The sequence below is a fragment of the Bos javanicus genome, chromosome 6 (assembly GCF_032452875.1).
Source record: "Bos javanicus breed banteng chromosome 6, ARS-OSU_banteng_1.0, whole genome shotgun sequence".
Taxonomy (NCBI): domain Eukaryota; kingdom Metazoa; phylum Chordata; class Mammalia; order Artiodactyla; family Bovidae; genus Bos; species Bos javanicus.
In genome coordinates this window covers 21051075-21123163 of record NC_083873.1, presented here as the reverse complement: position 1 = coordinate 21123163, position 72089 = coordinate 21051075, and the positions used below count along the sequence as shown (strand labels likewise).

At 38.3% G+C, this 72089-nt stretch overlaps 1 protein-coding gene across 2 annotated transcripts; it reads right to left on the bottom strand.

The window, feature by feature from the left end:
• Window positions 1–31256: 31256 nt before the first annotated feature.
• CXXC4 (CXXC finger protein 4) lies at window positions 31257–58556 on the bottom strand. Of its 2 annotated transcripts, XM_061419486.1 has the most exons (3): window positions 57477–58556; window positions 56735–56820; window positions 31257–38059 (listed from the first exon to the last, which is right to left on the bottom strand). In XM_061419486.1, exons 1-2 carry the CDS (start codon window positions 58554–58556, stop codon window positions 56758–56760), a joined length of 1143 nt encoding a protein of 380 aa, XP_061275470.1. In that variant the 3' UTR covers window positions 31257–38059; window positions 56735–56757. The 2 variants fall into 2 exon arrangements, with proteins under 2 accessions (XP_061275470.1, XP_061275471.1); XM_061419487.1 differs by lacking the exon at window positions 56735–56820.
• Between the last annotated feature and the right edge of the window lie 13533 nt (window positions 58557–72089).

Here is a 72089-nt window from a genome sequence, read left to right as displayed (position 1 = left end):
CTGTCCATGGGATTCTCCAGGCAAGATTAATGGAGTGGGTTGCCATTTCCTTCTTCAGGGGATCTTCCTGACCCAGACATCGAACCTGCAACCCTTGCATTGGCAAGTGGATTCTTTATCACCAAACCTTTGTATGAAATAAATTGAGAGCAGTAGCAACAGATAAATGTTATCCAAACTGGCTGTTCACCTACATTAATTTGCCAGATAACTGTTCAGTCCCTGGGATGACTTCTGTTGGATAAACCTAAGCTTTTTAGATATACTTTCATTTATAATTAATTTTTATACTTCAGTAAGCCTCTTTCCTCCATTATCGAAGTCAATATTAGGAAATAACTTTCTGTCAATTCAGCAATACTGTATACATACATATACATACAGCATTATTTTTCTAGTGGTCTGTATATAAAAAAATATGGAATCCATTGGAAACATATTTTAAGGAAGAATCACAAACAGACCTCCAAAAAGATATAATAGATGTTTCTGAGCTTACTTTCACAGGTTATGAACCATATTATTAGAATATTGGCTTTGACATAACTATAAAATGGAGGTAGTGGGCTTTAACCAAATTCCTGCAGCATGTATATTAACGTCCCTGAAGTAAAACCTTTCCTAGATATTCTCTTGTATACGTTTTTCTTTCCATTCTACTGAAATTTTGATTCAAAATAGCCAATCAGATCTGAGTCAGTGAATACCACAATTTGGACTAACAATGAAAGTGTATCAATTGAGTTCTACAATAAATACAACACAGGAATTAGAAATTGAGGAAGGTAATACACCACAGTCATCAAAGAGTCTCATTCTTTCTGAGACTATCGTCTATATCTCCACTCCTCAGCCCACTTCTATTTGTCCCTTGTCTCTACAAATATCATCACCACTATCTAGCCACTGTCTCAAGCGAGAAAAGAATGACTCCTCTCTCTTCCTCATGGTCCCTCACATACCAAGAAAAGCTCTATTTTTGTAACACCTCTTTTATAATCAACGTAATTGCCACTACCCCCATCCAGGCCACCATTGCCTAGACTAGAATCTGCATTATTACTTATTTTTAAGTCGGCTCTATCCAATTTATTATTAACAGTTGCATATGTTGTCTCAGTTCAGTTCAGTTCAGTCGCTCAGTCATGTCCGACTCTTTGAGACCCCATGAACCGGAGCATGCGAGGCCTCCCTGTCTATCACCAACTGCGGGAGTCTACCCAAACCCATGTCCATTGAGTCAGTGATGCCATCCAACAACTCATCCTCTGTCGTCCCCTTCTCCTCCCACCCTCAATCTTTCCCAGCATCAGGGTCTTTTCAAGTGAATCAGGTCTTCGCATCAGGTGGTCAAAGTATTGGAGTTTCAGCTTCAACATCAGTCCCTCCAATGAACACCCAGGACTGATCTCCTTTAGGATGGACTGGTTGGATCTCCTTGCAGTCCAAGGGACTCTCAAGAGTCTCTCCAACACCACAGTTCAAAAGCATCAATTCTTCGGGCTCAGCTTTCTTTATAGTCCAACTTTCACATCCACACATGACTACTGGAAAAACCATAGCCTTTGACTAGATGGACCTTTGTTGACAAAGTAATGTCTCTGCTTTTTAATATGCTGTCTAGTTTGGTCATAACTTTCCTTCCAAGGAGTAAGCATCTTTTAATTTCATGGCTGGAATCACCATCTGCAGTGATTTTGGAGCCCCCAAAAATAAAGTCAGCCACTGTTTCCCCATCTATTTGCCATGAAGTGATGGGACCGGATGCCATGATCTTAGTTTTTTGTATGTTGAGCTTTAAACCAAAATTTTCACTCTCCTCTTTCACTTTCATCAAGAGGCTCTCTAGTTCTTCTTCACTTTCTGCCATAAGGGTGGTATCATCTGCATATCTGAGGTTATTGACATTTCTCCCAGCAATATTGATTCCAGCTTGTGCTTCCTCTAGCCCAGCGTTTCTCATGATGTACTCTGTATATAAGTTAAATAAGCAGGGTGACAATAAACAGCCTCGAAGTACTCCTTTCCTGATTCGGAACCAGTCTGTTGTTCCATGTCCAGTTCTAACTCTTACTTCCTGACCTGCAAACAAGTTTCTCAAGAGGCAGGTCAGGTGGTCTGGTATTCCCATCTCTTTCAGAATTTTCCACTGTTTATTGTGATCCACATTGTCAAAGGCTTTGGCATAGTCAATAAAGCAGAAATAAATGTTTTTCTGCTAAAGTCCAAATACGATATTATTATACTTCAGTTAAGAATTTTTCTGTAGCACTTAATTCTCTTCAGGGTAAAGTCTAAAGACAAAAATATCCTTTATAAACTAGTTCTAGTCTGATTCTCCAACTTTACTGTTTTTAAGTATTACTTTCATCCATGGCAAAGGCTGCTAAATGTTCATTAAAACACATTTTTTTTTCATTCTTAAAGACCAAGAATTTATTCCATAAGAGTTACATTTTTTTTCTAAATTTATTAAGTTGAAATGGCCAGATCACAATTGTATTTTTTTTTTCAAATATATATCCAGAAATTCCACTCCTGCATATATATCTGAAAAAAAAAAAAACACTCATTTGAAAAGATTCATGCACCCCAATGTTCATAGCAGCAGTATGAACAATTGCCAAAACTATAAATGGAAAGTAACATTTAAAAATTGTATAAAAATGGCAAAACAAAATGTTTTTAAACAATTGTTTTCCAACTGTTCTCAGAGCTAGACTACATTTTCCAGCATTCTTTGCCATTTGTGGTACCCATGTGACAAAAATCTGACCAATGGAAGGTGAACAAGAAAAATGTTCTCCAGACACAGACTTGTGGACAATTGGGTGGGGGGAGGGGAAGAATAGAGGTGGGATGTATGGAGAGAGTAGAGTAACATGGTAATATACATTACCATATGTAAAATTGATCACCAATAGGAATTTGCTGTATGACTCAGGAAACCTCTGTAACAACTTAGAGGTGTGGGATGGGGAGGGAACTGGGATGGGGGTTCAAGAGGGAGGGGACACATGCACACCGATGGCTGATTTGTGTTGATGTTTGGCAGAGACCAACACAATACTGCAAAGCAATTATCCTTCAATTAAAAATAAATAAATTAAAAAAAAAGAATAATGTGTCTCTTCTGAGTTAGACTGGTTAAAACGGATATATCTTTCCCATGGTGTGTTTTTTTGCTTCTGCCTGCTAAATAAAGAGGACTGTGAGGATTTAGGAAAGGATCATCCCAGAAGACAAAGGAGGCACATTCCTGGATTATGACATGGAGGACGGTCCCTACCCCTGCCCCAGGATTAGAACTTGTGGTTTACTTCTAATAGCAGTTAGCATCCCCTTCGTTTCTACATGATCCTATGGTCTGACCCCAGCTACCTGCTTTTCCTGGAATATTTCCTGGAATATTTCAAGTGGAATAGTTCTAGGTTTGGCATATTGCTGTTAAATATCTAAAATTCTCTGCCCTCCCTTTTCTTTTAATTTCTCTCACTGCTGATCACCTGTCAGATTTCAGATGAAACGTCACTTCTCCTGAAAACTGTTCTCCCTTCCCCAAAGCCAAATCTGTACTCTTCTTGTGTAGAGATGTCAGAACACCTAGTGCCTACCTTATTTAAGCATGTATCACACACGTTGTATTACAATTGCATATTTATCTATCTCACTAGATCTAGCCTGCTACCTTCTCAAAATGCCAGCCTTGTTCACTGCTACAGGTTTAGCAGCTTATACATAGACTGGCTTATAGTAAGCATTTACCTTTGAATCAATACAGGATTATGCTGCTTGTATTCATTCAATTCACAAATATTTATTGATATCATATACACCAGGCACTATGCTAGACAAAGCGGACATAGTAATAAATAAAGTCCCTGCCCTCATAGAGCTTAGCATCGAGTGGGAGAAAGATACAAATTGTGATAAAATGCAAGAAGGAAAATGATATAGTAAGTAAAAGAGTACCTGGGGTGGGAGTGATATTTAGGACTATGAATTAGACCTTCCATGACCTTAAAGTCTGAAATCCAATTTTCTCTAATTCTGGAGGCAAATTGCCTCAACCGTGATTTGTAGATAAGAGATTGACAACAGTATATAACATGGAAGTTTCAGTGATTCATGAACAGGTTTTTCCCAGCTGGTGTGAAGATCATATTCTTCCAAGCTTTCTCACAGCTGACCCCAGCAGGAGGGCACAAGGGAAGCATATTGGCCATGGTGTCCACTCACCCCAGGCTCTGGCTCTGAGCTCTATCTTGGAAATAGTACTTATTGCACAGTCTTCCTGGTGGTTTTGCATTTCCCCCTTGTCTCCATAACACAGCAACTTCAGCCTTCTGATAAAATTCCTTTATAAGCCTGCTCCACTTACTTTTTAAAAAAAAGTGTAGGTTTCCTGTGTTTAGTAATTCTCCATGTATAAGGAACTTAACATCTCTTTTAAACTGTGTTGGTATTTTAATTAAGATTGCTTTGAAGTTTTGTTAGTACATTAATTACAAACTTTCAAAGAGTTTCAAAGTTTCACAAAACCATAAAAGTTTCAAGTGAACACTCCCAAACCTATCCTCTTATATGCCCTGCTACTCTTCTGTAACTGTTGTGGAGCACAAGAATTTTCAGAAACTTGTATACTGTATTATAGCAGAAATTCTTCCAGCTTGCCTGATCTTCCTCTACTTTCTTAAATTGTTTCAGTGGAGTTTCTTCTGGAAAATTAATAGATGCTTTGCTCCGCCTGCCACACCCCCAACATTGGGCATGTCATTCTGTTCCATATGTGTACAGTAAACCTGTCCAAATGTACTCATCTAACTGTGAACTTGGCCTTTCCACCCCACTTGGTGAGAGTTTTCTGTACAATGCATTTCAAACTGTATGTACTGTCACTAACAGAAATGAAATGTGGAGAAGACAATTCAGCTTATCATCTTGCAGTGACAGAGCTCTGTGCCTGGTTCCTTTGTCACACTGGGTAATGCCACGATATCAGCAGCCAGCCACATAGGAAATCTTGGAGTAATTGTCAACTCATCACCGTCCTTTGTTCTATAGATCTATTTTCTTCAACTCTTGCTGTAATTATACTTCCCAAATATGGCCCTTCTTCACTATATTTTTTGCTTTATCCTTCTCTTAAATGTTTCTTATTAAAATGCTCTGATCATCAGACTTTGTGTGTCCAGTTACTCTGTGGAAAAAAATGAAGGAGTTCTAGGGCCAGATAAACCTTCATCAAAAATTCACTTTGTGGGACTGAGGGCAGATTCTTCAACCTTGTCTGGATCACTATTTTCTTATAAGCAAAATGGGACTAATAATGCTTATTGTGCACAGTTGTTATGAGATTGGAATAACTATGTACGAAATGCATATGTCTGAAACTCTGAATAATTAAATGAAAAACAAAGTATTTGTCCCCAAACTTAGAGGATTAATATTATTTAAAAATGTTTTACAAGCTGTTAAGAAATAAACTGAAAGTAGAAAAATAGACAAAAGATGTAAATTGATACCCAACAAACTAAATATGAGACTAAAATGAAAGAAAGATTTTAATCATACTAGCAACCAGACAAATGCCCATTAAAATATCCATGAGATCCTATTTTATCAAAAACTTAGTGAATAATACAATAATAAAACCCAATACTGAGATGAAGCTGTATTAAGCAGAGACACTAACTTAAGAGTTTAATTGGTATATACTGTCTTAAAATCATTTTGCCCAATTCATGAGAGCCTTTGCTTTCTTAAAATTTTGACTTAATGGAAAGTAAATACCTTTCCAGAAAGCTCACATCATCATCATTTTCAGAATTCTCCTTTCCTAGGAGAAAATATAAAATAAAATATAGGATAATCTTATCAAGAAATTATGATATATGAGATCATATGGCTAACACAATTCCTGAGCTACAGTCCTTTGAAATTCAGGGCATTTTAAACAGACACTTAGCATACCTTGGTCCCGCCTTATGTGATAGGTTTACTATGTACAAATCAATTAGAATCTAACTGTGAGATGTTCATACATTTAAATGCATGAAACAAACTCTCTTTGTTTAGCAGATAATCAAGAGAATACTGTTCAAATATGTACTTTAAGCTAGGTAACCAGATGTCTAGCCAAAGGAAAAAAATGTCCCTTATGTCTATCTTCATACATTTTTGCTGCAATATTCTCAAACTTATAACATCTAGATTATTTATTATTCTCTTACTTTTTTTTCTATAATTCCTCACTCAGTAATTTTTTAAATCTAAGATGATTATTTTTTAATCCATGTCATCCTCTAGGATACCTTTTTCCACTATTCACCAATTTTATTGACTGTCCTTATTTTTACTACCCACGACCCCTCATATTCTCTCTCCTTAACTATCTTAGGTTATATCAGAATAATCACTACAATACATAAACATAACTGCCTTGTCCTGCTATCTCTTCAGAGTTCTTTCTTGCTAAATCTGTTTACATGAGATCACATTCCTCTGGTGAACATAGATGGAGGAAAACTGACAGGTTTTACTTTTAGTTGATGACCACTAACTTCAAGTGAGCTCTGCCTCCCCGCCCAGCTCGATAAACCTACTGCTTTTCTCCAGTCAACTGACAGGGCTTCCCTTGTAGCTCAGTCCATAAAGAATCTGCCTGCAGTGCAGGAGACCGGGGGTTCTGATCCCTGGGTCGGGAAGATGCCCTGGAGAAGGAAATGGCAACCCACTCCAGTATCCTTGCCTGGAAAATCCCACGGACTGAGGACGGAGGAGCCTGCAGTCCATGGGGTCACAAAGAGTCTGGCACGACTGAGTGACTAACACTTAATCAACTGCCATTCCTGTGCTCTCAAACTTATCTGTCTCTCCCCTCCTTTTTCTTCTTATCCCCAACGCCTCCTCACTCACTGACTCTCAGGCTGACTTTGTTTCCTATTTCACTGAGGGAACAGAAGCAATTCACAATTTGTAAAAGTGGTTCCTCATCCTCGCCCTACCAAATAAATCTGCATCTAATTTGATGATGGAGGCATTCTGTCAGATTCATTTCTTTTCAACTGCAGAGGGAAGCAGGCCCACATGATGAGTCTCCTTTGATTCAATCTGTTTTTTTAAAGCTGACTTGTAAGGCTTCAGCAAAATACCCAGAAATTGGCACCAGCATGTATATAAAGACTTTTCTGATGAACTCTTTTCCTTTAGTAAATCATGACTCCATCCTGCGAAAGTCAGCTATAAATGATTACATCATGGAATAATAAGAATATTCTGGTTTATGGGTCATGTTGCATAATGCAGAGCATTAGCGTTAATCTAAGCGCTCTTATCTTTGCATTTACCTTCGCAAGGCACTTCCAATTCATGGCCTTAGATTATGATTCAGGAAACTAATATGGAAGTAAGTGTGAAGCACAAACCTGGAACAAATGCCTTCTTCTGTTTCCAAATTAGTTTCAAGAGCTATACCCCTTGTAATGCTGAATTGTAAGTGAAAACTGGTGCAGTTCTGAAAGAAGGCTATGCCAGTCTTTAGAGCCCTGGCTCTTTTAATGAGGCTACAGTGTGCCTTACTGTGAGCCAGTGAGCAAATGCTACAAGGAGAGTCAGGGTGAGCAGAGAAGGGCTAAAGTAAGTTTAGGTCAAGAAAACAAGAGCATAAAAAAGTTGAATGAGTGAAATTTGAAGTGTACTTTCCAAATATGTAAAATTAAAAAGGTTGCATTCCTCACATTGAAATGTTTTAAACAATGGCAGGTTATAGAGGATAGGCAAACATTTTTACCACTAGAGCTATTTTTGATGAATCCCAAGCGTCCTTTGTCTATATTTTTTTCCTATTCTTTATTCCTTGCTTTTTGTTCATCAGTGCAGTGCTCAGCCACTCAGTTGTGTCCAACTCTTTTGCAACCCAATGGGCTGTAGCCTGCCAAGCTCCTCTGTCAATGGGATTTCCCAGGCAAGAATACTAGAGTGGGTTGCCATTTCCTACTCCAGGGGATCTTCCCAACCCAGGGACTGAACCCACATCTCTTGCATCTCCTGAACTGGCAAGCAGATTCTTCACCACTAGTGCCACCTGGGGAGCCCTGTTTTGTTCACGCGTGCTAAGTTGCTTCAGTTGTGTCCAAATTTCGACCCCATGGACTGTGGCTTGCCAGGCACATCTGTCCATGGGATTCTCCAGGCAAGAGTACTGGAGTGGGTTGCCATATCCTTCTCCAGCATTGCTAAAATAAAGCAGTAAGAAGACAATATGATGTACTGGGAAAGAGTTAAAAGTTTTAAATTCCAGCCTCATTGTTACCAGTGTTTTGTGACTTTAGCTTAACTCTCTAAGCTGGAGTTTCTTCATTTGTGAAATTAGGAAAATAAAATGTCTACAATCTAGCTATATGGTTCAGGTCAAATAAGATACAGAAGAAATTGACTATTGTAATGCTTAGCATGCTCTGAATACTCTGCTTCCTTTTTTTAATCATCACATAAATTTGGCTGGTACTCTGCTTGCCCTTCTCTTACTTAGAGAAACACCCTTCCTTGTTATCTCCACCACTTCTACAGTGGCATCTACATCTGTTTTATGGTGATGCTCAAATCTGTATCATTGCTCCAAAGTTCTCTTTTGCACTTCAGTTGCTACATGTGAGTATCCCATAAAAAAACTCAATCCCAAAGTGAACTGTCTTTTCTTATTATTTTATCCCCAAAATACATCCTTCTTGTGCAGTGCAAGTCTCATGAAATGATACTACCAACCACCAAGCCAGAAACCTGGGTATTATCTTAGAGTTGGCTCTTTTTCCTTCACTTCCATTTCTAATAGATGGACAAGTTTTATTGTTTTAGCTTTTTAATCTCTCTTTATATTATTATTGCTTTAATCAGCCTCTTGCCTCTTCTCAGCTTCTTTGCTCTTCCCCATGTCTCTTTCAAATGAGCTTCACTGTCACCAAAATGCTCTGAAGACAAAACTTACTATTCTACTTTTTGTAAAAAAAAAAAAAAAATTTAGTTTTGGCTGTGCTGGGTCTTCATTGCTGTGTGGGGTTTTCTCTAGTTGCAGTGAGCAGGGGTACTCTTCACTGCCCTGTGCGGGCTTCTCACTGTGGTGGCCTCTCTTGCTGCAGAGCACAGGCTCCTGGGTGGCCCGGCTTTAGCAGCTGCAGCACAGTCTCAGTAGTTGCGGCTTCCGGGCTCTAGAGCACAGGCTCAATGGGCTCAATAATTGTGGCTGATGGGCTTAGTTGCTCTGCAGCATGTGGATCTTCCTGGACCAAGGGTCCAACCCATGTCTCCTGCATTGGCAGATGAATTCTTTACTATCGAGCCACCAGGGAAGCCCTATTTTTCTACATTTTAGCAAACAAACTTCTGTGGCTCCCCCACGACATACACAGTAAAGTCCAAATTCCTCACTATGATATATTAAAGCCTCTCAGATCTGCAGATTTGTCTGAACTTACGTGCCCCTTCTCCCACGGTAACCTCTGGCTATCATGAGTGTGAAGTTGTCTGCACACAGAATAATGTCCCAGGCTTTCTTGCATTACCAGTTCTGTTCCCTCATCTGACAGTGGCCCTTCTACCCAGGTTTCAGCCCAATCCATTCATCAAGCCGTTGATAACAAGTTCATCACTCCACGCATCACTTGAACATTACTCCAAGAAGCCCTCTCTGATAGGCTCTTCCTGCATGAAATGAATCACTTTTTCCAGTGTGAATTCACTGTACCTTGTATCTGTTTCTATCACATGTTCTATAATTCATAAGTCACTTAGGCGTTTACATGATTGACTCCTTTTTCTACAGTTGCAAGTTTCTTAAAGGCAACAGCTATATCTAATTTCTTAATATTCTAAGTCTCTGCCAGTCAGTTTAGAAGACAGATGTCATGCTCAGAGTTTCTAACTTGAGGGCTGTTCAATAAGGAGACTCATTTCAAGGGGTACAGCAGGGAATTGGGGAATCAATAATGGATAAGTCAGAACTTGGAAGCTAACAGAGAGGAAAACTCATATGGAAGGATAAGGGAAGGGAGCAATTACAGAACCTGGAGAGGGTCATTATATAGAGAGGGCTTCCTGTGACCCCAAAATGGTGGCCTTTCAACAGTGATGCCATCAACCTGAAGCAGACTCCATAGAGAGAAAGAACTAAGATAATAAATATTCCTTCTTCTCTGCTGCATGTGTGCATGCTCATTTGCTTCAGTCATTTCTGACTCTTTCTGGCAACCCCATGGACTGTAGGCTCCTCTGTCCATGGCATTGTCCAGGCAACAATACTGGGGTGGGTTGCCATGCCCTCTCCAGGAGATCTTCTCAACCCAGGGATCAAACCTGCTTCTCCGGTGTCTCTTGCATCTCCAGGCAAATTCTTTACCCACTGAGCCACCTGGGAAGCCCCTGACCCTGGCTAGTTAGCGTCTCCCATATTCTGAGCCCAAACCACAAGCCAGAGAGAAATGAAGCCCATTGATGCAGCCTATGTGGTTCGCTTTGAAGGGTGGTGTTTGAGGACAGAATACGTTGGAACAACAAAAAAATACATAATGAGGGGTCTGAAAGGGCTGACAGATCCTAATTGCTTAAAAAGTGTATGTTGGGTGAAAATTCATTGAAGGATTATTCACATAGCTTTGCCTCTTATACAAAATGGACAGTAAAGAGTTACACAAATTCTCTGAAATAGCATTTCTGCCAGCTTTATACAGGATTATGTTGTGCAGCCACTTAGCTGCTTCAGCAGAGAAATGCTTTAAAGGGAAAGAACGGAAAGCATTGGAGAGAAAGGGTTTTGTCATATTTCCTGGGGGAGAAATGTATTCCTGATGGTGTTACCCAGAAGGTGGTCCTTTCTGACAAAACGGTGATGCTTATGGAGGATAGATGGAAAAAGAAAAAATAGGAAGGCCTGCATATACAAATAAGCAAGTAGACACAACAAGACGGATGTCTAAATGAGAATGCCAACAGCACAGGGATAAAGAGAAGTGAGTGGAGAGAAGCAGCAGCAGTATGGCTAGAAAGAAAGGAGAAATGGAGAAATAAAGTGAGATAATAAGGATTTACAGCAAGGAAAGCAAGCAGTAGTATCAGCAGGAAAATGAGATATCCGTGCAAGGAATCTGTAAATCTCCCATGAAACTCATAACAACTGTGAGAGCCTTGGAATAGCATGTCTGCCAGCTTGGAAAGCTTGTCCAAGAAATGACAGGCTGCTCAGACAATAGGATCTGCAAGGACAATGTAGGTTCTTAAGGAAGACGAGGAAATAAGACCAAAAGATGAGATGATCGGGACCCAGGCCCGTCTGGATTGAAACGAATGCTTTCCCAACAATGAGAGATAGCTTTCACTAACTGTACTTGTAAAAATTCATTCTTTGCTGAGCTGATAACTTTTACACTGTGTATAAGGAACTACTTTCTAATGAATCATATAGTTGATTAAGGTTGGAATCATGTGGTGTCAAAATAGCCTAACCAGATATTTTTTTTGAAAGAAATGAGTGACTTCATCAAGGATAGCAAGGAAAAATTATAGGAGGCCGTGTGACATTATCCTTAAGAATGAGGACTCCACATCAGACATATGTTTGTGTCAGTTATTCTTCTACAAGGAATCCGTTATGTTAACTTGGTTTCCATCTTAGTTCCTTTTTATGTATAATGAGGATGTTAGTCCCTCGTCAGAAGTTTCTTACGAGGATTAGAAGAGTTGTGTGTGCATGCTAAGTCACTTCAGTCATGTCCAACTCTTAGAGACCCTATGGACTTTGGCCCACAAGCTTCCTCTGTCCATGGGATTAGAAGAGTTAAGACATTTTAAATTTTACATAGTCAATGCACATTAACACAATGTCTCACAAATATTATGTGCTCTAATCCTAAACTACTATTCCTTCTAATGGAGGCTACTTTGTTACTTGATTTGCATAAAGTTGAAAGAAAACTTAAAAAACTGTTATATTTTGAAGAATGCAAAATATTGCACAAATTTATATCATTATTATTACATATAATTATTTATGATGTATCTGGTATAGGGGACTAGATCTAAAAGTAGTTTGAAATTAGCAATTTGTAGCATATCAAAATGCCATACCTATATTGAATTGTTGCATCATCATACTGCATTATAATATCCCTTGGTATCCTCAGGGACTTGGTTCCAGGACTTGTTGCAGATACCAAAACCCAAGGATGCTCAAGTCTCATAGTTGGGCCTCAAGATCCACAGTTCAGCAGGAACAGATTTAACCAAACACAGACCGTGTACTGCTGTATATTTACTGGGAAAAAAAAAAAAACCTCAAGTATAAACAGACCCACAAAGTTAAAACTCATGTTGTTCAAGGGTCAACTGTTATTATAGTGATGGATGAATGCAGAATATTATTTTATGAATTTAACTGTATGTTAGTCACTAAACTTGGAGAAGGCGATGGCACCCCACTCCAGTACTCTTGCCTGGAAAATCTCATAGATGGAGGAACCTGGTAGGTTGCAGTCCATGGGGTCGCGAAGAGTTGGACACGACTGAGCGACCTCCCTTTCCCTTTCCCTTCCCTAATCACTAAACTACAATGTCATAAGATGTCCCAGGTTTTAAATTACAATTTCTATTGAGTTACATGGTTTTAAAAACCATAATAGAGCATAGCATCCTGTATTTTTATCATCTAAATCTTAGTTTCAAGAGTTATTTCACTTTACAAGTAAAGCAACAACCTGTGTTTAATACATAGTGGATATTTCTGACCAAATAGATAAGACTTGTTTTGATTAAAATTGTGTTAAGTCAGGAATAAAACACATGGGAAAAAAATCTTAATGGTTAATCACTTTTAGCTAAATAAAAGTCTTTGTAAATGTGACTGATGAATCTAACTGAAAAATGAACAGGTTTTAAATACCTTGGAGCCAAGAAAACAGTGCAACACACTCCACATTCCCATACCACACTTTCCAACTACTTCCTCCAGCAAATGAAAACTACAGGTAAGCCAAAATCCACCCTTGCACAAAGTAATATTTATCATGTAGAACTTCTTTGCCATAACTTAAAAATTATGATTTTTGAGTCAAAACATTGAAAGGTTTTCTGTTCATTTCTATTTTATCTTGACTCATTGTAGAAAAATGTTCAAAATTATATTTTCATCAGAAGAAAACAACGAAATGGGTTGGTTGTGGTGTACTTACTAGAAGTCACTGAGGCTTTGGTATATGCAGAACAAGTGTACTTTCTTGGTATTTTCCTAGTCCTGGGACCAACACAAATCGGTAAAACATGAAGAGACCTGAGGTCAGATATTTCAACTATTTTAATCCAGAACTGTCTTGATTCTGTATCTAGAATGCCTATAAAATTAAATTCAAAGTCATTCTTCTGTCCCCAACATCCCTGAATAAAACTCACAGTGCACTCTTCCCCTTCCCTTAACAGTGATTAACTAAAGAGGTGACAGTACTTCTGAAATTGGGCAGAAGGAGGGAAGCCAAATAGATATGTGATTTTAAATGACCCTACCCCCAAATTATTCTACTGAGTTTCCTAAGAGCATGGACCATTCTTCCTATTGTCTCTTACTGAGAATCTCTGGGCAGAAAACAAGGATCACAGTAATGGTAAATAGGAAATACTTCTAATGAAATGTTGCAAAAAAGAAAATGATATTTAATCTTCATAAACTAAAATGTATCAAGCACTTTTTAGACACTTTTGAAGGTTTTAAATGTATTGCTTCATTTGAAGTTCATGATAGCATTAAGTATGATTTCCAAACAAGTGGGGTACCCAGGCAAGAGAGGGTAAAATATTTCACTAAGAGTAAAGAGCAAGTGAAAAGTGATAGAACCAAGATTTACACCTAGGCTGTCTGGCTCCACAGTCCACACTCTGAGCCATAATCTTATATTGCACAGAAAATGCATTTTTGCTAAAATGTAAACAAAACTGCATTTTTTTTTAACGTAAAGGACGTAATTTTGTTGCCTCACACCACCATGTTCTTGCTTATGCTGTCAAGTCTGTCTCTCAACTTTTGCTTTCTTTGCTGTTGTTCATCCTTTAAGACTCAGCTGGTCACCGTCTCCTTCAAGACTTCCTTGGAGTAAACAAAAGTTATCTGCTCTGTGCTCTGAAGTAAACCCATAACTAATTCCATCAGCTTGTTAACTTACTCGCTCTCTAATACAGTTCTCAGGGCTCCCATGAGTCAGATATTGTACTAGTTGGCGTGCTTGCTCGGTCGCTAAGTTGTGTCTGACTCTTGTGACCCCATGGACTGTAGCCCCATAGGTTTCTCTCTGTTCATGGGATTTTTCCAGGCAAGAATACTTGAGTGGGTTGCCATTTCCTCCTCCAGGGGATCTTTCCAACCCAGGGATCAAACCTGCGTCCCCTGCATTGGCAGGCCATTCTTTACCGCTGAGCCACTTGGGATATGTATCATTTAAATTGCTTGTTTTAAGAACCTCTAACTTGGATGGCAAGCCTCACTCAATTTTGCATCTTCCGAGTTTGGTAAAATGGCTGGCACATAGCGTGCTTAATGTTTTTTTAACTGGAATAAAGATTAGTCATTGTATCTAGCTATGTTAAAGAATCGTTGACCAAAACCGTCCACCTCGGCCAGTCACGATAATAACCACTTGCCTGAGTTGTCTCACAATAAGAGGTCCTTAAGGACGCCATGCTGCTGCCGGAAAACTAACCGGAGAATTCTGGAGGAGCCAAAACAAGGGAGGAGAGGCCAACCCATGAAGTGTCTCATAAAACTAACCTGGAAGAATTCTGGAAGGACCATAGGAGAAGTAGACACCAGCCAATCCCTCCTGTCGATCTCCCAGAAACCCTCATGCTGAAATCTGCTTAGACTGAGAAATGCGCGCACTGTCAGAAAGGACCCTGAGTCAGACCAAACGTGGGCCAAGCAAGATGATTGGCCAGAGACAACCCGGAAACTAACCCCATTACCATAGAACCTGGACTGCTAGCCACTTGGGCTAACCCAGTGGCTCAGAGGTAAAGAATAGGCCTACAATGCAGGAGTCGTAGGAGACGTGGGTTTGATCCCTGGAGGAGGGCACGGCAACTCACTCCAGTATTCTTGCCTGGAGAATCCCATAATCAGAGGAACCTGGCCGGCTATAGTCTATAGGTTCGCAAAGAGTAGGATACGACTGAAGTGACTTCGCATGGCACAGCACAGGGAGCCTTGTGGTAGAGCGGTTCTCCTGGCTTCCCTCACTCCTCTGCTCTCCGCCCAGTTTCCCTTTCCCAATAAAGTCTTCTGCTTTGTTAGTATGCATTTCTCCTCCAATGATTCATATCCGAGTGTCAGACAAGAGTCCACTCTCAGGCCCTGGAAGGCGTCCCCCTTCCTGCAACAGTTACATAAATATCAAGCAAGGATCCATAGCAACACACAGGCCTGTTCAAAACACCAAGAAAAGGTAGGTAGAGATTCAGAAAGAAATATAAATCCTTGCATAAAATCTTCTTGTAACTTGTTTAATTGGGTTTCCCTGATGGCTAAGCAGACAAAGAATCCTACAGTGCAGAAGACATTGGAAACTGGGGTTGGATCTCTGGGTCTGGGAAGATCCCCTGGAGGACAAAATGGCAACCCACTCCCGAATTCTTGCCTGAAAAATCCCAAAGGATCTCAGAGAGTCGGATGTGACTGATTGACTAAGCAAGCAATTTATTTAATTATTCGGTTGGCCAAACAGTTCCTTCGAGCTTTTCTGCATGATGTTATGGAAAAACATGAATGAACTTTTTGGCCAACCCACTATGTTCACCATTTTTAACTACCTTTATTTGTCAAGTCCTATGTTAGGTACTAGAGAGAATATGGGTATAAAAAAATGTATAGAGTTTATTCCCAAGTCACATGTAGTGTAGTGGGGGAAAATAGAGTATGTACCAGGCCATTTCAAATGCATGTGGTAACGACTGCATTAATAAAGTTAGAAAAAGAAAGCACTTTGGACTGGAGTGATGAGAGAGTGCTTCCAAGAAGAGGAGGCACTCAAATTGCAGCTTGAATATATAAAATTCTAATTGGTAGCAAAAAGGAATTTCAGGAACAGAGAAGAGCCTAAACATAAACACTGTAGAGGAATAATATTTTGAGATATTAACTGAGATTTGCCTCTTGTTTTTCCTTTAACTCTTTGTACTGTATTCCTCCTCTCACATTGTGGGAAAGATAGACTACACAAAGAAAAATCTTCTGATTTTCAAAAACTAAAGCTTTTAAACCTCAAAAGGCAAGGCTTTTACACTGAAAGAAGCTAAGCCTCGAACCATTCAAGGTAATACGTTTATGCCATAAACAAGGAATAAAGAACTATACCTCCCTACTCAGACTACATGAAGATTGCACAGACTAAGAAAAATGGGACATAACCCAGGAGGAAGCTAGGGCTTAGAGGTTGTTAGATTCCTGAAAAGAACCCTGTCCTGTGCCCTCCCTTAACTTCGGTAAGCATAATTAAACCCTTAGGCTTGAGATACCAGAACGGGGATAGAGGCACGTCAAACCCCAGAATGAGAACAATAAGGGCCAGTCATGATCAAACACTGAATAGGGTCAGGCATTATTCTGACCAAATCTTGAGTCATAACCAGATTATGAGGGTCTGACCATTATAGTAACCCCATTTTATAGACCATACAACTAAGGGCTTCCCTGGTGACTCAGTGGTAAAGAATCAACCTGCCAATGCAGGAGACATAGGAGTTGTGGGTTCAATCCCTAAGTTAGGAAGATCCCCTGGAGGAAGAAATGGCAACCCACTCCAGGTTTGTGCCTGGGAAATGCCATGGACAGAGGAGCCTGGTGGGCTACAGTCCATGGGGTCGCAAAGAGTTTGACACAACTGAGCGACTGAGCAGGCACACACACAACTATGTCACAGAGAGGTTAAATAAGATATCCAAAGCCATCCCACTAGAAATGGCAGATTTGGTCTTTGGATCCCCGTCATCTGATTCTAAATAGGGCTCCCAATTTTTTGTGTGCAATCTAAGGAAGACACATTGTGCTACCTAAGATTTAGCTTCTAACACCGGCTAGGTTTAGGGATCAACATGAAAAACAAGTTCAGTTATAGAAAAAGAAAATTATTCTTTTTTTTGCATGACTGAATTGTGGGCATAATCATCATAATAATGATAGCTTTTACATGAATGATCCATTTTAAATCCTCCAATGGCTCTATGAGCATATTATTATCAATTTAAATGTGAAAAAAATGAAAGACCACATATATTAACTTGGCCGAGTCATCATAGTTAGTAGGTGGTCCACCAGTATTGGAACTCAGGCAATCTGACTCCCAAGTCCACGTTCCCAGTTTCTGTGCCATCGTTTTTCAGGAAACAGCAACTGTGGTGTCCACACAAATGCACTGCTTACATCTCCTCCAACGGGCAACTTGATTGATGCCCCAACATGACCACTGTCCCTTTAGGCCCACCTCTGCATTTACTCTAATACTACAGCTCCTGCTAGTTGCTCCCACTCAATGACAGACCCTGAGGAGGATACACATGGGACTCCTCCGATGGGGGTTTTGGCTCAAGGACTCCCATCGTCCTCACCAAATCTTATGTGAACTGTGTTGCAGTCAGTGATTCTACTTTATTCCCCTTGCTTGCTTCTCTCCTAACACAGCTGTCAAACCTATACCATGATCTGAAGCTTGCCCTCTCCTTCTGCTGTTTCTTCCTTCGATATATCTCTTGTATGTTGTCTAACCCTCTTTTGGCATCTGCTTCTCGGTGAACCCCAACTATTGCACGTGGTACTAAGAGTGAACAGAGCAAACAGTGGCAAGGTGGGTATTTAATTATGTCTCACTAATGGCACCCCACTCCAGTACTCTTGCCTGGAAAATCCCATGGATGGAGGAGCCTGGTGGGCTGCAGTCCATGAGGTAGTCGGACACAATGAAGCGACTTCACTTTCACTTTTCACTTTCATGCATTGGAGAAGGAAATGGCAACCCACTCCAGTGTTCTTGCCTGGAGAATCCCAGAGACAGAGGAGCCTGGTAGGAGGCCATCTATGGGGTCACACAGAGTCGGACACAACTGAAGTGACTTAGCAGCAGCAGCAGCAACCATCCACTTTGAGTGAAAGATGGGTCACAGAAATGCCCTGGCACAAAGCCCAATTGCTAAAGATTTCACTCTGGGTGATGATTTGCCTTTCAGGCACAATGGTTCAGACATTTAAAATAGAGTTGTGTTGGCTGGTTACTGCTATATTGTAATGATATTGACATCCTACAGAGAACGGGACACTAAGGAGCATTATAAATAGTTAACATAAGAGCTAAAGGGACTCGTGTGCATGCTCAGTCACTCAGTCTTGTCTAAATCTTTGTGACCCCGTCAATTTTAGCCCACCAGGCTCCTCTGTCCATGGAATTTTCCAGGCAAGAATACCAAAGTGGGTTGCCTACTGCAGAGGATTGTCCCAACCCAGAGATGGAACCTGCAACTCTTGCATCTCCTGTATTAGGAGGTGGACTCTTTACCACTGTGCCAACTGGGAAGCCCAGGGAGATTCTCAGTAAGCTACAAAAAGCCCTTCTCTCTTTGAATGAAGAACAGATCAGCTAAATTTGCAGACCAAAGATCCAATAAGTCACAGAGTTCCAGAGACCTGAGAATGCTCAGAAGAGGAAGATCTATTACACAAAATGCAGGGGTTTGTTTGGGAAAACCTGAGATCTTAAAATATAAGTGGGGACATGCAGACAGTTGCCCCTGAAGGTGTTTGCTCTGCACTGACCCCTCAGAACTTGCACTGACCACTCAGAGGTGGCCTATAGCTTCACCCCCATGGGTTAGAAGATGCCGCAAAAGTTACTATTCTACATGGCAACTGATATCCCTTAAATCAGTGGTCCCCAAACTTTTTGGCACCAGGGTCCAGTTTCATGGAAGAAATTTTTTTCCATGGACCTGGGAAGGGGGGATGCTTTGGGGATGGTTCAAGCATGTCACATTTATTGTGTACTTTATTTCTATTATTACTGCATCAGCTCCACTTCAGATCATTAGGCATTCGATCCCAGAGGCTGGGGACTCCTGCCTTAAAGGACCAACCTCCATCTCCTCTCCTGGATTCCAGGACCTAACTAAAGCTAAATCCTGGGAAAACCCAGCTGGTTGTTGTTGGGCTTAATAAGGGAGGATGGAGACTGCATGTGAATGTACTTGTGAGAATTAGCTCACCTGTACCAGCAAGAGCCTGGAAAGTAGCCCAGCATTTGCATTTAGAAAATGCTTAATCAAGAGGGTTGGAATATAAGACTAGGTAAGGAAAAATTCATTGACTTGGATGAAAGGGGCAATTTCTGCAAATTTAGCTTCCTGACAAAAGCCCTCAGGGAGTGGGCAAATTCGCAACTTGATTGATTAGCCTAAGATCTTTTTTGAAAGGGTTCTACATGACAACATGCGTGCTACCCAAACTTCCATCCTGCATGCTCCTTCCACACAACTTTTCCGTTCTACAAGTCCTCCCCTCCTTCTCCTACTCCTTCCCAGAATAAATCTCTTTCACCTCTAATCCTATTGTATTTTCTGCTTCTAGGTGGACCTATGTTGCTGTTGTTTAGTAGCTCAGTCGTGTCGCCACCAGGCTCATCTGGCCATGGAGTTTCCCAGACAAGAATATTGGTGTGGATTGTTGTATACTGGCACAAGCAGTAAACACACCCAGTCAAAGGTTTCACAGAAGCAAAAAGAGGACGTGAGATTGGAAACTAAGGTCTAGATCTGATAACACACCTTAAAATCGTATCTCCACCTGCTCGGTGAGGTGTTGTAGTGAGATAACTGTTTATTTATAGCAAGTAATTAACATAAACAAAGGTTGCTGGGAGTATCATAATTGGGGATTCAGGGTGAGAAAAAAGGGATTAGGAATCAAACAATTGAAAATCATTTTAATTTTTTATTTTTTCATTTTAACTTTTTAAAAACTTGAGACAGTAATGGATATATCCTTTATGTGGGTAGGTGATACAGTTATATTAAAATGACTAACCAAGGGCAAATAAGAGGAGGTCAGCGATTCTCTTTTTCAACTTGCCTTGTAGAAGTCTCCAGAACTCCAAGGCCCAGTTAGGAGGTCCTTCATTCACCATGAGCAGAGCTTTGGTGAAGTAAGAGAGGGACCAGGCATTCACAGAAGTTAAGAAAGTGTTACCTGATCAGATATGAAAAGTTAATACATTTACAAATGAATTCATTCATTTAAAAATGAAACACCACAGTGTTGATGTCCAGTGAAAAATCATTAACTAATAATTAAGAAGGAACTATTTGTCATTTGGATGAAAGAGCGCTTCCACGGCTGAAGGCAGGGTAAGAGAAGAGACCTCAACAGTGCAGGCTTCTTTCAAAGTTGCCTTTGTTTGGTGATTGCTTTTCAGTTATGTCCATTGCTTTACATATGTTTTTGCTTCCAAAATAATAAAAAAATGGAAGGATATCAATCATTCCTTTAAAAAAGTAATATAAATGAAAATTAATGTCATGCTGCTACAGACATTGAAAATACATGAAGCTTATTAAAATGTGTTTGTTTGGAGTCTACTTTAAAGGGCTTCCCTGATAGCTCAGCTGGTAAAGAATCCGTCTGCAATGCTGGAGACCTGGCTTCGATCCCTGAGTCGGGAAGATTCCCCTGGAGAAGGGAGAGGCTACACACTCCAGTATTCTGGCCTAGAGAATCCCCATGGACAGAGGAGCCTCGTGGGCTACAGTCCATGGGGTCACAAAGAGTCAGACATGACTGAAGTGACTTAGCACAACATTATTTGTATACTTGTTTCAGTGGAAGGGCTTTCCAGGTGGTGCAAGGGGTAAAGAACCTGCCTGCCAATGCAGGAGACTTAAGGGAGGTGGGTCTGATCCCTGGGTCAGGAAGATCCCCTGGAGGAGGGCATGGCAACCCACTCTAGTATTCTTGCCTAGAGAAGTCCATGGGCAGGGGAGCCTGGAGGCTACTGTCCATAGCTTTGCACAGACATGACTGTGCAGACATGACTGAAGTGACTTAGCACACATGCATGTTTTAGTGGAAGATTTTGAGAAATATATAATGTTCATGTAATTATTTAAGTTTGTGAGCTATTTGTGATATTAATTCTGAAGAGCTATCTTTTTAGGAATGAACACAGTACTGGATCCACTTAGGTGACTTCCTTACCCTAAAGAAGAAACATGCAAATAAATAACTAAACATTTATTTTTGTGAAATGTTACGGAAAAATTACAGCAGTAATTATATTTGAATTATCTAATATCAAGTTACATGAGAATTCTTTTTGTCAACTGTCATTTAGGCTTTTACATTGAATTTACAGTGAATTTATCAATATTATCAATGTTGTAAACATAAATGCCTTGTTTTTAGGATGACAACCATCTCTTTAAAAAAAAAATCTAGTGTTAATACGTATGTGTATAAATTCTATTAATGACTCAGGAATGACAAATAAATTGAAAATTCATAAATATGGATAGAGAGTCATTATTGTCTAACCACTTATTATAAATAAGATATTCCATATAGATTGAAAGCATTCATTGTCATAAATAAAAGCAAGCATAATTATACTTCTGATAAGCATATTTAAATGTCATACTTAGATTTCACAGCAGTGTCCCTGGATCAAATTTTCATGTTGATATCTGTAGTAAAGTTCTATTTTAATGAAAAAAAAGTTGCCTCTTACTATTCAAATATAATGAGACTCTTAATTCAGGAGTTTACAAATTATTCTTTCTTAGCATTACCTATTGTAGGTGTTTTATTTTTATACAAATACATTTTAATCTGATTTGGCTTCTCAAGATCTTGTACTCACCCCTGAATCACTGGTCTATACATTTATTAATCAAAATGGGCTCCCTCCTCCTCTTCAGTGTGAAGGATGTGAAATCAATCCACCTTAGCTACAGGGACAGAGAGAAGAGGGTGGTCTCTCTCATGCTGGCCACAGAAAGAGTATGGATTCAATTACTTCCTGCCTTGTTTCTCCAACAGTATAACAGGCTCCACTTCTTCCTTGTCTAGTAAGAGATTTAAGTGCCAGCAATGATGAGAGTGTCCACTTCCCCATGCAACGGAAAATTACTGCATTTACCCGCACTGCATCCACTCCCCCTTATTATGGTTTGACTCTGCTTTTCCTCCTACACTGATTCTCCACTCCTTTAGTAGAGTTGAGGGTAGTACACTTTTGAGTTCCCTGTATTCCTAAGTGAAATTCTGGTGTACAGAATTTAGACTTTCTTTTCCACCAAAGAACAAATATATTAAGCTATCATTTCTACCCATAGTTCAGCTTCTTCAATTGCGCCATCTTTGTCTTCAGGGTAATCATTTAAGTCTTTTATTATATACACAGTTTTATCATTTGATAATAAATGGGAAATGCAACTTTGCTACTCCTAAGAATAGCAAATAAGAATTTTCTCATAAGCATAAAGTAATTGAGATCAAGATGAAAAAAATTAAGTGTGCTGAAACTTGATAAACCCTTGGCTTCCATCATACTCATTGGGCTGAATCCAGTGAAATGAAGGTTCAACCATGAGGTAGCAAATACAACTGAACAATCTGTGGGAAAGGCATTAAAGTTGGTGGTGAAAATCTAGTCTCTATTTTGAGATTTGATGACCTTAGTTCCCTGAAACAAATCCTCTCATGTATAATTCTACAGCTAATCTTCCTCATAATCAACATTTGTACACATTTCTATAAAGTAACGGGTTAACTGTAAGGAATGGAATTTTGCTGGTAAGTCTATCAAACTCGTTGTAAATTGTCTTCTTTATCCCAGAAATAGTGTTGTGCTCATGTAGATCCAATCAGAGACATACTGGTATTGTGTGCACCTGTGTGTTGTGTGTGTGTTTATGCATATACATGACTAATTAATAAAAATGGATCTTTCAAGTTAACTAAATAGAGTTATCATACAATTATACAGAAATTAATTATCCTATTAGAATTCCAGTGAAGATGTTTCTCTGCCTCCTCCCTCCTGCTGCTTCCTTGTCCATTAACCCTTCAATAAAACATGATGTAGTAGGTATTTATCATCATCTCCCTTTCCTTCTTTCTTCCCTCCTTCCCCCTTCTCTTCCTCCCTTTCTTCCCTCTTTCCTTATCTCTCTTTTCTCTCTTGTACTTTCTCTCCTTCTTCTTTTTTTCCTTCTTCAATCTTTCCTTTCTTCCTCCCTTTCATTCATTTTTTTTTTCTGCCCTTGGTACCTATTTCCCTTTTTGTTTCTGTCATTACCCTGATTTTCCCTGGAAACTACTATTAATTCCTTCTCAGTAAATGTGGTAGGGAGAGGCTGATCTCCACCCAGATCTTAAGGACAGGCCAAGATTAAACAAAATTTTTCATATTACATTTGTATAAGATACACCAGCGCTTCACTCTTTACAGGGACTAGCTAAGTGTTGGGCACAAAATCCAGTATAGGCCAATTGGATCCACCAAGAATTAGCTCCAGGATTTTTGCTAAATTTGTCAGGAAAGAAAAGTTTTCCCTTTACACAAATTCCTAGCAATGGAAGGTAAACATTTACAGGCAGTAGTGGCCAAAACATAAATCAATAAGGCCTCAAAATAAAACCAACTTACAGTACTACAGGCAGAGAGGTCTGAGTCTTTCCTTAGGACTTTTCAATTACCTGACATAAAAAACTCCTTTCATTGTTTCCTTTCATTCCTACCATTGTGAGTAGTTACAGTTTTTACCTTAAAGTGACTTGCTGAAATAAAAAATTCTCAGCAGAATGATTTTCCTACAAACCAGTACTTCATTTACTCTTCTAGAAAACAGGAAGCTAATTATATTGAATCTAACCATCTGATTTGTGGTTCCAACTTAGCAACTCAAGAAAAGTCTGAGAAATTTAGAAACATACTTATGAAGATATGGATACACTAGATTTTTTGTTATCTATTTATTTTTTCATCCTTTATACAACTCTGCAGTTGTAATTTGACTAGGAGCATAAAGAGTGGGCTCCCAGGTGGCGCTGGTGGTAAAGAACCTGCCTGCCAATGCAGAAGACTTAAGTGACATGGAAGTGATCCCTGTGTCGGGAAGACTGCCTGGAGGAGGGCATGGCAACCAGCTCCAGTACTCTTGCATGGAGAATCCCATGGACAGAGGAGCCTGGCAGGCTACAGTCCATAGGGTCGCAAAGAGTCAGACATGACTGAAGGGACTTAGCATGCACACATAAAGAGTGACATACTTTACTTCCTTTTAAATGCTTTAGGACTTCTAGTGAAATGCCTTTTTGAAACTATAACCCATCATTTAAGAATCTATTTCCTCAGGAGTCTCTGAATAAACCAGTAAGTAATTTATTAAATAAGGCTCACCTAGGAGTCATTGTTTACTTAATTCTCTTTTTAAAGGTAAGTAGATGAGACAGTCACGTACAGTGTAAGTATCAAAATGATTGAAAAGGGCTATTCAGCGACACTCCAACGGCAGTGAATAGCCTCACTGTCTCAAAATTCACAAAGTAAGACATATTAACTTTATGTCATGAATAAAATGCAAATTTATCTTCCAATTACAATTGATATTTTAGAGTTTACTATTGGTGGCAGCTGTAGGGACAATTAAAGAATTCTAATTAAAGCTACTTGAAACAGATAAAACCTATGCCAGATTCCTCCATCTAAGGCAGTTTCTGTTAAAGATGGAAAAGGATCAACAGTGATTTTTAATTTAAATCAAGAACAGGTTTGTTTACCTATTACATGCTACTCCCACTAATAACATAAGGAATGCATACATAGATTATGTAATGAAGGATATAAATGTTCAACATTGGCAGAGTTGTGATGATTACGGACAAGAATTAATCAGCATTCCTCATGCCATACACAATGCAGTTAGAATAGAAACAGCAAATCTGTTCAAGTAATGCAAACAAGCTGCATAAAAGGCTAAACAAGTAAAAGTATATCATCAGCCACGACTCAAATTACATCTTCAAATTGTGTGCCAGCTTCCTCTAAATTAGCCACTTAAGAAAGTCTCTGACAGACTTTATAAAACTGGAAAGTACTGCGTTTTCTCAGGTTTACAATTTTGTCATAGTATGGGAGTGCATTTAATAATTCAGGGTATAAATTAACCCTTACTTAATGCAACAGATAGAGTGGAAACTTATGTAATATTTTTCTCAATGATGAATCTGTCGATAACCCTCAGAAGTTTTACAGCTATCCATGGGGACAAAGTTGCTCAAATGTCAATTGTAGTTTTACCACTAAATTTTTTTCAGGTTTTTTATTCACGTTTCGTATGGGTCTCAACATTTTCCATCAAACTGTGAAATCAAGCATTTCAGTTTTTGTTGTTGTCATTCCTTGTTTTCTTGTTTTGAATATATTTAGGGTCCTTGAGATTTTAAAGGACTGAAATAATTACCATTTGTTTCTTTCAGATTTGGAACTACTCATTGTTTAATCATTGTTTAAAAGAAAGGCAAAAAGGCAGAATAGTTGTCTGAGGAGACCTTACAAATACCTGTAAAAAGAAGAGAAATGAAAGGAGAAAAGGAAAGCTATACCCATTTGAATGCGGAGTTCCAAAGAATAGTAAGGAGAAATAAGTAAGCCTTTCTCAGTGATCAATGCAAAGAAATAGAGGAAAACAATAGAATGGGAAACACTAGAGATCTCTTCAAGAAAATTAGAGATACCAAGGGAACATTTCATGCAAAGAGGGGCTCGATAAAAGACAGAAATGGTATGGACCTAACAGAAGCAGAAGATATTAAGAAGAGGTGGCAAGAACACACAGAACTATACAAAGAAGATCTTCATAACCCAGATAACCACAATGGTGTGATCACTCACCTAGAGCCAGACATCCTGGAATGTGAAGTCAAGCGGGCCTTAGGAAGCATCAATAAGAAGAAAGCTAGTGGAGGTGATGGAATTCCAGTTGAGCTATTTCAAATCGTAAAAGATGATACTGTGAAAGTGCTTCACTCAATAGGCCAGCAAATTTGGAAAACTCAGCAGTGGTCACAGGACTGGAAAAGGTCAGTTTTCATTCCAATCCCAAAGAAAGGCAATGCAAAATAATGTTCAAACTACTGCACAATTGCACTCATCTCACACGCTAGTAAAGTAATGCTCAAAATTCTCCAAGTCAGGCCTCAACAGTATGTGAAACAAGAACTTTCAGATGTTCAAGCTGGTTTTAGAAAAGGCAGAGGAATGAGAGATCAAATTGCCAACATCCATTGGATCACTGAAAAAGCAAGAGAGTTCCAGAAAAACATCTACTTCTGCTTTACTGACTATGCCAAAGCCTTTGACTGTGTGGATCACAACAAACTGAGGAAAATTCTTCAAGAGATGGGAATACCAGACCACCTTACCTGCCTCCTGGGAAATCTGTATGCAGGTCAAGAAGCAATAGCTAGAACTGGACATGGAACAACAGACTGGTTACAAATCAGGAAAGGAGTACATCAAGGCTGCATAATGTCACCCTGCTTATTTAACTTATATGCAGACTACATCATGTGAAATGCCAAGTAGGATGAAGCACAAGCTGGAATCAAGACTGCCAGTAGAAATATCAATAACCTCAGATATGCAGATGACACCACCCTTATGGCAGAAAGTGAAGAAGAACTAAAGAGCCTCTTGATGAAAGTGAAAGAGGAGAGTGAAAAAGTTGGCTTAAAGCTCAGTATTCAGAAAACTAAGATCATGGCATCTGGTCCCATCACTTTATGGCAAATAGATGGGGAAACAATGGAAACAGTGACAAACTTTATTTTTCGGGGCTCCAAAATCACTGCAGATGGTAACTGCGGCCATGAAATTAAAAGACTCTTGCTCCTGCAAGGAAAGTTATGACCAACCTAGACAGCATATTAAAAAGCAGAGACATTACTTAGGCAACAAAGGTCCATCTAGTCAAAGCTATGGTATTTCCAGTAGTCAGGTATGGATGTGAGAATTGGACTATAAAGAAAGCTGAGTACCGAAGAATTGATGCTTTTGAACCGTGGTGTTGAAGACTCTTGAGAGTCCCTTGGACTGCAAGGAGATCCAACCAGTTCATCCTAAAGGAGATCAGTCCTGAAGCTGAAGCTCCAATACTGTAGCCACCTGATAGGAAGAACTGACTCATTTGAAAAGACCCTGATGCTGGGAAAGATTGAAGGTGGGAGGAGAAGGGGATGACAGGATGCAATGGTTGGGTGGTATCACTAACTCAATGGACATGAGTTTGAGTAAACTCTGGGAGTTGGTGATGGAGGCCTGGCATGCTGCAGCCCATGGACTCGAAAAGAGTCAGATATGACTGAGCGACTGAACTGAACTGATTGTTTAATCCTCAGAACTCTGGTGATAAGGATTCAGTGGGAAACTTGTGATAGAGATTTCTGTCAAATGGTAGGTTTGGAATGGAAACTCAGGTCTAAGGAAATTCGGGTACAAAATGCTTTCTCTTGTATACAATAATGAAGGAACACTTCTAGTCACATTCTCTGAAGTGCTTTTAGGCTATTAATGAAAATAGGCATGACTATCTCTGTAAAGAATCAAGGGCAAAGAAGAAAAACAACAAATACTAAGAAATTTTCACTCTCACTTTTATAGTCATGAGCCAGCTTGCTCTTCATGAAGGAAAGTTTAGACAAGTTTGAAAACCTCATTCCTTTCTTATGAATGGGATTCAACTAAACAATCTTCATTCTCAATTTGTAGTTTTAATATCTATCCACTTTCTGCTCAAACATTTAGGTTCCCAGAGATGTTAAATAAGAGAAATGATTTTATATCCTTTGATGGAATTTCTAACAGACAGATAAATTATACTGAGTACAGAATTATGCTTTATTTTTTTAATGCACTAATTTTGGTCAGCATTAAACATTGAACTTCATGTATATACATGTATTTTAGGAGAAAAGATTGTTGTATATAATTATTGCATTAGAATGTTTGTGAATAAATACAAATAATGAATGTAAGCTTTTGTATGCAGTGGAGATGGGATAAATTGAGGGGGATGAATAATCAGTCACTTGTGGATGAAGGGTAAGGATTGAGGTAACAAAAGGTCAAAAGAGTATGGGTCACTGGGAAGAGGGGGAAATGGAAGAATTCACCTGTAGTTTTTCCTGGGTTTCCATTTCTTCTCTGGACTTTCCTGGTGGCTCAGACGGTAAGGAGTCTGCTTGCAACGCAGGAGACCTGGGTTTGATCCCTGGGTTGGGAAGATCCCCTGGAGAAGGAAATGGCAACCTACTCCAGTATTCTTGCCTGGGAAATCCCATGGATGGAGGAGTCTGGTGGGGTACAGTCTACAGGGTCGCAGAGTTGGACATGACTGAGTGACTTCACTTTCCATTTCTTCTGTACTTTTGTCAGTATGGAAGAAGGGCGCTAATTAAATGATGATTAGAATGAAGGTGAACATACAACTGTGGCAGGTGAGTCCCAGATCTCAGTCTTTGCCCTTCCTCTCTTTTATTTATCTACACTCGCTTTGACAATCTCATCCAGGCTCATTATTTTAAAATTTATATCACCAGCCCATAAATCTACCTTGAACTCCAAGTCCATAGATCCAATTGTATGCTTGACATCTTGAATGTTTGAGAAGCAGCTCAAATTTAGCACATCTAAACCCAAAATTCCACCCCACTCCAGTACTCTTGCCTGGAAAATCCCATGGATGGAGGAGCCTGATGGGTACAGTCCATGGGGTCACTAAGAGTCGGACACGACTGAGCGACTTCACTTTCACTTTTCACGGTCATGCATTGGAGAAGGAAATGGCAACCCACTCCAGTGTTCTTGCCTGGAGAATCCCAGGGACGGGGGAGCCTGGTGGGCTGCCGTCTATGGGGTCGCATAGAGTCAGACACGACTGAAGTGACTTAGCAGCAGCAAACCCCAAATTCAGCCTTTGCTTCTCAGTTAAGGGAAAGGCAACTTCACTTTTCCAGTTATTCACATCAAAGGCCTTGGAGTTATTAATTTCTCTCATTCTTACATACCTAAAGCTCTACCTATTCAAATTCTATTTCCTTCATTTCCAACTATGTGCTGAATTCAACCTTTTTACAACCTCCAAGGCTGCCACTCTAATTCCACCACTTTCTTTTACTTGGACACGGCAATGGTCTCCCCAGACTGGTCTCCCTTCTTCCATTCCTGACCTTCTGTAGTCTTTTTCTTAATCCAACCCAGTAGCCAAAGTAGTCCTTTTATAAGTTGGATCATTCTCTCTCCAATTAAGCCCTCCAAATACTTCCCCTCACTCTGAGTAAAGGTCAAAGTCCTTCATGTGACACAGCACAGTCTTGTCTCTGTTTCTCCTCTAATATTGCCTACTATTCTCTCTCTTACCCATTGCACCCCAGACACCAGGACTTGAAAACTTTGCTGGTCTTTGAAAACTCCAGGCTCTTTCTTGTCACAAGGTCTTGTTACTTGCTATTCCCTTTGCCAGGTAGGCTGTTTCCAAGATATCCACATTGCTTACTCACCTACTTAATTGCCTCCTTCAGCATGTGTGCTAACTCACTTTTCATGCCTGACTCTTTGCAACCCTGTGTACTGTAGCCTGCCAGGTTCCTCTGTCCATGGGATTCTCCAGGCAAGAATACTGGAGTGGGTCGCCATTTCCTTGGGAAAGATCCAGGGGATCTTCCCAACCCAGGAATCATACCTGTGTCTCTTAGATCTCCTACATTGGTGGGTGGATTCTTTACCACTAGCGCCACCTGGGAAGCCCCTTGCCTCCTTCAGGCTGTACCTCAAATGTTAACCTTCTCTGTTAGGCTTTCCCTAACTCATTTAAAATTTACTCATTTAAAATTCCAACTCTCTTCCACATCCTCTTACCCCATTTGGCATATCTAATCTCATTTTCTCTCCTTATTTGTATCTAAATTATATATTACTATATGACATTTATATTTACTTCTTTGTTTATGACTTTTTTCTTTCCACTAGAATATGAACGCTATGAGGGCAGAAATTTCTGTCCTATGTGCTTATGAACATATTCTAGCTGCCTAGAAGAGAGAAGAGCACATGATAACTGTGTAATATCTCTTTATTGAATGTATTAATTCATTAATAAGGGCTATGAAGAGGTACCAGAGAAAGCAATGGCACCCCACTCCAGTACTCTTGCCTGGAAAATCCCATGGATGGAGGAATCTGGTAGGCTGCAGTCCACGGGGTCGCTAAGGGTCAGACACGACTGAGTGACTTCACTTTCACTTTTCACTTTCACGCATGGGAGAAGGAAATGGCAACCCACTCCAGCGTTCTTGCCTGGAGAATCCCAGGGAAGGGGAGCCTGGTGGGCTGCCGTCTTTGGGGTCGCACAGAGTCAGACACGACTGAAGCGACATAGCAGCAGCAGCAGCATGAAGAGGTACAAGTTACTTTAGTGCCTATAATAGGTGAATTTAACAAAGTCATAAAAGTTGAGGAGAAGTTTCTTGTAAAAGTGTATTAGCTAATTTCTGAAGAATAAAGAGGCATTATCCAGGAAAATAGAGAAGGAACAAAGATTCCAGATATTAATAACAAAATGAACAAAATGTCCTGAGGTGAGAGGCAAAACCCATTTTGCAACTATTAGGACGGAAGAAAGTCTAAATGGCTGGAGCACGGAGAAAGGGATGACATGAAATGGGATGAGACTGCAGGGCTAAACTGCAAGATCCTTGCAACCACATTTAGGATCTTATTCTAAGAGCAACGGGAGATCGCTGACAATGAGCATGGAATCCCAAGAACTTTGTGTGTATGTGTTTTAAAAGAACTGCTTAGGCTGCAACATAGAAAATGTTTGAAAATTGACAGGAATGAATGGAAAGAGAATACTATGGTAGCAATTCAAGTGGCCCCCATGAGAAATGACAGCAACTTGGACTAGGACGATGGCATGTCTCAGGTCTTTTGAACCTTCCTCTTTCTTTCTTCTGCCACTCCAGTCTCTTTGGTTCACTACTTTAACCTCAGGTTTTACAACCCCAGAGTATTTACTTGAGCCTTGCCCTCTTCTTTCAACACGGAAAAATATTAAATGAAAAAGCTTCACTCCACCATCTCTTGCCATGCATTCACATGATGCCTGTTCCATTCAACACAAACACTTTCCACTGATTTTATTTGTGTATTTATTTCAATCACTCAGTTGACTTTCATGATGATGGTAAATGTGTCAGAAGGAACATTTTATTTATTTTGGTGTCTCCAGTAGTTGGCACATTGAAGATCACAATAATTCTTATTGAATAAAGGAAAAATTAAATCAATTGCTGGTTTGCAAACACAAAAATTATTCACAATATTCTTCTTGCTGCTGCTCCATAGACATCACAAATTTTAGAGGGACAGAGGTCTTTTCCTATGGTCAAAGTATACAAGCTACAGATTAAATAATCTATTAGTGTTTGCATGTGCACTTGAAGCTCAAATATACATGTGTATAAATAGACATCTCAATAATACATAAATATACCTAAAATGTCCAAATTATATGAAGAAAATAACACATTTGGGGAGCAATTTGTGTAAATAATTTTCAAAACAGTTCCAAATGACTGCAAGTGGGACACAGTGAAATGTTAAATTATTAAAACACCCCTAAAATGTTCAAAAGATTTCATGTAGACTTCCCCAAATTCCCTAATTCCCAGAGAAGATATGAAGTATTATAAGATGTTGAATCATTAAGTTCAGTTGCAACTGTAACTGAATGGTGGCAGAATCTTTTACATGAAAGATGTTTAATAATCTACACTGACCCTTAGCTATTGGAAGCATGAATTGAATTGTGTCAGCTAAAAACAACACACACATATGCACACACAGATTAATCTATTTCCATCCCCCCCACATTAATTCAATATTAATAAAACTGTAAATATTTATAAATAATTAAAAGTATGAATGAAATTACATGGTAAGTCATGAAAAGTGAGAAAAGGTTTTGATGGGCATAATGAATAAGAATTTTCAGTTACATATGTTTCATGATGGTATCAAAGGTTAAACAGTGCCATTTAAAAGTTTTTCTTTTCTAACCTCCCTTCCAACTGTGCAATTTTCCTGAAGCCATATAATGTGAAACAGAAGATCACTTTTCAGAAAAGTCGTAAGCAGATCATAATTCAAACCAAGCAACCAGATTCTCCTAACATCTAATTATTAAAGAAGTCAGTAATTCAGTCCCGTATTAAGAATGCTTTACATGTAGTTTTGTACACGATTAGAATGGCTTTTAAAAGTACTGTTCTTGGAAAGAGACATGGACATTGCTTCCAATTTGTGAAATTACAACACCTGCTAACCAGAATGATTTTGTCATAAGAAACATATTGTAAACAAAGCACAGACTTAGAATGAAAAGACAGTTGACATTCCATTTTACATAAATACATGGAAAATAAATATTGACTAAAAAAATGGCCAAAAAAATCTGAATTGCAAAGGACATAAAGATAGATCTTAAACCAAGTTATTAAAAGATTAGAAACAAAACTTACAAATAAGCAAAAATGTCCTTATACTTATGATACTTATGATATGCATGCAAATAAAATCTCAAATTTGTGTTCACTGTGTTTATTTCAAATAACATTTTTTTTCTCCATCAAAAAAGAGTAGAAATAAAATGGGAAATAACTTCTGCTAAAATATGTCAACTAAAACAACTGATACCAATAAAGACACTTAAAAATGTGTATTATTTTCCAGAAGCCATATGAAATTATCTGGTTCAATGTCTAAATAAGTTATAGAGTTCCCCTGTCTTTCCCTTTTTAGTTAATTCAAGCTATTTTGAAGAATTATTCTCTTATCATTACATATAAACCTCAAAGCATTTGTATCCTTGAAGATGTCAAGTAAGGAAAGTATTATCATGAAAATCTGGTTTTGCCATATTGTTGCTTACACCAAAATATAATAAAGAAGCATTGCAACTCACCTGCAAAATTGCTGAATACCCAGAAACTCTCATGATTCCAGTTATCTAATTCATCTTTCTCACACTATATAATCCAGTTCGGTTGCCAAGGCCAAGATATTTTATACTAGTGATATTCTAACAGAACACATCTTGAAATTTATAACATTGACAAAAATCTTCTCATGTGGTCTTTTTTTCTGTGAACATGAACTCTTTCAATTGTCTAACGCTCCATGTTTGAAACCATATTAATGATTTCCAAGATATAATACTGTGTTCTACAATAGTTTCTCATAGTTTATGAAGCAGCAAAAAATAATTAGCTCTTTGTTCTGGGAAGCAGTGAAGTAATAGTTAAGTGCCTTCACCACCAAATAATAAGCAGGTTGGACCACAATATTCTACAATAAAAAAGTAACACAATAAAAAGGTAATCTCAGAGTATTGCTGGGAGTGGCTGAAGATACAATTCCAGTATTGTGTATTTCTTCATGTACCTTAATGCTTTTAAGTATTATCACCAAGACTTTTCATTCACAGCACAAGGAGTTCATGGAAAGCTTTCTCGTGGCACTCTTATAATGAATGAATGAAGAAAGTTTGGATATACTCATTTCTTCCTCTATTTCGGGGAACTTTTAAAGCTTTCAACAAGAATATAGCCTTTAGAAATATAAAAGGCATCATGTTCTTTCTTTCCTTTAAATATATAAGAAAGACAAAAATATATGAAGAAAAAAGATGAACAAAATGGGAACATTTTATGAAAATTTTATAAACAGTATTCATTCTGCTGATGTAGGAGCAAGTTTAGAACGAAAAATGTTTTTATCGTAAAAAAAATTAGACTTTCAGGATCATATGCTGATTATTTAAAATCTCACAAATAAAAATTTGTTCATGGAAAAAGAGATCTTTGAATACTAAAGTCCTTTATTCAACAACACAGAAATTTCACAAAAACAACTTTACTGGGCAAATTGAATGTGTTTTTTTTTAAGTTTTTTTTTTTTTTACAGTTTTGTACATGCCCCATAAGTAATTTTCTTTAATAAATACACTGTTTTCCAAAACTGCTTTTTTAATAATTGCACAAGCATACATACACCTTACACAAATATCTATTAGAGAATTTAATAGATAACTGCACAGTTCAGAATAGGAGAACACTGTGAAAGGAGTACATTTTGTGGCCCATGTTCCTGAAATATCTCTGACTTCCTTGCAATTGTGAAAATGAAATCCCTCTTAACATAGTAACTGTCTTTTATTCACTAGGAATACAGATCTCAGTGTGAAACTGCCAAATTTAATAAAAACAAAATTTGAAACATTTAGCTGTTACATGAGAACCAACTGTGTGATATCACTGTGAATCTAGCCATGATCAAAGACCCACAACGGTTTTTTGCTGAACATATTTGACCCTGAATAGTGTGTTCATTTAACTGCTTTCTTGTTTTCATTATTTGATTACAGAGACTATCAACTTAAAGACTTTATATGCATTAGTATTAATTGTACAACTTACATGCCAGGGGTTCTGAATGAAAGGAAGGGAATATTCCTTTCTTTTAGTGACTGCTTAATATTAATTCATAGGAAGTCTTCCATCTCTTGCTTCCTACGAATGTGTTTAGAAGAAGAAAGTTGGGTATTTGGAATTAAGCAACAGGAGACACTTTTATATATTCTTACCCTGGGGGAAGCCTATTACTGTTCTCCCTCCCAAGAATGGACACATTTCTAGTTTGTAAATATGCCCTCCACTTGGGCACAGACAGGCGGAATCCATCAGAAAGCCACTTTGGGATGAAGGCCTGGAAAGAGAGAGATTTGCACTCTGATGCTCTTGTGATATAAGGGTGCTGAGTGAGAGCTGGAAAGGGATGGGTCCACTGCTCTACACGCAGCAGCCCGAGTACTTTCCATAGTCTTCCCAAACGCTGATGCATGATGGCACCTCCTCACCTACACCTCTGTACGTGACCTCTCACACAAAGTTTTTTATTTGGCTTATCTGAGATGTAATTTTTAAGTTGTAAAGATACCCCATATGATTTACAGCTGACTGCTATCTTCTGAATTTTCTTGATTCTGAATATGAAACATACAGCAAGGAATTTTTAAAAGTTACACTTCATTGGTATTTAAGAATCAAGAAAAGTGTAAATCTTTCAATCACTCCCTCAGTGCTGCTATGATGTGCTTTATAAGTTCTCAATACATCAACTTACAAGGGAGAAAACTGAGGGGAGGCCAGAGGAGTGATACCTTTCTTCAGCATCACCAAAGGGAACCTTATATGCACCCTCCATTACATAAATAGCTTAACCCAAAACATTAAAAAATGGGTGGTTTAAAAAAGAACAACATCAGGAATAAAAACACATAAGGGATTCAAGAAAAGCTGCACTCCTCCATATCAATAATTAACAGATTATTTCATTAAAAAATTGAATTCACATGTAAAAAAATCACATTTTACAATATACAAACTCATTAATTCTTTAAGAAAACAAAAACACATCAAGACATGCAATACTAGCATGTATTTTAGACTCACAGTACATTGCGATGAGATCTTCATATGTTATTGTATGCCTAACGTAGCCTGAATAAAAGTTTGTTTCAATTCTGTAATAACAATGATCACTTTCCAAAAAGCCAGGCAAGCTTACCATTCAAGTGTGAAAGTAAGTTTTCACTTACTCGTAATTCATTAGCAAATCGGTTAAAAAAAGTCAAATAAAATTAAAAATGGAAAAAGAAAGAACTCCTATAGCTCTTATTGGTCCCACAGCAGAAATAGAAATTCTAACTAGACCCTTCAAAGGAATATACATCAAGTAGAAAGCTATCTCAAAATTAATATACAGCGCGTTTTAATTTGCGATAATTTTCTTCTCTAAACATGGATAAGTGTAATACATCGTGAATTTTCTTCAAAAAGGCTATTTGACAGTAACTGTAGACCTTGTATCCATACTCTAGGCAAATTAAGTCATATTGTTTTTCACATTGGCATTTGTAAGTACCTTCTCCCCCCCTGCCAGCACTCTAGCAATGAAGTGCTCCTTCTGCTTTTAAAAAAACCTCTTCTGTCTGTATTTTTTCCCATTCATAACTACAACTAGCCTTTTAAAATTATTCGTCTGCTAGTCTTTCTAAAACTTTACAGTTCCTTTCATCATCCTCTCTCAAGTTATTTTTCTTCACCTGATCCATGTTGCTAAGTTGTCAGCAGGTCAATGGATGTCACAGGCTAAAACAGCTGGCTTGTGACTAGAGAACAAAAAGGTACAGTAATATGGAAACTTGCATACTCTATGTGTTTTTGCTAAACTCTGTCTTATTTCTGAAGCTGAAAACAGTCTTTATAATTTGGGGGAAAAAAAGAGAGAGAGAGAGGAGAACTAAAACTCTTAGGGATCATGCCATCATAAATCATAGCCCATCATAATGGGCTAGCCTAAAGAACACTGACTGCAGAAGAAAACCAAACATTATGAAGAAAAGGTAGCTCAGGTCCTATGAAGCATTACTCCTTTTGTTTGGGGGCTGTTTGCATTTATGGAATTCCATAGACTGTGGCCCTGTCTTCTCAGGAATGGAAGCATCTGGTGATGGTGATGAGAATGGGAATGGGAAACATGGAGCATTTCACGGAGGGCCTACAAGAAGGCCACGGTTTTAACTGGGAGGCTGTGAGAAAGGAAGATCAAAAGAGATTTAACAGCCTCACTTCCATGAATGTGTTTCACTCTTTTGAACTTAAAAATGTACCAGCCATGTCTCGATGCAGGAGGCCTTTATGTAATGAAATTTTAAAACAAAACTACACTTTTAATATCATACATAGAATTTAAACAATTGGATATGTTTTATTAAGTGTTTATTTTTTTCTACCAAAAAAGAAGCAGAAAAACAGGCAAACAAAAAAATACATACAAACAAAAAAACCCATGTTGGGCTGGGGGGAAAAAAAAGTCAGTCATGAATTTCTCCCCTAAGATATGATACTCTAGCCTGTATCCTAGAAAACACTGTTTAAAGAAAGAAAAAAAAAAAGTTATACAACAGATTCTGCATGTTTCAACTACTCTGAGTACTCCGTCTTACAGTGCCACCCAAGACAAGTCAACTACACTAAGGATTTGGGAGGTATACCCTTCTGTACAGCTCGTTTGTAAGCAATGCAAGTGCATAACCACTACTCTAATATAGTGCTCAAAAGATTAATTGAAACTTTCCTAATATCTTCCCCTCTTAGAACAATACAACGGAAGGTAACTGCTGGATGCATCATCATCTTTTAGTCTTGTAAAACTTGGCATCAAGTCTCTACGGAAAGATGCATGGCAAAACATGCCACTGCTGTTGCTGCTCCTAGAAACAACTGGCAAAAAAATATTTAAAGCTAAAATTTATTGCTCCAGATTTAACTCGCAGAACCGGAGTGTTGTGAACAAACTGTTAATCTCCATAGATGCTCAGACATGATTGTCCTCTTGTGTCTAAACACACAAAATACAAGCTGCTATCTGTACAGTTTACAGTCCTGAAACACATATATTTGAAAATGAAGTATAGATATGTACTTTGCAAAGATACATGATTTTACAGCAGGGGCTTACCCAGACTTATTTTTTACAGCCACTTTCAAAATAGACAACAACTTCACTAGGATAGCTAAATTACATCAAAGAAAGAATCAGTGTATTGAAAGTAAATAGACTGGCCAATTCCCCAGGCTCCCAGATTATTTTTATACGTCTTTTTTTTCTTCTTTTCCCCCACTTTTTTTTTTTGAAGAAACCCCTATACATAAAATGAAAATAATATCTGGATATTTTCTTCAGTGGTGGACTAAGCAGTTTCTTAAAACAAGACATTAGTTTGCCCTTCACTTCCAAATGCCTTGAAAATAAGATATACTACTGCTTTAAAAGAACCATCGGAATGCTTCAGCGCTGGGAACAGGTGTTCTCTATAAAAAAAGAGCAAGAAAACAAGTTAAGCTTTCTTTCTATGCCAATATAAAATTAGATTTTCTCCTTTACACTTCAACAATATTTCTAGTCAGCAATACACAAATAATGACTTGCATATTTCAACATTTAATTAAAAAATAAATGTTTAATCTTAGAATATTACAAAAATTAGAATATTGAATTTAACGCTAATTTACTAAATCTAATGATTAAAGCACACTGATCTAAAAAATAGAAGAAACACAGCTTAGAACATGGATGGCAATCAGAAGAAAGGGGAATGTACAGACTACTAACCAGTAGTAGGAAGATCAGCCAGCAAGTGTACTTAAAAATCTGTATCCACTACATACGCAGCCTATGTAAGGCTGATGTTTCAAATTTAGTGAAATAGTTTCTTCATTCTGGAGAATTTCTTTTATGACAGGACAACAACAAATGTAACATCAATACTGCTTCTATATTTAACTACTAATGCTAAACATTCCTACATATAATCTGATATGAGCTATACTGAAAAATATACCTCTATTTTAAAATGTCTGCATTTGCAACAAAATAATGTCATATACACAAAACAAACTTACAACTAACCAATGATACTCAATAGAGCAAAAATATCTTTCTGCACCGGAAAAATACTACAGTTTTCCAATGGAGTAACAGGCAACACTAAACATATGAGCAATTCTTTTAACGAGAAGTTTACAGTTACTATGGGGATTTTGCTAGATAAACAGTAGTTAAGCTGTCAAATTTTCCTTTATATATTAACATTACAGTAGTTCATCATTCCATACCCTTCTTTATAAAACAGGATCACATGAGTATATGTTGAAGGTACATGAGGAACAACTAGCTAAGAGTAAATCTTGATATGGGGCAAATGAAAACTTCCTTTTCTTCCTTAGATCTGTCCAACAAACCTATGGAGCCTATAAGATAGCTGCTCAAGATGAATAAGTATATAAATTGGAAAGTTGAATATTACCAAAATATATAGGAGGTATAAAAGAATGCACTCATACACACACACACTCCTCATAAACACATCTTCAGACAGTGTTAACAGCACCTGAATTTTCAGAACATATATAAAAATTCTACTACAAATACTCTTTAATAATCGAGGTTAGCTTTTATTTACTTTTCATATATGACTTGTTAGGTTGACACAATCCTACCATAGAAATGTCATCTAAAAATTTAACTGTTATTAATTGATTAAGATTCAAATGAAATTTTAATTGAATAAAATAACCATGCTGGCTATCTGCACTAAAAAGGATTTTAAAAAACTGTTCTCATAATCAATACCATATACATCACAATGAATGTGTTAAGAACAAACTAACACTATCTAATTCAAATTTGCATATAAGTATACAAAAAATATTTAGCTTGTAAAGTATTTTCTAAAAGCACAAACAAAAAGGTCCAGGTGTGGAGAAAAGGGAACCCTCTTACACTGTTGGTGGGAATGCAAACTGGTACAGCCACTATGGAGAACAGTGTGGAGATTCCTTAAAAAACTGGAAATAGAACTGCCATATGACCCAGCAATCCCACTGCTGGGCATACACACCAAGGAAACCAGAGTTGAAAGAGACACGTGTACCCCAATGTTCATCGCAGCACTGTTTATAATAGCCAGGACATGGAAGCAACCTAGATGTCCATCAGCAGATGAATGGATAAGAAAGCTGTGGTACATGCACACAATGGAGTATTACTCAGTCATTAAAAAGAATGCATTTGAATAAGTTCTAATGAGGTGGGTGAAACTGGAGCCTATTATACAGAATGAAGTCAGTCAGAAAGAAAAACACCAATACTGTATACTAACGCATATATATGGAATTTAGAAAGATGGTAACGATGACCCTATATGCGAGACAGCAAAAGAATCACAGAAGTATAGAACAGTCTTTTGGACTCTGCGGGAGAAGGCAAGGGTGGGATGATTTAAGAGAATAGCATTGAAACATGTATATTATCATATGTGAAACAGATCATCAGTCCAGGTTTGATGCATGAGACAGGGTGCTCAGGGCTGGTGCACTGGGATGACCCAAAGGGATGGGATGGGGAGGAGAGCGGGAGAGGGGTTCAGGATGGGAAACACATATACACCCATGGCTGAATCATATCAATGTATGGCACAAACCACTACAATATTGTAAAGTAATTAGCCTCCAATTAAAATAAATTTTAAAAAAAGGTCCATCGGTCCCATAAAAATAGTACTTATTAATATCGTAATCCATATTCCTCATAGTTTAATATGTCTTCCTCTTTCCAGTTCACTATGCATACCTGGATCCCATCATTTGACTTGGCTGAGGAGAAAAACCCCTTTACTACTTTTTACAATTACCTTTTAAATGATAAATGTAATTATACATTCTCATGACACATATTTAATCATTATTAAAGGTACTTATGAAATTATAAGAAAACATATTCATTCATCCTAATATTCATAATTTACAACACACATATATAAGCAGTAAATGAAAACTTAGTTTACACCAGATGCTAACTTGCTGCCTGATGCCAACTAAGAATACATTTTATATAAGTATGCATACTTATATAAATGTAGTCATTTTTAACAAGATAAGTTAGATCCAAGCATATCCATGCATTGCAGAATCACATATGAAAAATAAACATGTGCATATATATTCATATATATTCACATTTATGTGTACAGTATATGACATAGAGATGCCAACTTGCTTTCAGATGCCAACTGGAAACAAGACTCTAAGTATATACTTATATATCTTGTATCGTGATAAACATATATGTTCATGAAGATAAACAGAAGAAATATATATGGAGCACATTTTTTAAATAAGATGAACTCCTTATGCCTTAGTTTCATTTTTAAATCCTTCTTCCAACTCTTGGCTCTTCCTGTGCCCCTCTCCACCACTCAATTTTATTTGCAATATTTAGAAAAAGCAAGCTTTATAAGACGCCACCTGCAATCAAAGGTCATGGTTGTAAAGAAAAAGATAATCACTTCTCAATGCTTGTTAGCACTAAAAATTAGATAATGCAAATGTGAGAAAGGCTTTCCAGGTGGCACGGTGGTAAAGAATCTGCCTGCCAATACAGGAGACTCAAGAGGTGTGGGTTCTATCCCTGGGTTGGGAAGATCCCCTGGAGTAAGAAATGGCAACTCACTCCAGTATTCTTGTTTGGAAAATTCCATGGACAGAGGAGCCTGGAGGGTTACAGTCCATAGGACTCATGTGTATATATTAGTATGTATACAATTTTGAGACTGGTATGTATCTCCAAACAATTTGTTGCTAAAGAGGAAGGGAGAAGGTAAGCAGAGATGCTTCTTTTAAAAATTATTTCTCCCTTGTATTAAAATCTTTGAGGTTGAACCCTAAAAATGATTAGTTGGGAAATCACCTAAAATGTTTGAGAAAATTTAGGAAAACTACAGGTGCATTAATTTTAATAAATCTTCAAGGCATTCACCAGAAACTCAAGGTGAGGCTTCTCTGTTTTATTTCAGGGTTAAAAAAGGTAACAAAACTCTTCAGCGTCACACAGGCCATGCAAAAAGACTGGATGTATATCCAGCCTCCTACCCAATCTTCACTGGGATCATTGGAAAATTCCTTATGGCCTGGGCTGAATTTTTTTCAGCCAGGACAGGGTAGTAAACTGTTCTCACAGGTAAAATACTGGGTTTAACTATGGGTTCTGATGAAGTCTGTCCTAATTTGCGGCCATAATGAGGTCATCTTTATGAGAAGATTTCTATTTTAAATGACTGGGGGACTCAGCACAGCAATGTGGGCGATTAAGCACCCTGACCAGCTCCCATCGGGTTATATAAATTCAAGAGTCCCAGTTGTGGAGTCACACAGTTGATGAGATTACAGTGACTTTCTGGATCTCAGTGATGCTTGCAGGAAATCGTTATCCCTTATCGGGAGTAACAGAGAAGCCAGATTCCCCAGGAAGAGAAGGGAGCAGGGAGGTAACAAATAGAATTGAGTTGATCAGCAGCCTTCAAGGCTCACACAGGTGCCAACACTGACAAACAGCAGCCTTGCTCCCAGGAGGCCTGGGGAGAAACCTGCAGCCCCTAGTTCTCCTTCTAGGACTGCTGTGAAGTATGTCAGGGGAATTCATCCCTACACGCGCCACACCAGGACGACCTTCAGGTTTAAAGGAAAGATGGTAACGATGACCCTATATGCGAGACAGCAAAAGAGACATAGATGTAAAAAATAGTCTTTTTTGGACTCTGTGGGAGAAGGCGAGAGTGGGATAATTTGAGAGGGTAGCGCTGAATCGTGTATATTATCATATGTGAAGCGGATCGCCGGTCCAGGTTTGATGCATGAGACAGGGTGCTCAGGGCTGGTGCACTGGGATGACCCTGAGGGATGAGATGGGAAGGGACGTGGGAGGGGGGTTCAGTATGGGGAACACATGTGCGCCCGTGGTTGATTCAGGTCAATGTATGGCAAAAACCACTACAATATTGTAAAGTAATTAGCCTCCAATTAAAATAAATGAATTAATTTTTAAAAAAAAAAGAAGAAAAGATGCTCCTCACTGATCATCAGGGAAATTAAAAAAAAAAAGGAATGCCTTCTGTTCTCCTCCTAAGTAACTTTAAAAAGCAAATTGTTGAATAACATAACTGTGTAATCCATGCCTAAGTACATTTTACATTTACTTCTTTTAAAAAACTGAATACAAAAAATTATCAATATGTCTTTGGCAAAAATGTATTTCAGTTTGATTCTCATTAAATCAGCAATGAAAAAACTATTAAATGACCTAAAAACCAACAGACATCCCCAAATCTGCTACCTTAAGAATTTGAGCATAATTTTCTCTTCTGGTGCTTGCGAGGCAGTCACATGAACTGTTGTGTCTTTAGGTTGGGCACACATCTATGTACAAGCAAGCGTGTGAGGTCGCTTCAGGTGTGTCTGACTCTGTGTGGCCCTATGGACTGTAGCTCTCCAGGCTCCTCTGTCCATGGGATTCTTCAGGCAGGAATACTGAAATGGGTTGCCATGCCCTCCTCGAGGGGATCTTCCCCACCCAGGGATTGAACTTTTGTCTCTGGCATCTACCTGCATTAGCAGGTGGGTTCTTTACCACTAGCGCCACTTGGGAAGCCCCACACATCTACATATTCTTGTTTAAAATATGTTCACTCTAATAAAAACTCATCTCCTAAAAGCTGAAATTGAGTATCTGTATCTTCATACATATGAGTTTATACGGGATTGGCTATTCATGTCTAGCCAGATACGTATGTAAAATTTGTTGCAGTATTCAGGACACCAAACAAAACTAATCATTTTTAATAAAGCTAGACACATGTTTTCAAAGACCATATAAAAGACAACCTGATGTTGAAATTTGCTTCAGAATGCATGAAAGTTATAAACTGAGATATAATTAAGACATTAGCAAATTCCATAACTAAAGTTAAATATATCCTTCCAATATGTATTCATGTAGTTTCTAATCCAAAGACTCAGTGGTTCACCCAGGCCTTCAAAACTCTGCTGTTAAACAGGATGGCTTTAATACAATACATTCTAAGCTGAAGTCAGTATTTTGGGGTACCATTACTCTTATATTCATCAAAAATGTCCTATTTCCCCATTTATTATTAATTGAAGAAGCATAAATCATCCAATCATTTTCTGATCCCCATATAATAATGGGAAGTATGCTTTTTCCACCCAAAAACAAAGCAATCTCGAACTGCAGTTAGCCAACACAGCCTCTTCTAAACTCTTTTGAAGTGTTGTTTTCACTGTGAGAAGCCCCACTATAAGTTTATTAAACTTCTGAGCATCTAAGTCCTTGAAACCGGAACCTCTTACTGCATTCGATTTGTCTCTTTGCAATAGAACTTGAAAACCTTAATGAATCACTGAAATTTTGCAATAGGAAACACATAAATAAATATGATAAAGAATACTAAGGCTCATGGTTTGCCTTTAGATATTTGATTATATTTTGTTTTGGCTTCATATGAAACAAACTTTGGAGTATTATGGATGAACAAAAGGAAAAATCCTGATGGTAAAAAAAAAAAGAAAAAACACTACTTTTTCTGATTTGATTCACAGAGAATGCTAAAATATCAAATTATATAGGTTCTTAATTTTTGTGCTGACAAAATTTCAAAACCTAACTGGAGAAATGGAAAATTATTTTATATAAACATATATATATATATATGTTTTATATGTACAATATTGTGAATGTCAAAACACACACACATGTATGTGATTACAAATTTGCATTATTAGTAAATATGGCCTAAAATTATATGTAGTAAATGTTGAGACTTTCAAACATTTTAGGCAAAACTATTATTCTATATCCTATTTATAAATAGTATATTTTAAACATCATAATCCAATAACTATAAGAATTATTAGCAAGCACAAGTATAGCATAGGTCAGTAAGTTTGAGAGAACAAGTAATTTATGATAAATGATAAGCTCACAGTCCAGTAATTCACTGTTACTGTAATAAAAGCAACTTTATATCTTAATAATAATACCAATATTTCAATAATAATTCCAATGTTTTAGGATATATGGATTAATATAAGTACACAATGTTTCCATTTTTTAAAGCACATCTTCCTTACTTTCTCTTTTTCTCCTGTTATAAAATGTATGTGATATCTATCAGATTAATTTTTCTTATAATTCAGATTGACTTATAACTGTATAAATCTTTGGTATACTCACACCTTATCTTGGCCATGATCCAGATATAAATTAAAAACACCTATCACATGCCACTAACTGGAGTATTAGACCCCTCTTTAAAAGGGAGAAAAGAACCAAATAAGTAACTGCATAACTTTTATGACCCAAATTTTTGGAGGTCTTAATCATGATTATAAGGAGCATTCCAAATTTCTGGTTTCCAAATTGACATCTGTGGCTAGGATTTCTCTGATTAATGGTGGAACCCAGAGATGGCTTTTTCATTAGTATTGATTCTGTGTAGTCTATTGCTCCTGCTACTCCCTATGCCTGGCAAATGTGAGGGCTCTTCCTTTTCCTTCCTTCTACAAGACCACCACACCCTCCCCATCACCACTGCAATGGCATGACTTTAAACTTAGCTAACTTTTGTAAATGGAAAGATGAGATTGTATACTAGGTTGGAAAAGTGCTAAATCAAATCAACCTGGTAGTTAAACCAGTAAGAAAGACAACTGTCCAAAGGGAGATGTGTGTATGGGAAAAGAGTGGGTTGGTAGGAAGAATAGTAACAGTTTGACACCAAGATTCAAACTGGCCTGCTGCTGCTGCTGCTGCTAAGTCGCTTCAGTCGTGTCCGACTCTGTGTGACCCCATAGATGGCAGCCCACCAGGCTCCCCCATCCCTGGGATTCTCCAGGCAAGAACACTGGAATGGGTTGCCATTTCCTTTTCCAATGCATAAAAGTGAAAAGTGAAAGTGAAGTCGCTCAGTCGTGCCCGACTCTAGTGACCCCATGGACTGCAGCCTACCAGGCTCCTCCATCCATGGGATTTTCCAGGCAAAAGCACTGGAGTGGGGTGCCATTGCCTTCTCCTCAAACTGGCCTACAAGTGGCCAAAAATGCACCCACTTTTGGTCCTAGTATCTAACGTAACTACTTCAGGCAAGTGTCTTGATTAAAGCTGTAAAGGATCATATTTCAATTACTTTTGATAAAAACACTTCAAATCACATCCTTCCAATAATAAGTAAATTATTGTATTACACATAGGTAGTTTAGTGATTAAAATATACTTGGATTTATAAAAATAAAATATAATAGCATGATATCAGGATAAGCAGAAAGATACAACATTTTCAAAAATCCAAAAATATAAAAGAAGTTTGTTTTTTTTTTTTGAAAATGTGGAAAATTTTATTAACATTCAGTTTTAAAAGCTTTACGCCTGTGGTAGAAAAAAAAAGAAGTTTTTGAAAATTTATTTTAGATACTATTTTTCAGTTACATATAGGAGGAAGTATGAAAGGAAATGAAAACAAAATTGATATTTAAAAAGTGAAAATTAGGTTAATAAAATCAATATTGTCAAGAATGACACATCTTTATGAAAAATATATATCCAAATAGATATGGTTCTATAATAAATGAATCTGAATATACATATGAATATATGAATTCATATATATGGCAAAGCCACAAGTTAAATGATTCTATCTGCCCTCAAAATCACTCTACTGATTACTGTTGACTACAACAATATGTTTAGGTGAGATCACTGCTAATTAATTATTGAAAAACCACCAATATTCTCTTCATGATCAAGTTGTTGGGAAATTTTTAAAAATTCTGTTTTTCTTTTTAAAGCAGACAGTGAACTGTCTCCTCATACTGAAAAGAAGAAATATTCTTGTGAAATGTGAAGAAACGGGAGGTCACTTAAAAAATTAAGAGGTGATTTTTAAAATTCAAAAGTTATGATCTGGACAGCCTCTAACTTACATTCAAGTAAAATACAACAGTTATACTTAATCTCTATAAAGAATTCAAATTATAGTTCCTTTCTTTGATTATTATAGATCTTGGAATTTGAGAAATATTATTTTTTTCTATATTACATAAAATCCAAAAAGAAGTTTAATAGAAATTTTTGCTTAGACTAAGTTCTGTAGTGTTTTGAATGCAGCCACTTAAGTTCACTTGGTTCAGAATCTTCTATGACAAAAACCCAACTCCTGAGATAGACCCAGCCTAGAAATCAAAGCAGGTTTTATGTCCATTAACTACTTGGAGGAATTTAGGGAAAATGCCAAACATTTCATAGTCATTAGACGTTATCATAATAAAAAAAAATGTACTTGGTTAAAACTGTACTTCTGAGAATCACATGTTGCTTTTGGAGTTTTTCTTTAAAAAAAAGTTTTTTTAATAACTGCAGTGGACATTACATCAGATATTTAAATTTCACAGTCATTTTGATTTTTTGGTTTCTTTCCTTAATTTTCTTTTTAAATAATAAAATTAAAAGGTATATAGTCAACAATTATAATTTAATCAATTTATTACATGTTACCTCTTTGGAAATGCATTTTAGTTAGTCATCTCCATCATTAAGAGGACACACACTCTTAAGCATCCTCTCCTAACAGGGTACCAGCACATCTTGTGCTGAGCAAGTCCTTAAAAGTCAAATTTCTCCTCAGGGGTTTTCCATGTACTACTTCTTTTTCTATGTATATCACGTATGCTCCACCTTCATGCACACACAGTCACAATTGCATAGTTAACTAACTAGCAGAGTAAATTAACAAGCCTAACATTTTTCAGGCATAGGATTCATAAGACATAATTAATATTCTTTCATCAATTTTCTGGAGTCTTTTCTATATGCGCAATTCTGTATTTTCCAGGAAGTTCTCTGAATTACCACTTAAAAATTACCCTGCCAATTTGAACAGTCAGTTGTTTATAGATGCTGAATGGCCTCTATATCCCTAAACTCCTTCATCAATTTGAGCATTAGTTTTCCCATCCTGTCATTTCAGTGTTTCCAATTGCAGACTTGAACAAGTAACTCTTAAAGAGGAATTAGAAGAAAAAAAAAATCTAGTCAGTTTACAGGAAACTATTTTTTCCACTAAGGTAAATGAAATGATGCTGAGTGTTAGCCAAACTCGTGGCATCTTTCAAAAAAGTTTGAGGCATTAACCATTTCTACTCATTTCTTATTTAAACCAGACTCAAGAAGATGACCTTGAACATGACAGTCCTTTCTGCCAGAATGCTCCTTTCTTAGTTCCCTTTAAACTATAACACTACAGTCTGCCTGCCTCCCTCCCTTCCTTCTTTTCTTCCTTCCTTTACTTCTTCCTTTCAATGTGGCCCTTTCCCTTATTCAGCTCATACAAAGGTTTCCAGCACTCTATAAAATACACTTGAAATAACAAGTCATACTGTAGATTCTCACTGTGTTCAAATATTCAAGGCCAGTATTTCTTTTCTTTTCTTATTCCTTGAAAAATTCTGGAGTAGTAATAGAAGACAATACTACACCACATGACCACATGAGGCAGCTAAGTAGAAATCACAACTGCACTGTTTCTTATCTAGATCTGGGAAGAACTAAGCCAAGGATGGAGCAAGGAATTCAAGGCTTTTAAATAGGTGTGAGATTGCATTCAGAGTTTTCTAAAAGTACAATCATATCTTTGAAATGTGTCCATTTTGTGGCCTGAGAATAAAGAATGTAATTAGGAAGCTAAGTGTCTTGGATGAAAGAGTAAGGTGTAGAGTTATGGAGTTACATGGGTATTTTAAGAAGGTAATTAGAAACAAAGAAAAGTTTGAGTTTTTTAAGCCAAGGTGTATATATGTGTATGTGTTTCACAGCTCTTGCTTACAAATCTTAGAAAATAATAGTTCCTCAGTTCAGTTCAGTCACTCAGTCACGTCTGACTCTGTGACCCCATGGACTGTAGCACGCCAGGCTTCCCTGCCCATCACCAATTCCCAGAGCTTGCTCAAATTCATGTCCATCGAGTTGGTGATGCCATCCAACAATCTCATCCTACCTAAAGATACTCTGAATGGAACTTATCAAGGGTTTACCATATGTTAAGCATACACCATGAATTTATAAATCTACCTCATATGTACAGACCTGCCTGAGAGAAGACACGCTACTTACAGAAACACATTTAAATTTTACTCTTTATCTTGTTAACATCATTCCATTTACAAATATAATTTCTTTCTTCACTACATATCTGTTCAGTAGACTTGTTGCTGTCACTAAACTAGTGTTTTTCAAACTTTTTTGACTGCAACCAAGTTAGAAATACATTTCACACAGCAGCCTAGAACATGCACACACATTTATGTGTACATACATAATTAAAACCGAAGCTTAACAATATGTGCTCTTACTACATGTGATGCACTCATATATTTTCTCCTCCACTCTAATCTATTCTACTTTCTAAAAATCCTGGCCATAAGCCAACACATTGGTCTCATATACCACCAATGTGCTATCTACAAGTTCATGCCATACAAATAACATATACATGTGAAGAGCATCACATGAGGAAAACTGAAAACCACTCCACATCATAACACATTTAACAATAGATAGATAGCAGCCTTATATAGAAGATCCAATATTTATAGCCTTTGGAATTTTAAAGGCTGGTGTTCTCCATTTTGCTTTTCAGGAGTGAAAATTAGAGCATACAACATATTTAGGGTTTGTTAGAAGATTCCACATCTCACTTCGCATCCATCTATGTAGAATTGAGAATTTTATCTCTTACTTGTTTTTGACTCCATTAAAACCAACCTTGATCTCATTTAACCTATAAATAAGATATTTACCATAGAGAAGTCTTCCCCCAGCACAGTTATTTTTCTGCCACTGATTCACTGTCACTCATAAATCATCATTTCCACACAATTAAACTTATAGAGCTACTATTCTTTAAAAAATTCATTTCATCTCCTTTCACTCTGTAAAGTTTTGGAGACAATGTATCTTCTCTGGAATTTGCCAGATTTGCTGAACCATACAGAAATGCCCATGACTCTTCCTGATAAAGTAATTTATCCCTTTCTTCTCTTATCCTTCTTGATCTCTATCCTTTTGATACAATTAATCATTCAGACGTTTTTGGTTTGGTTTGCTTTGGTTCTGTGTTTTTTTTAAGTCCTTGAGCAAGAAATAGCACTTTCAGCCCAGTTTCCCCTATAGTTTGACACTTTTGTTCACTTGCTCCAGAAGGTCCTCTGAAACATTAATTTAGATGAAAATGACACCCAAATAGGATCCCATTTTCCACCCATCTTGATGTCTTCTTTCACTTACACTCTGAAATTATTCTACCAAATGTTTCAAAGGCATAAGTAAATACAATAACATCATCTAAAACACAATCTGTTTTTCCTTGTCTCTGAGTCAGCTGCCACTCCACTGAACTTGAGACTTAGCTCTGACTTCCAAACCAAATGTACTAAGTCAAGTATGAAAACATTATCTTCCCCTCTTTATAGTTTCCATTCTCCGTGAAACTTCTATAACTGCTGAAGCAAAGCAGACATCCATATCCTGTCTTTACAAAACTCCTTCTAATACTGCATTGCAGCCTGCTTGCATATTCCTTTCTCCCTTGTTTTTAAAGCTTTCTTGGATAGTATTTCAAATATTTTAGGACTTAACATTATTTTTTCCCAGAAAACCACTAGGCTTTTCTATTATTGCTCACTTTTTTCATTTCATAAATGCTCTCTTCTTAATAAGAGAAAAAGCTCTACATAGTTCATTTTTTAATCTCAAAATATTTATCTACCTGTTTAATTTCCTACACTCACACACATACATACACACACACCCCTATCTTCTGAACAAGAGTAACTCTACAATTTTTCAGTATTTGTTAAATACAATCTCCAATCAGAATTTGTGATAAGCATTTAACCATTTCTTACACTGATTTTCCTAAACTCACTAATGCACATTTAGAACAACTCCCTGTGTCTGCCCAAATAAAGAAAGTAACAGCTAAACAAAGGTACTGAGTTGGTAAAGTGAAACACACTCACACACACACACACAATCTTATTAAAAGATATAGAAATTAATGGCAGTAGTGTACCTTTGGTGAGAAAGGAGGAAGAGCACTAAATTGTCTAAATTGGCTCACCATGGTGACAAAGGTCCCTAGGTAACCTGTGCAGATTTCCCAGGCTTTTGACAATACAGGTACAAGAACAAGGGAAACTTGTCCATCAGGTTTATCCCCTTCCAAGTGAAATCAAGCCAGAGCTCTGGTGAACTGCATGATTAAAACAATATTCAGAAAGCTCAAAATCACAAAATAATCTATCTAGGCTTTAATTCCTGATAACTACAAATAACTTGCTGGTGTACGGAATGATCTGTAAATATAATCATCTTCTCTACTTTTTATTGATGACTTTAAATTAGGAATGAGAAATCATATAGCATCTTTCAGGATGCAGAGAATATGAACCTACATACAGTATCAAAGAGTTGTAATGAAGGTTGATATTGTTATGTCCATTTCACAGTTGAGGAAATGTTCAGAGAAGTTATGCTGATGTAGCTAACATTGTTCCACTGGTAAGTTACCTGAAGCTAGTAGCTCCTGCCACCACCTATCATCTAAATGTGGCCACGTGGCCCAAATACAAATTTAATTATAAAAGAAATGAAAAGCCAAGAAACTAGTAGTATATTTTCTAAATAGAATTTATATTTGGTTTTATATCAGCCAAAGAAATTTATCTTTAGTCATTAGTTCTCTGAAAAAGCAGTTGTTTGCTTTGCCACTTTCTTTTGAATAAGAAACATACCATGAAATAAAGAGGTTAAATATCAAAAAACAGAAACAGAGATTTCACAGGCTCACTCTCATATCTGGCTTTGGATGCTCATGTTCTTGAAATAAATTAAGAGAAACCCCTAAAGTTTCACAGAGGAAAAAATATCTTTCCTAATGTTTTAGAGTAGAAGTTAACAAGCCTGCTGGGATCCTTTTAGCCCCTGCAGAGCTAAGTCTTCAACATTATTAAATGGCTGTCGCATCTGAAGTATGGTGCAACATAACTCAATAAACAACAGAAAACATATGATGCCGGATGGAGGCAGGCTTTTCGATTACCCTGCAGAATAATTCAATTTCAGTACAGGTGTTTGCATGTGATGGAACAAGATGTGACTGAGGGATAAAACCACCCGTGTGTCCCTCCTCCAATAATTTGAAACTGCTAAGGATAACAGCATAAATGCTCAATGAAAAAAGTATGTTAAGAATGAACAGAAGCACTCTAGGACAAATAAAGAAATTAAATTATATATGCACAAAATCCTCACAACTTATACCAATCCCACCAAAAAAGTACTTTCTTAAAAACAAGTTTTGTTTAAAAAAAAAAAAACAAACTTTTTCTAGAGTGCTCTACTTTCCCAGCCAAGATCATCTGATATTTTAATCAGTGACTAAAAAATCACACTTATAAAATGACTTTACCATTACTTTGGGTTCATTATTACTTTTTAGAAACTAATCTAAAAATAAGAGGAAAACTAAAAGAGAAGTAGTCCTTTCTCCAACTTGCATATTTACATGGGCCTTTCAATAAATCCTGAATTTAACCTATTGATTTAAGTAGTGATTTTTATATGATGAATGAATTTATTTTAAAATTTTGTATAATTTGAATAAAAATAAACATAAGAAACTGAGCATATCCATGCTTGTGAAATGTTTGGATAGCAGGACATTTTGTTGCGTTTCTCCAAAGCAAAAATAAAAACTGAATTGTTTTCTAGTAAAAGTAAACTAATACAAGACCAATCTGACCAACTCAGATTGAACAGTAAGTTCTAGGAGCACCAACCACTTCAGAAGAGATTTTTTAAAGCCACACTATAACCTATTCCTGGGGAAAACTCCAATAATGTTTTATGTTTATATCCAGAAGGAATATTCTACCAGCATCTTCTCAGTCACCCTGACATAGATCTTCAATCTCCAACTGCGTACTCTAGAGCACATACGGATGAAACGCCCGTCACTTCTGACACACCTTTCAATTTTCAGTCTTACAGACTATTTTATAAATTGTCCTGTATTTGTCAATCTGTAAGTCTGAACTGTGCCAAAATCTTAACTATTCACCCAGAAAAACAGTTGACTAATAAAAATATGCAACAATGCTTCAGTAATCAATTAATTAAAAAGTTTAAAAATCAAGTAATTTTTATCTACTTCATCACTGGATACAATTTCCATTCTTGTTTAAAATATCCAAATATTTTTGTATGATTAAAGTCTAAAGTTTGTTTTTGTTCTTATCGGCTTCTGATTTTTTTAAAAATTTTGCTTGGTGCTGACTGAATTTCAAACAAACATTCTTATAGGATAATTTACAAATGCTTTTAATTTTTTTCATTTTACTATTCCTAATTGCCATCCAAAAGATTGCTTAGAATTTACATGATGTTTGGATAGGAAAGGGAATTATTTTCATTTAGGAATTATTTAAATATGTGTGATTCTTTTAAAAACAACTTTGACTACCTTGTATTAAATCTAGTGATGGAAAGAGAATCTTATTGGACTTGTATAATACTTTGCTGCCTTGGCTACAAATCTATTTTCTGACTTCAGCCAAAGCTGAACTTTTCTGTGCTTTTTTCTTAACATTTATGAAATTCTGGATCTTTTCTCTATGTTGTTTCTATACTACATTCCAGTGTTAATATATTATCATTTTGTTTGAATTTATTGAAAAATTTCTTCTTTCAATAGTTATATATTTACATTTTCCAATCAAAAAATTTTTGTTTTTATACTGGCATGGTTCTGACTCTTCAATCTGAAAACCCATTTTTGAATTATGATATAAAATGATAAACCACTATGTATCACAATTTAAGATATGAAACATTCATATTTTACCTCTAGTTTTTTTTTGGTCATCAACTTCAAGAACTTATCCGACATGTTTAATTGGTGACCAGTTTCACTATTTAACCATACAGATTCTGAATCTGAGTGACACAACTATTTTATGTGTGTGTCTACAGGCCTGGTGTGTTGCAGTTCATGGGTTCCACCAGACCCCTGAGGAGCTTGACCTGACTTGTGGAAAATAATTTAGGGCCTGTCCATTCAGCAGATAATTGAAAATAGAGAAAAGAAAAGAGAGGGAAAAAAGACTGTCTTGCTCCTGACTTTCCAGCTTCTCAGCCTCTTCACTCTAACATGCCTCTTCTAAGTCCCTTGTCCAGCTCAGGGAAAGCATCAGTGGCGGTGGCCTTGGCGCTGTGTACCCAGCAGCCAGGAATGGGGGCAGGGAACACTCCTGAGGCACTGCTGACTAATGTAATTCCATAAATCAGCTAATGGGAGAGAAACCAGATCTGTGTGGTCTCTAATGCTGTCCCACAGAGATCAATCATGTCACCTGAACAATGTTCAGGGACTAAGAGAGGCTGGGGTGGCCCATGGGATGACTTTCTCCCTTGAGTAAGATTAGGTTGAGAGATTTTTAAAAGTTAGATCTTAGTATAAGAAATGTAACTGCTGTGAATACGAAAACTAAAGGAATACCTTTGTATGAGACTACTTTTGTATGAGACAAAGGTCTATCATAGAACTTATCATGATATATGATAAGTTTTTAAAAATATTTGAGAACTTAATATTAACCACTTAGGATACAAGTTATTAAGATAAGTTTTGTCACACAAGGGCATACAGCATGACTGCTTTGAATAATCAGTGATAATTTTTTAGTACAGCAATCGATTGAACAAATAGTGTTATATACAATTATACAGTACACAATAACACCAAAAAGCTAAATTTATGTTATGTGCATTTTTATCATATGAAATACTATAAAGCAGTGATTTTGTAAATAAATTTTTAAGGAATTAAGATGCCCTACACCTGAGACTTATCAGGAAAATGTGGAAATAAGTAAAGCAATTTTAAAAGGAATGCCAGAGGGGAGGCTTTAAAAAATGTGGGCAAGAGGCCCAACACACCCATGTGAGTCTGTCTTAATTTCAGTTTACTCACCCTGAAAATCTGATTATGCCTCCAGTCCTTGGCATGAGAATAAGTCAAAGGAAAGAAGAGCACATGGGACTTGAAGTGATAAATACTAGTATCAGCAATGACTATAGTCCAGATATGAATTTAAAGCCAATAAATATTAGCTACTGAACTTAAGCCTGAAATCCACAGGTAATATCCATAATGAATCTCCAAATTACTATCCTCAGCTCCGGAGTCTATCTGACATCTAAAACATCTCCACAGATGATGATAAGTTACAAAAACCAAATTAGAGAGGGAGGCAGGTCAGCAGGGGGACTTTGCACCATCCTGCAACCACTGTTTCAGCTCTGGTTCAGTCCTGTAAACCCTGCCACTCTGACATGCGTCCAGCTGGTTTCCTACAACCGTAACTGTGTGGTTACACATGTGCTTGAGGCAATCATGCTGCCTTTCCTTTTAAAAGTGACCTAGATAGAATCTTAGCCAATTAATTTTTTTTTTTTTTTGCTTTCTTTCTGCCAAATTGCATTCCACTAATAATCTTAGCCTTGAACCAAGAACAATTCTCTGGTAGGAAAGGGTATGTAGGTAAGAGAACATCTTCAGAGAGCTCCACAAAGAGAGAAATATGTTTCCCCTCTCATCTACATCCCACTTTCTGAAGATCAATAGATCTTTTTCCATGTGAATTTTTAAAAAGAAGAAAAGGTAATACTATGGAATTTTGTGATTAAAAAAAAAAGCTAAAGAACATAAAGATCACAAGAAGTTTTTGGGAAAGCTATCAAAAGGAAGAAAAAAGAAACTTATGAAGTTTGTTTAGACTAATAAACCAGCATAGAAACTTGTGCAGAAAACCTACTGGTATTCACATTAAACTTGTTCAGAGAGGTTGCTTCCTAAATAAATCAGAATTATTCAGTGGTCCTGCCTACTACATACAATAAATTGGAATGCAGGCAGTACATAGGTCTAGCTAAAGATGAAGTCCACTTAACCACAGCAAATCTATAATTCTAGATTCTATAATTCTAGATGCTATAGTTCAAGGGTAAAAAAATTAAAGCCAGGTAGTGCTCATCGACTAAGCATTAACAGAAGATTTAAGTATGAACTAAATTTTAATTTCCCATGGGCCTTGGAGACCTTAAGAAGTTATAATAAATTAATCCAGAGAAAATATTTCAAAGCTAAAAACAAATTTTTTCCACCTAAGAAAACACATGATCCATGCCTTTATGATTGCTACTATCTTTGCTTAAGAAGAGTTGCCAAAGGCAATGTAATAAACCAGCCTAGAATAAAGTCAAACTTTCAGCAGACATGGGTTCTCTTATAAGGAGGAATAAATGCAATATTTTGATGGAATTGATCATAATCAATGATGATATCAACATAATATTTGTTTGAGGAGAATTACAAAGTGCTATTTGCTTTGATTTATATCAATAAAACTTAAAAAAATCTGTATCTTATTTACATCCAAACCTGCAAAGATCTTTAAGTCTCCTTTCAAAGGCCAGTCCTTCTTGGAGAAAACTCCTATGCAGGTTTCCCTCTGATGAGAACTTGTGAGAACCACTCTCAGCCTACAGTCCAGCCCATAGAATATTCCCTAATGCTAAATCCATCACCTATATATGAGCATTTAGCCATCTACTCTGTGCATTATATCAAGAGGCTAAATATGATTATCTGTCCATATTTCATTACTAAGTATATCACCAAAGCCATTTACTTCTGATTTTCCATTTTCCCCCTTTTGTTGTGATCAGGTCACTGTATGAAATTTCCACCAAACACATCAATCTTTTTGTTTTACATAACCGAAAGCCTAATATAACAAGTACTTTAGTGATTATTTGTACATTGTTTTAAGCACACATAGGAAAAGAAACTGTCATTGACCATATAGTGTATCAACCAAAACAGTGCTTGATGTATAGGACGATTTTGTGACCACATAGTGGTTACTTTGTTAAACACAGAACCCCAAGTTTATATTTTTTGTAACTGAGTTTTAGGAATCCTTAGTTTCTAAACTATGTAAATAAAATTACCATCTCACCTGCTACAAATTGTCATCTCTCCTTAAAAAAACTGCAAGTGGTGTTCAGTTTTCTCTACTATTTCCCCTTTCTGAAAAAATACCAACTATGCAGAAAATAAAATGGAAAACAGAAAAATTTTGTCATGGTAAGGAAAAAAAATTAGAAGAGTGTAGAAAATCAAAATCCCCTTTTGAATTCATGCACGTTAGTTTCAATGATCACTCTGTGTGTGTGTGTGTTCGTGTGTGTGTGTGTGTGTGTGAGTGTAAAAGGGAATGTAGGCTTGTGTGCCACAAACTGTGTCCTCAGTTACAACTGGGTCACTAATAGGTCTCTCTTGCCCAGTATAAGTATATAGAATGTGATGTATCCGACCCTTTGGGCAGAGATGCTTTTAAAAATAATAATAAGAGGGAAGGGGGCATTTTAAACCACCGAGGGTAATTTTTGACCATATTGAATGTGAAACTTCTGATTTTTCAAACCAATTACATTAGTTTTCCTCCTAGAGCTAAAAAAAAAAAGGAGGGGCGCCCTTCCGCATCTGGAGGGCGGTTCCAGGCGAAGTGCAGGTGGGGAGGGGGCGAGGAGAGGCCATGCCCTCCGCAAACCACCACCAACTGTATCTTACAACCTGAATGAAGCTTCAGGAAAAGGGGACTGCATCTTGAAGCCAGACAAGAAGCCCTGGAGGGGAGAGGAGAGGGGAGTGAGGAGGGAAGGGGGGAGACTGGGAAACAAGAAATCATCTCCTCTGACCTCTAGCGAAGTGCCAGGTTTTTTCTTTAGCTCTTCACATTTCCTAAATTTGCAGATCTGGTGTCCCGTTTTGCGGTTCCTGCAACTGCTGCAGACGCCACAGTTGATGAGCCTCTTGCAGGGCACGCAGACCCCACACCTTTTCCTCTTCTTCTTGGCCGGGTTGGCTCCGCCAGCTCCCCCTGAGGAGGACGAGGAGGAGGAGGAATGGTTCTGCGGGCAGTCTGCCAGGTTGGCAATTTGAAACGCACTGTCTGTGACGGCTGCTGAGGCTGCTGCGGGGGAGTGAAGGGCTGTCATGACGATGACCCCTGGAGGTAATGAGATGCCCCCTAAAGCCGGGATAGCGGAAAAAGTCCCCACGCGCTCGGGGAGATTCATTATCTCTGCTTCAGCAGCGCCGCATTTGAGCTTGTTCATGCATTCCCCCGCCAAAGGTCTGCAGTGTTCAGGGGATAAGGTGGAGAGGAAATTAGTATTTGCCATTTGCAACGATGGCTCTGGCGGGCAGCCAGCTTTCCCCAGCCTCTGGGAGTCGTTTCGGTGGTGCATGCTGGTCCTGCCGCCGCCACCGCCGCCGCCGCCGCCACCACCGCCGCCGCCACCGCCACCGCCACCGCCGGCGGGGAGGATCGCCGAGGAGGAGGCGGAGGAGGAGGCGGCGGCGGAGGAGGATTTCCTGCCGCCCCCACCGCCCCCGCCGCCGCCCCCGCCGCCGCCGCCACCTCCCCCGCCCCCGCCGCCGCCCCCGCCCCCGCCGCTGCCCCAGAGCATGGCGGTGGCGGCGGCGGCGGTGGCCGCGTTGTCGCAGTTCCAGGGGGACATGCCGATGCGCGCGGCGGCCGCGGCAGCAGCGGCGCTGCTGGGGAAGATGGGGGTGGTGATGCGCGCGATCTTGGCGGCCTGCGGGAAGGCGCCCCCGTTGGTCTTGTAGAAGGAGGTGGCAAAGGAGCGGTAGCGCTCCATCTCCGAGTTGTAATCCACAAGGCTGTTCAGGGACCCCTCGGGCAGGTGGCTTTCCTTGGGCAAGCCCGGGGCCTCCGGGCTCGGCCCGGGCTCCACGCAGACATTGGTGTTCATGGTGCAAGGGGGAAAGAAGGGGTGCAGGGTGGAAGTGGGGACCGTCTGGTCCGACACCTGGGTGGAGAAGGGGGGGAGGTGGGGGGGAGGGAAGGGGGTGATGGTGATGTTGGGGTGGGGGCCGAGGCGGGAGAGGAAAGTGGGTCCAGGTGGGGAGAGCAAGGTGAGGACTGCTTTATTCCTCTCTGGGGCGCATTTCCACAGACGGTGAATTCCCAGGCAGCGTCTTCCTTTGCATTATCCTCCAACTGTTACAACTAAAATAAAGAAAGTCATTCCAACGAGCTGCACGAGGAAAAAGATGAAAAAATAAACAGCCTCCCTCACTACCCCACCGCAGACACAGAAAGCTCCCACATTCTTCGTCAGGTCGTTTGCATAACAATCATCAAGATGTGACACCCCCCCCCTCATTCCCATCCTTCCCCCACGCTCCCAACCCCGATCCCTCCCTCCCCAGAGCACACCACGGCTCCTCCCCCCTATTCTTATAACCCTCCTGAGAAAATGTATTAATAGCCAGGATACCCAGGGTAGAGGAAAGACGGGGGTGACAAATGCCGAGGGAAAAGGGCAATTGGAGTGCTAAAGACATGCAAATCAGGGGTGGGAGGGCGATACTACCTATAAGCAGAGGGCATTTAAACACTATGAAATGTGTGAACAAGTGCTGCCTGGGCATGCAAATGCTCTAAAGTAGAAAACAGCTATGGCCCTATGAGGAAAATGAACAGGAAATTAGCAAATGAAGTACTGAGAAAGTCTACAATACATCCGAGTATAAACTGTAAGCAAACACAATACAACTGAGAGCTAAGAGACTGCCCACATACAATCTGAACTAAAGAGGCAGGGAAAAAAGAACTACCAGCTGCCACAGTGTCCTTCTGTGTCTGCGGTCATTAGTTTGAATCCCAGCACAGCTGGCTCTGTTAGGGTCTTAATTCAATGGACCAAGGACAGGTCTCAATTGTACAAGCCATTTGGTGGTGGGGCATGGAGGGGGTAAGAGAGTGGTGTTCTACTTGTTTGAAAGAAAGAAAAGAAAGATGGACTAGATTTAAAAAAAAATTTTTTTTTTAAATAATGCAAACCGTGTCCTAGGTTTCAAACCAAGTGCCTGTAGTCACTTTAAGAATATTCCCAATAATTCCTAATGGAGACTCCAGCCTCTTCCCAAGACAAGAGGAAAGCATGGACTTTGAGGCTCTCTCCAGTCACTGATTTTTACATTGAGTAAAAGTAGGAGGACATCATTTAAGGTGTTCCATGAAGAAATAGTCATTAAGATGATTTTTTTCTTTAGCTCTGTTTAAGAGGAAAGTTTAATATTAACTGGGTATTTGCATTCATCTCTTTGCTTACAGGGCATTATTATGCTTAGGCAGAGGTATTTTAGTTGTTTATTACAGGGGGAGAGGTGCATCAGAGCCTTTTGAGAAGTAAAGCAAAAATGTAAAGTGTATATTAACCTAAAAAACCAGTTTCTTTGTTTCCAGATTTTTTTTTGGCGGGGGGTGGGACAGATATCTTTTTGTGACATCTTCTGAAACCCACATACTGGTCTAGAATGTGGAGTTCAGGGAATATCAAATGGGGGCCCAGCAGTCTCAGTCTCAAATATTCAGTTCAAAATGGATATCAATTATAGCAATTATGCTTATAATTAGATTAATGAGCCATTTATGCCCAAACTCCAAGTGCAAAAACTTTAAGTCCTGATGAGAAGGCGCCCTAAAAAAAAGAGAGGTTTATGTAAACAAATCCCTATTAGGCAAAGTAAATCAAGATAAGGAACCTCACCCCAGGCTGGATTAGAAGCTAGCAGGCATCTTTCAATCACAGCAAGTCCCTAATCACTCAGGAACCACCTCTGTGGTTTCGCATTAGGGAAAACTGCTCCCTTCAGAGGTCTGAAGGCAATACAAAGGGTGCCCCCAAAATGCTCCTGGCTAAATATTCTTGATGCTGGGAAGGTGATGGGGGAAGACACAGCAAGGATATGCATATAGCTTCAGTTTCTGCGAATCACATTGTAACTGCAAGACCATAATAACTGCTACTCAGTAAAAACTAGTTATGCCAACCATGCATTAGCTACCAGCGCATTGAGTGGAGGGAAAAATTTCAACATTTTAGTCTTTTGACCTTGTTCCAAATAAAGAAATCATTTAATGTCCCTTTTTCGGAGTATTAGAGTGGTGTCTCCAAACAGAAGCTTTCCTTATTACCACCAGCCGCCCCCCCCACTTCCTCCCTCAAGGTTTAATGCCACCAGAAACTGTAGAAAATGATTGTGCCCAGTATCCAGGTCATTATTGTTTAATCAATGCATCTCTGGAGCATGAAAAAGGTACCTAAGCCATAGCTATTGTTTGGATTTTCTTTAAAAAACAAAATAAAACACACACAAATAACTATAGTCATATTCCAAAGCTAAATTAGACATCATACTTCATGATCCTGTTTTCCCTTTAAACAATGTGACTGTACATGCCTAATATTGTATGTCTGGTCTACCAGAGACACAGAGATCAAAGGTCATATTTAACATTCAGGAGGAGGGGCGGGTGCAGATTAATTAATAAATTAATACAGCGACGCCTTTCATCGCTGGAGTCCAGCATTAATAATCTACTTTTACAATCCCAACGGACAGCAAACATTTAAGAGCAAAAAGCCAGAGAAAGAGAAAGAACAATCACTTACCAGTCTCTTTTTATTTGGGGAGCCTTAGAATTTGCAGACGCTGCCAGTCTGCCTTTAATTAGTTGCACATCACCCCCTAACACAAAGAAACACAAATCCAGATGTGTCTTGGCAGCTCCCAATTACAACTTTAATACTTGTAAACAAACTGTTGGGGAGGGGGGGATAAATAAATATGCGGATCAAAAAAAATATATACCTGTAAATGGCTTTTTTTTTTTTCTTGTTGAAGAGAGAAGGAGGAGGAGATGGTGTTAGTGGTGGGGGTGGAAGGAGGAGGAGGTGGAGGGGGGGAGAGGAAAGAGCCGAGTGTGAGTGTATGTGTGAGAGCGCGGGGCTGTTCTCGGTGGTCTCTCCTCTCCCAGCGCGTTGCTCTCCGTCCGTCTCCAGTCGCTGTGTGCGAGGGAGGGAGGGAGCCGGGGAGTCTCTCCTCTCTCTCCCTCTCTCTCTCCCCCTCTCTCTCCCTCTCTCTCCCCTCTCTCTCTCTCTCCTCTCAGTCTCTTCTCTCTCCTCTCTCCGTCTCCCCCTCCCCCTTCTCTCTCTCTGTTTGTGTGTGTGCCTGTGTGCGGCTGCTGGGGGAGGGGAGCGGGAGAGAAAGGCGAAGGAGGAGGTGGGAGGCTGGGGGCGGGGGCGGGGGCGGGGGTGGTCGGCGCCGAGGTGAGGAGGACGCAGGGACGCGGACACCTACTGATGATTGGCTGCAAATTACACGGGGAACAAGAGGCGCACGCGGGCCGGCGCTCCCCTTCACAAATCCTCTCCTCGCCGGAGGAGCCACGTTTCCCGGCTTGCCTGCTGCTCGCCCTTCCTCCTCGCGCCTGGCTCTCCGGCTCAGCCGCCCAGCACAGAGGGCTGTTGATTATTTTCTTTTACTCTCGGAGATAATTGTTTGGAAGGGTTGGAAAGAGGGCGTTTCCGCCACTCTCTCTCTCACTCTGCGTGTGTGGGGGGTATGTGTGTGTGTGTGTGCATGTGCGGGTGTGTGTGTAAATAAACTTGTCTGGGTTTTCTGGCTGTATAGAGAAAGCAGTACAAGAAACAGAAAAGGTCGTGTTTGTTTGAAAAATACTCTTATTTCACACTCTGCCGCATGGCTTTTAAATAATACTACTGATGTACCCAAGAAGACTTTAAAAATCCTGATCATTTCAATCTTTAAGGGAAAACGGATCGGTGTTCTGGTTGTCCAGCTCTTCTAAATATTAGTATGCCAGAATGTTTAAAAAAAAAAAAAAAAGAGTGAGCTTGACCGAGCTCAAAATCAATCTCTCTATCCCCTCATCCCCCACATTCTTTTCCAATGATTAAATCTGATTTGTAACTTATCCTATTTTTAATTCCAAACTTTACTTAAACAAAAACTACTTTTATAGCTACATTAATCTAGTATGACTTCTTGACACTTGGGGAAAATAGTTTAGTAATTGAAAGATAAATCTTTTTACCACAGGTCAAAAATAAATAAAACTCACTCATAAATGCAGCTATGAATTAACTTCTTCACTGCTGCCTTAAAGCACATGAGATATTCCTGGCTACATGCTATTGCACTACTGAAGTATGTTCATATTTATATGAAACATATAAAATATGAATCTTTTGGATAGTTTTAAAGAAAAATGGTTAATAACAAGGTACAAAAGTAGGAAAGAAAAAAGTTCAGATTATTTAAATTGATCTTATAAAGTTCTCTTTTAAAATTAAAACTGTACTCTAGAATACAATAATATAGTTTCAGAGAAAGACGAAAAGTATGATAATGAGCTGTTTCTTTTACAATAACAAAACGCTGGAAAGATATTTTAAAGCACTTTGTGTTTGAATTTTCGAGATTGACCTTGACCATATAAAGATTCTGCCAACTCTGGAAGACTGATTATTGATAAGTTGTTACCAACTGTGGTGTACATAAATGAAGGTGCTGTACCAAGAGTGGACAAATATTGAAATGGGGGCAGCTTGTTTTCTGACTCATTAACAAGTATGTTTTGTAATTTAAAAAGATAGAATAAATTTGGCTATAAAATCAATCAAACCAGTGACTTGGTATTTATAGACAAAATAACTAGATGGTTATTAGTAATTATTATTCAAGTTCATTGACATTTTTATACTTTTATTGATGCTTTGGAAAGCAAAGAAGAGAATTTTGCATTTGATTTTTTTTTTGAACTGAACATCATGGTTAGTATATCAGCAAAATGTAGGCACTTTTTAATGAGTGCCTATACTCATTATACTGGAAAAATGACAGATTCTCAGACATCTCTTCAAAATATTTAAAATATCGATGTTTTGAAGTTTGTAAATAAACGATTTTTAAAATCAAAGACTCCATATATATGCACTAACATCCTATATTTGCATGTATATGGAATCTGGAACAATGGTATTAATGAACCTATTTGCAGGGAAGGAATGGAGACAAGACACAAGAATGGACTTTTGGACATGGTGGGAGAGCGGGATGAATGGAGAAAGTAGCATCAATATATATACAGTGTCATGTGTTTAAGATGGATAGGTGGTGAGAAGTTGCTGTATAGTACAGGGAGCCCAGTCTGGTGCTCTGTGATGACCTGGAGAGATGCGGGGTGGGAGGGAGGCTCCAGAGGGCAGGGGATATATGTATAATTATGGCTGATTCCATTGTTGTATGGCAGAAACCAACACATTGTAAAAATTAAAAATAAAAAAATCAAATAAAGATATCATGCTTTCTTATGCCAAACTTGCTTTCCTTTTCAGAATGCCTCAAGCTCTCTTTCAAAATGAAAACAAATGAGAGAAAATAAGCTCTAAATTCCAAAGAATTTTACTTTCTAGATTATAATGGGAAAACTCAGAACGCTTAGCCTTTATCATTAATTCAAGTGACTATTAATGACCCATCTGTGTCAGACACTGTAGGGAGTAATTTGCAGTTTACTTTGTCCTTGAAATAACCCTGAGGTAGTTATTATTATTTTCAGTGGAAATAATAAGCCTGTAGATATCAGATAACTCAGGTCAAAAGGTTAGTATGTCCATGCAGTCACAGAGAGTTGGACACAACTTAGTGACTGAACAACAACAACAAGGCTGAAATTGGTACCCAATCCTGAATCTCCAAAGCTTTGTGCTTATAACCTCCGCTCTGCTGCTAAGTCACTTCAGTCGTGTCTGACTCTGTGCGATCCCATAGACGGCAGCCCACCAGGCTCCCCCATCCCTGGGACTCTCCAGGCAAGAACCCTGGAGTGGGTTGCCATTTCCTTCTCCAATGCATGAAAGTGAAAAGTGAAAGTGAAGTCACTCAGTCGTGTCCGACTCTTAGCGACCCCATGGACTACAGCCTACCAGGCTCCTCCGTCCATGGGATTTTCCAGGCAAGAGTACTGGAGTGGGGTGCCATTGCCTTCTCCGCTAGTCTCACTATTAACAATTCATTAACCAATAGCCCTCTCTGCATCCGAGAACCTTAGCTTTAATTATGATCACAAGCCCCTCATTTATATGACATACAGAATACATTTTAAACAGTATATCTCCTAGCTCTGATACAACATCCATTTCCTTCCTGCTAGGGAATTGATTACATGCATGTGTGTGCTCAGTCGCTTCAGTCAAGTCTGACTCCTTGCGACCCCAAGGACTATAGTCTACCAGGCTCCTCTTTCTGTGGGATTCTCCAGGCAAGAGAACTGGAATGGCTTGCCATGCTCTCCTTCAGGGGATTTTCCTGATCCAGGGATAGAACCTGCATCTCCTGTATTGCAGGCTGATTCTTTACTGCTGAGCAGCCATCAGGGAAGCATTGAGGGAATTGATGACATCCTTAGCCAAATGTCCACCTGCAATATGGGATCTGGGTTTGATCCCTGGGTTGGAAAGATCCCCTGGAAGGGAAAGGCTACCCACTCCAGTATTCTGGCCTGGAGATTTCCATGGAATATATAGTCCATGGGGTCACAAAGAGTCAGACATGACTGAGTGACTTTAGCCAAATGTGATAAAGGGCAACATTTCTCTTCTGGTCTAGAATATCTTATATTCTTTATTTTTTATATATGCTAGTTTTAGCACTTGCGTATCTGCCATTTCTCACATTACTCCACATTCTTTTTTGTATTCTTCAGAATAATGTTTCAGAGTTTTTAGGTAAATTGTTGAGAACACTTAGTCCTCTATTAACTTTTCTTTGGAACTCACATTTCTATAAAGTACTAAAACTTAAGGTTCCTTCTCTGTGCAAACTGTCTGCTACAGCTTCCAGTTTTTTGGAAGTGGTTTGTGCCTTTACTCCGTTTTGTATGTTTTGTGATCTGCAGTAGGAGTTTGGGTGTTTCACTGGTATCTTCATGGGAAAAAATTAACTTGCGTATCACCTGAAAATGTGTCCTGTACTCTGCAGAAATTTTGTGCTGTACTATGAAATATTTTTAAAGCATGGCTGCTTTCATCATGGTCAATATTGTCATCATTATCCAGAATCTCTAAAAAGGTAATCTGTTGTAACAGATAGTTTTCAAAATGTTTCAATCCAAAAGCCATAGATGTATATTTGTTGTTTAAGTCACAATCCAGGGTGGGAATTGCAGATCAGAGGATGGCTCTCCTCTATGACTGATTCATGGATCTAGTTTCCTTCCATCACAGGACCTTGTCATCCCTGACAGACTACTAATCAACTACATCCAATGAGCAGAAGGCCAAGAATGGGGCATGATCCCTTCTTAAACATTTCATCTTGAAGTAACCCACAGCACCATGGCTCATTGACAGTTGTCAAGAACCAGTCACATGCTGCAGCTAGCTGCAGAGATGGGCTGGACAGTCACTTGCTAGATGCAACTCTATTACTGTGGAGTAGAAAAACAGTTTGGTGGACAGCTGGCTGTTTCCCAGAAGAGTAACACTGGAAGGAGAATAACCCATCAGAGAGGTTAAGTTGGCCCACACAACCCTCAATCGACCATGAGAGTTCAATTCCCTTGCGAGCATTTTTTGCTGATTACCATCCTTAGAGATTACCACTAAAAGCAGTCTTAATGATTTTGAGGAAAGTTTGGCAACTATGAACAAACTATGTTTTCTTAAATATCTGTAGGACAGCCAAGCTATGTATAAAATAGTCAAACAAAAATTTACTAAAGAATAAAGAAACAGAAGTAACACAAGCAGAGGAAATACCGTAAATCTAAAATAAACTGACTTGGAGATAAATCTTAGGCATTAGCAGCTTGTCTACTGGTATTTTCAAAACCCAGAGGTAAGCTTTAATCCCTCCACCAATAATGTGTTTCCTGTTAGTCACAAAATCTACTCAGTGTTCAGGTTAGGTAAAGTGCTTGAAACTCTCTCACCCATCTTAGAACCCAGCTTCCCAATTCCTGTTCATACAGTCTCTGAGGGCTGCCTCTTTCCATAGTAATTAATACTGCAAATAATAATACAATAACCACCACATTCACAGGAGGACTAGGCCAATAAAACAATAGGGAATAATGTCTTTAATTCTTCTCTGACTATAGCTACCTCGGATTTTTATTGACCCGTCTTCTTTGCCAGAAATGGAGATCCTTGACATCAGTGATTGTGTCTGATGTCACAATCAGTTTTGTGTCCCACCTCATCCATCACCTGGCCCACAGAAGGTTCTTACATTCTGTGCCAAACACATTGAAAAAAGTAGCATACAAAATACAGGGAAGTAAGTTCCCCTGTGGTCTGTAGGATGAAAATGCAAAATTAATAAACTGGCATCCAAAACCCTTCTTTAATTTGTCCCATGTTTTGAATCTCATCTCGTGTTACACCTGGCAAGAACTGTCTACTCTAGCAGATCCACTTCTCCCAGAAAATGTTCATCACCTTTCCATGATCATACAAACTCTTTGATAAAAAACCATAAACTAAGATGAAGTTATTATTATTTATATGATATATTTTACTTGTAATGAACTATTATAATGAAATAATGCTTTTAAATCTCTTAAATAAACTAAAATTCTCTGAGATTTTCTTGGTGACTCAACAAAGTGGAATTTGATGAAATTAATCCTTAAAATCAATATTCTGCACACTTGTTATTTTCTTTCACTTTTAATTAAATATCTATACATCATTATCATAGTGTTGACCTTCATATTCGTAGCTGGCACTCTTAACCTTCCAACCACAGGTCATGTGCTTTGAGCTGTTTTCTAGCAATAATAAATTTGTCTTAAGCTATATACACTCTGTTGCCCTGTCCTCCTAATGACTAACAGGATGCATTTATGGAATGGCTGACCACTGTTAGGGATAAAATCTGTGACTGTTGAGGATAATGAAAATAATGGGTTCACAGGGTTAAACCCATTACCTTGGCCTCATTAGCAGCATATTCTAATCAACTCTGTTAATCAGGACACACATTCACATATTTTTACATACAATTTGGACAGTCTGTACCAAACACTAACTTGGGCGTTAATTTTTAGAATTGTTCTTTGCAAAACTTAATTTGGTCTAGGCCATTTCTTATTTTTTCACTCCTTCTCATTTCCATAAAATTATTGGGCTTCCCTGGTGGCTCAACTGGTAAAGAATCCGCCTGCAATGCGGGAGACCTGGGTTCAATCCCTGGGTTCAGAAGATCCCTTGGAGAAGGGAACAGCTACCCACTCTAGGATTCTGGCCTGGAGAATTCCATGGACTGTACAGTCCATGGGGTTGATACTGCATGGCAGGATAATAGGAGTTGTCCCCAAATGCAGAAACCCACACAGATGAAATAACAATAGGCTAAAAATGAAAATCTCTGGAAGAACATTTCTTCCATAAGGCTCCTTAATTTGGCTTGATCTTTGTAATATATGAGCTTCCTTGTATTTTTCCATAAATATTTGGTATGTTTTGTCCACTGGAGTATTAGAAAACCCAAGCAATAACATTCCAGATTTTTTTCAAAGGAAATAGTAGGTCAATTTGGTTTAAAAAAGACAAAAAACAAGTCACAGTGAGTAGCTTCCAGACACTCAAAGATATAAACACAAATTTGCAATTTGAGCCCCAACTTCCTTCTTGCGGGGTTCTCTTTCCTCTGCCTGGCAGTATCCAGGCACCCTTCACCGACCTTTCTTCTGGGAAAATTTGTCTTAGGCATGGAGCCATCTGTATGCTTTCTTGAAATTCATTAGTATCTCTTAAAGTGGATAAGAGATGATTGTTTCCGATAATTTAGGAACCTGATGAAATTGGCAGTTATGAGCTGACCAGAGAACACTTTCTATAGCTGCGGCAACGAGCGCTGCCGCGGTGTCCTTGCTTCCCAGAGAGCGGTCCAGAACGGGGTAGCGGCATTCCATGTGCTTTCAGCTATTCTCTCTGCACCCAAGTGTTATCTGATAGGGATTTACAGAATGCTGGAAAGCAAGTGACAGAATCTCCTCTCTCAGTTCCTCTCTTACTCTCAGGAAAAATCCCAAACCCATTAACTCAGGTAATCATTCTTTTCCTGAGCTCAAAGGTAGAAACTGAATTCATATGCAGAAACTAGGTATCTTATAAATAGGCTTCTGAATCTTCAAATTAACAGATAGGACTTGCCCAGTTATTCAAAACAAACAAAAAACTCAAAGAATTTTAATAATGAAGTTCTTTCTAAAATTGACTTTCTAGAGACATAAAATGAGGCTTATAAAAATCATACTTTTTTAGCTCTGTCGAACAACTTGAAAATTAAATTTATTGTAAACTATTCTCTATCTAATAATGTTAATGGAATTTTTTGATTTGCCATTTTAAATACAAGAAAGATTTTTCATAAAATGTGATTTTTATTTTTTTCTCCTGAACCTGAGATTTTTGACTTCCAGTGTAACCTGAATGACCCTATTTGCAAAAGCACAAGTTTCTGACATTGCTGTCAAGATTTCAAATCAAAACCAATTTTTTTATGCTTGGTTTTTTTAAAATGTAGGTTTCCATTGTCTGGTTTATCTTCAATTAACTATTTGCAACATAAGGGATTATTATCTTTCTCTGCTGGGAGGAAATATTCAGGATAATATCCCTGAGTTATTAATGTTCAATCCAGGAAGGTTTGTTGTTTTGTATTGTTTTTTATTTTCCCCAGTGCTGACCTTTGTTATGCTGTAGTTATAGCAACAAGAGTTCCTTCTGTCTGTCTGTTGTATTCTCTTTCCAAACTAATGACAGTCTTTTCTAAACTAAAGAAAGCTTTACATGCACTGATGTCTTGATTTATTGATGCATTTAGCTAAACCAGCAATTTAAATGGAAATATTTTAAACAAATGCAATTAATTGGAATTTGCATATTATAAATGTTTAGAACTATGAATTGTTCATTCATCTAGGCTTTTTTTTTATATATTGTCCTTAAGCTTCCCTAATCAACTTGCAGGTTTAACTTCTCAGTGATCAAATTTATTTATCTTATCATTATATCTTCTTAACCTAAACAGGGAGAGAGAGAGATTGAAAAAGAGAGCTAGAAAAGTCCTTTCCAGGAAAGTAATACATTATAAGAATATGCAGTTTGTCTGCCAAACTGGGCCAACACAATCTCACTATGACCTTGGGCATTCTAAGTCTCATTTTACTGATCTGGAATATCAGTTTAATTATAGTAATTACGTATCTCAAGGGTTTGTGCGGTTTAATTAATGTTAGCAACGTGTTGGAGCTATTTAGTAGGACAGTACTATAAAAAGCAAACTACCTGAAAATCACAACTCCCCCCTCCCCGTGTAGTACTTAATTTTATATACTCCTTTCTTCTTCAGAGTTAATATCACATTTATTACCTTTTCCCCCACCCTTCATATCTATATCTATGACCTCTCCTACCTGAATCTTACCTTGGATGACAAGTCGCCTCTGTCCCACATCTCTCACTTGCACCATCACCTCCAAATGCGCACACATTCCCAAGTCCAACAGCATCAGGATAACCATGGAATCTGAGTAAGCAGCTGTGGTGATGCACTTAAATCAAAGTCACAAGCATCTAGTCCATAATTTCAATTTGGGCCTCACACACATGTTGCTTGGGTCCATGGTGTTAAATAAACTGAATTAGACTTCCAGCCTCTTTCAAAACTTGGGAGGTCTGAAAACACTGTGTCTGCTTTCCCTCCTGTAAACAGTAGCTGGAGCTATGATTAGAAGTGGGGTCTCTAGTCTGCCCATTCTCTGCACTCCTTATTATCTAACACTTGTCCGCCTAAACATTGGAATTTGCAACCCAGGGCCCCTGAGTTCGTTTGTGCTGGCTGTTCACCACACAACAATGCCTGGCCAAATGGACAAGTAGGGACTGGAATCCAGCCCATTGCTCTGCTTGCCAAGCCATGTCCTGGTCTCATTTGCATAAAGGCATTCTAGGGAGCAGAAATGGCCTGGTCAGTATCCCAGCTATAAGTCAATTAAATAGAGCAGTGAATGTCATAGCCACTTTAATTAGCATTAAAATCTGGCATCCGATCTTTGAAATTATATCCTATAACACTATATCTAGACTAAACGTAAAATCATATTCAAGTTTATCCTTACCCTGTTTTTGTAGACCCATTTTCATCCTAAAACACATTCTAATATAAACTATTTTATAAATAGAATGAAAATAATATGAAAATTTTAATTGTGTTAACTCATTGCAACAGAAAACAGGAGCTGTATTTAATTGAAAATTAACAAAATGACTCAAACAGTCATGTATGTTGGATAGTCATAATAATGTTATATTTCTTTCTTTGGGAAAACCTGCTTTTTATAAGAGGAGGCCACTGTTCACACCCTAGTCTCTTTCTGCCAGCTGCTAACACTTTGTAATGGTTGAACTGCTAGGAAGAGCAGTTGTTTCTTTTTTTTTTTTTTTAATCTATTTGTAACTTAGCTCTTTTAAAATGCATGATGATTTGATGGCATTTCCTTTTGAGTGTTTCTATTTTTAAAGCTATTCTATTCCTGTAATGTTGGCTACCTTACATTAGGGAAAACGAAATAATTCTGTTACCCAATGGCAGCAGTAATTGATTACACTTCTTTCCTTACCAAAGTTCAAGTGTCCAAAACTTGAACAATGTCCATTGAAAGCTAATCTCCAGTTATGTTACGGCCACTAATGTACTTCCAAAAGGAATCTGGGTATTTGTGTCTTTTTCACATATAAAACATAATTTTCTTCTTTAACCACAAAGAGAAGGAAAGTTGTCAGATTTCCACTGACTGCAGGTAATAGAAAATGGCTCAAAACTGGCTTGAATGAGGTGGTCCCAGGTTGGGCATGCTCCAGGCAGGAACAATCTGAGGCTTCAATGTGTCATGGGTTGTGTAGGTTCTTCCCACTCTTTCACTCCGCCATCCCCATCATCTTGGCTCTTCCCTCAGGCAGCCTTCCCTCACAGGTACTGTTGCAGCAGTTCCACTCATCATACCCAGGCACAGAAAGCAATCAAGGAAAGAAAATGACTGTCTTTTTGTGTGTATATCTCTAGTGATAAAATTTCCTAGAAGCACTAAGGTTGACTTCCACTAAGATCTCATTAGCCAAAATTAGGTCACGTGCCCACACTTAAATCAACCACTCTCAAAGAGAGTGAGATTGACTTGTTTTGTAGGTAATAGAGCTGGACTTCCCAGGTGGCTCAGTGGTAAAGAATTCACCTGCTAATGCAGGAGATGCAGGTTTGATCGCTGGGTCGGGAAGATCCCCTGGAGAAGGATGTGGCAACCAACTCCAGTATTCTTATCTGAGAAATCCCATGGACAGAGGGCCCTGGCAGGCTACAGTCCACAGGGTTGCAAAAAGTCAGACACAACTTACTGACTAAAT

Excerpts from the sequence above, each read along its gene's own strand:
- CXXC4 (XM_061419486.1), bottom strand. The coding sequence starts at position 58,556 with ATGAACACCAATGTCTGCGTGGAGCCCGGGCCGAGCCCGGAGGCCCCG. Across the intron at positions 56,821-57,476 it reads AACCTGGCACTTCGCTAGAG|TTGGTATTTTTTCAGAAAGG; the intron begins GTCAGAGGAGAT and ends TTTTCTGCATAG.